Here is a 72,089-nt window from a genome sequence, read left to right on the forward strand (position 1 = left end):
GTGTGTAGCCTTGGCATCGTAAGTCCATTGTATTAGCATGTTTATTTGCTATTTGTTTTCCCTAACTTAAACGTATTGCCAAACACCAAAAAGGGGGAGATTGTTGGAGCAATCCCAATGGTCCGTGGGACCATGTGTTTTGGTGTTTGGGCAAAGGGTTTAAGTTAGGTTTACCCTCGTTATTTGATATGTGTACTTGAGTTGTGCAGGACTGCAGGTGACACATGTGACTCAGGTTGACGGCTTCGGGTCCGGTGAAGGATGGAGCATCCGAGGGACCGTGGACAAGGCAGCAAGGACAAGGGCCGAGGGAAGCGACTTCGAGGCATACGCGAAGGATGGCATTGGGGACGAGCCGCGGGCTTGGATGCATCCGAGGGACGAGAGCCAAAGGAAGTAGGCTTGAAGGCAAGAGGTCAAGGCTGCAAAGAAGAGTCAAATGAGTCGTGAGGGTACGAGTGCATGAGAGATTGTACTCGGAGTAAAATCCTAGTTTTAGGGTTTTACTGTAGCGGCACTGTAGCAGTACTGTAGCGCACTGTAGCAGTTACTGTAGCGTACTGTAGCAGTCGACTGGTGTATGGACCAGTCGACTGATGCACTGTAGCAGAGAGCCGTTGAGATAGCCGTTGGGCTGGCATCAGTCGACTGGTGCAAGGACCAGTCGACTGGTAACGGGCAAATCAGGTTCTGATTTGTTCCAAGCTCTATAAGAAGGAGCTTGGTATGGCCGGCCAAGGCGACGAAATTAGACTTGGTTAAGGTCTAATTAGTAGTCTACAAGTGCTCAAGTGTTTGTGGAATCCAAGAGGTCTTGGTGTGTTGTGGTGAGGTTTCTCCACCCACAAGGAGCGACTTGAGATAGCCGGAGTTTCCGGGGGCTAATCCACCGAAGGATCGGGATCGTCCACCTTACGGACAGCCGTGGAGTAGGAGCATCATCTCCGAACCACGTTAAATCGATGTGTATTGGTTTGCTAGTTCTTTTCCTTCTTTAGCTTTCGTATTCATTGCTTTAGTATTTGTATTTCCGCTTGCGCACTAACGAATACGTAGAAAGCGAGTGATTTGGGGGCGCCGTCTATCCAACCCCCCTTCAAGCCGGCCGCAAGATCCTCCAACACTGAAGGCCTAACTTAATCATACATTCTCCCCCTATTGGCACACATCAACAAATGCCCCATCTTTAAAAACTCTCCTCCTAAAGAGTTGCTTATCGTTGTTCACAACTTCACTTGTTGTGATCAACACGATAATGAAAGTCTCATACCCTTCCTTATCCTTAACCCTACATTCTCCCATTAATGTAGTCAAATGCCCATCCTTGAGCATTTCTTTGACAGAAGGTTAACCACCTTCCAAGGTGTATGAAAAATAATTTTCATGTCTTTAAAGAGTAACTCCCTCTAAAGACATGGTCGTGACTTCTGTCATTACACAAACAATGACTTGGAATCCCTAAACCTTTAGGAAACCCAAATTTTGAAGTTTTGAAGTTCAAAAATTCAATATTGAAACCAAACCTCAACCTAAACTTCAATTTAGTCTTCCTTAACCAATCCATCCTTGTTCTCAACATGAAAACACCCTTTATATGTATACAAATGTATTTTGAGGGGTTAGAAATGGTTTTCTAGACTAAACTTGGTTTGGAATGCTGAAATCAGGCTTTCCCAGCCAAAATCAGCATCTTCAATCGATTGGAGTTGGGTCCCAATCGATTGAACTATCTTGAATCGATCCACTGATTGATTCATCCAGTCTGGATCGATCCACTGATCGATTCAGCCAGTCTGGATCAATTCACTAATCGATCCAATGAGCTTTTGCTCGTGAGATTTACCTTCTCAATCGATTGCCCGATCGATTGAGGCCCTCCAATCGATCGGGTGATCGATTGGAGTTCTGATAGTTGCTGAAATTTCATTTCAGTCAACTTCAGAAACCCCTAGAAAATTCTACAAAAATTTAAAAATTGTGAAAATTTGTGGAGACACTATTTAGGGCATATATTATCATGAAAAAAATAATTTTCTAAGAAAATACTTCATATTTTCAAAGATTGACACAAACTAGAGAACTTGCAAAAACTTTAGTGTTTTCCTCTAGTTTATGCTCAACTATTCAATGATGATCACTATCAAAAGATAGTCTTCATCAAAGTTTTCCAAAAACATTTTAAAATGATTTTCAAACCCAATATCCCACCATGTTCCTTGGGCTTAATGCACATGACTTGTACATTAGCTTTCCCAATGATAGGAAAACACATAACTATGTGTTTTGATGAACTTAAAACTCAAAAGAATGCACTAAATCAACATCTTGAGTTTTGTTCATCATCCTAACATCTCACTTGTATCTAATGTGCACTAAAACACATACAAGTCACCTTATGGGTCTTTATGAGATGTAAAGTTTGGTTTTGCCCTAATCTAGGGATCATGCATATCTATCTAGGCATTTTTGAATAATAAACATCCACCAAGGATGTTACTTGTTAATTAATGCCATTTGTCCTTAAATGTACGGAATTAAAAATTAATGCATGAAATGATATGGCTTACATCAAAATGAAATATTTCTCAAAAGAAATTTCCTATAACTATATGATGTATGGATGACATGACATGGTATTTTTGTGTTTTTTATAATAAAACATGAATGCAAAAGCAAATAAATATGATGTCATGACATTTGATGGGCAAGCAAAGCGTGGCAAGTTAACATAGATAAAATACCTAGATTACATACGTAAGTATACTTAACCCTTAGCTAACTTAAAAATTTAAGCCTTAGATTATCCACTATTTTCCAAGAAAATGTCAAAAACCAAATTTGACATTTCTTTTACTTTTCCTAATTTGTGCCAATTTAAATTAAGCATATTCCTCAAATTTTGGCACACTTTACTCTTTTAAAGAGTAATCAATTGAGTTAAGACTTAAATTTGCCTTTAACTTCCTAAGAACATACAAAAAGCCCAACTTGGTAGTTCTTATGATTTTCTCAAATTTGTGTCATTTAAAATTTCATTCAATTTCTCACAATATGACACATTTTACTCTCTCCAAGAGTAAACCCTTTATCCTTTCCATTTTCAAAGATTAATAATAACCTTGAAAATGCTCTTAGAGTGTCAACTTCATCACGATTGGGTTAACTACCCTTCCACTTAGAGTTGACACTTTCTAACCCATTTATGAGGTAGAGAAGATGCTCCTAGGAACCCAAAACCTATTGGTGCTCCTTGGATGCTCTAGGTACTCACTAGGGATAACTTCCCTAGATACCTTCCTAGTGACCTTGTTTGGCTTCTTAGAAGCCTTGGTCACATTTTCTAGGTCAACCCTAAGGATTTCCTCCCTTGTGACCTTCTTCGTGACTTTCTTGGACTTCTTAGAAGTCTTAGTCACATTTGTTGCAAAAATACTCTTAGGGATACTCTCCCTAGTATTTTTGACTTGACCACTAGACTTAGGATTTGTTCCATAACTACATGGAACCCTATGATAAGAAGGCACATCCCTTTTTATTTTAGGTTTGTATCTCAAACCCCTATGGACATTGGATGACCTTTGTGTTCCTAAACCTAGGTCTTGCTCATTTTGCCCTTTTAAGATATTTTCCATCCTCTTAGGGTCTTTTCCATATTATCAAGTCTTGACCTTAAGACTTGATTTTCTTTCCACAAATCCCTAGATTTTGGTTTTTCATTTATTCCATGAGCATTTTTATTTCTAGGCTTATAACTATGGTCCTTAGTGTTATTGCCTAAACTTTTACCTACCTTCCTAACCCTAGGTGTGGTAGTCTTAGCATGGAAAGCCATATGTTTTTCTTTAATGCTATCATGCTTCTTATTTTTATGTTAAATAGCATTAAAATGATAAAAATTTGAATTAGCATGCTTTTTACCATTTGTCAAAGGAATAGGTTCAATAAATGATACCTTACGTTTTACTTGTAACACCCACGAATTTCTTAAACTAAGTAGGAGAAGATTTCTTTTAGAATAAAAGAAAATAAGATAGAGAAAAATATATATATATATAAAAAGAATTGGTCAAGGATTGAACTTTGAACCTTCTTAAGCTAAGAATTATAGGATTACCACTAGACCATCATGAGTTATTGTTAAATAGAGAATGGATATTGTAGATAAAGATAAAACCATGATTAAGAGAAGAAAGCAAGAAAACATCAAGTAGCTTTCTATCTCTTCCTCTTGATTAAGAAGAAAACAAGAAAAAAAGACAAATTATCTTCTTCTTCTTCCTTTCATTTTCGTGGATGACAAGAGAGAAGGAGAGGAGAGGATGTAGGGGGATGAATGAAGACATTTCTTCATCATTAAAAGACTAAAAGATGAGTTAAGAAGAGGGGAAAGCAAAGCCTCTTTTTGCTTCTTACTTCCACTTAGCATAAAGGGAAAAATCAAGAAGGGACTTCATTTTTTCTTCCCTTCCCTCACCTTGCCGTGACCTAGAGCCCCCTCTCTTCCTTCCCAAAAATCCAACTAAGGTTTTCTCCCTAAGAAAACCACACTACAAGGAGGAACCCTCGAGATCTACCTCTCACAAGCAAGAAAAATATAAAGGAGCACTAGGAGGAGGAGCTCTCTTCTTTCTCTTCACAAAGGGTACCCTCTCTTAGGAAAAGACCAAGCAAGAGGATGTGAATATCCCTTCACCTGTGGTACAAGTAGTTCTATGGTTTTGGTTTGGTTTTATATGAAATTTAAACCTAGAGTGTTCCTTTAGAAATTTTGGTTATGATGCTTGGGAGGTTTATGGAAGCTTAAAAACCAAAATCCATAGGTTTAAGTTTTCCTCATGATATGTTATGAATATAACCTTGATATTTCATGCTTGTATAAGGCTTAGGGTTAGGTAATACCCTACCTTAGGGTTCGGCCATGAAGAGGCTTAAAACCTAGGAAAGCTCAAGTTAAAAACTAACATGTCTAGGACCTCTTCTATGATATTATATGAATATTTTTCTTGATGTTTATACTTGTATGTTGCTTAGAACTAGTAGACCCCTACTTTAAGGTTTTGGCCATGAAGGGATTTTATACTTTAAGGAGGCTAAACCTCAAATCTAGCTTGCTTATGTTTCTCTTTATGAAAAGATATGAAAAATGACATAAAGCACTTGGGATTCATGTTGTTTAGGGTTAGGTTTTTTTTACTTGATAAGCTTTCGGCCAACATGAAATGTAAGGCTTAAACAAGCCTAAATTCAACCCTAACATGTTTATTGTTGGTGCAACATCCCTCAGGTCAAGGTTGACCTGGTTAACCAAGCTGAGTCTTGGTTTGGGTTTAGATGTTTGACAATAAGATATTGATCGAAGAAGAGTCAAGTAGGTCAAGGTTGACCGGATACTTGACTGGGAAGTCCTAACTGGCAAGTTAGGCAGAAGGAAGTCCTAGTGAGTGAAGCTAGGCAGAAGAAAATCCTAGTGAGTGAAGCTAGGTGAAAGTCCTGGTGAGTGAAGCCAGGTGAAAGTCCTAGTGAGTGAAGCTAGGCAGATGGAAAACCCTAGTGAGTGAAGCTAGGTGAAAGTCCTGGTGAGTGAAGCCAGGCAAGGAAGGAAATCCAGATGGATCAAGGATGATCGGACATCTGGTGTTGGGAAGTCCAAGTAGGTCAAAGGATTGACTGGATACTTGGCAAGGAAGGAAATCCAGATGGATCAAGGATGATCGGACATCTGGTGTTGGGAAGTCCAAGTAGGTCAAAGGATTGACTGGATACTTGGCAAGGAAGGAAGTCCAGATGGGTCAAGGATGATCGGACATCTGGTGTTGGGAAGTCCAAGTAGGTCAATGGAGTGACCGGATACTTGGCACGACGAGTAAAAGTCCAAGTGGGTCAAAGGGATTGACCGGACACTTGGTGGGGAGTCCTAGCAGGTCAAGGGAGTGACCAGATGCGAGGCATGATGTACCAACAGGTCAAGGTTGACCGGATGATGGTTAGGGAGGATTGGGACTTGGTTTTGGGCAAAAACCAAGTGCTGGATCGATCGGCTGATCGATCGGCTGATCGATCCAGGATGTGGATCGATCAGTGGATCGATCCAGATTCTTCCCAGCGAACAGAAAGCTTCTGGATCGATCCGTGGATCGATCCAGAGGTCCCGATCGATCAGCCGATCGATCGGGACGATGCTGCTTCGCGCGATAAGCGCTGGATCGATCCGTGGATCGATCCAAAGCCTCCCCGATCGATTCGGAACATTCGAATCGATCGGGATCCGACCGTTGCGTCGGGTTTAAAGCCGCAGGCGAGCGTGGTCTTCGGCATTGCTTTACGAGCTCTTCTCAGATTCATTCCAGCTCCTCCACAGCTCTCTACAAGCACGTGATCGCCAGTTCTTGAAGGTTCTTGGAGGCTTTCCAAGTCAAGAGGCGGATCTATTGCAAGAGGAAGAAGTTAGGGTTAGGGTTTTTACTGCACATCTTGTAAGCTTTTGCTTAACTTGTATTTCCCTTTCTTCTTCTTGTACTGAGAGTCTTGTAGGGCTTCTCCGCCCTCGGTAGTTACCGAAAAGGAGTGTTTCATAGTGGAGGGTGCGTGCGTGGTGTGGATCCTTGGATTAGTCACCTCCTTTGGAGGTGGATACCAAGTAAAATCCTAGTGTTAGCGTGGTTGTATTTGTTTCTGTATTTTCCGCTGCATATCCTTGAAGAAACAAGCAACGTCAAGCGACGGTCACGCGACGAGCTATTCACCCCCCCCCCTCTAGCTACTTTTGGTCCTAACAAGTGGTATCAGAGCGAGGCCGCTCTTCACCGGAATCATCGCCGGAAGGGTCAAGCATATCAAGAAAAGCTAGAGGGTGAAGAAGTTGGAGCAAATTCTTCAAGTTCAAGACTTTATCAAGCTCAACTTTAAGATGCAATTCCAAGATGGGCTTGGATTTGACACAAGGGTGGCTCCACCATACACTTCTACGAGTTTCGATTCTTGGAAATCAAGAATCGAAAATTTTCTTATGATGGAGATAGAGCAATGGTTTGCTCTAATGGAAGGCTTCAAGGCTCCAAGAAATTCAAAGGGTAAAGTTCTCAAGAGGAGCAAGTGGAGCCAAGAGCAAGTCCAAAGGTGCGAGGCTAATGACAAAGTGACCAAGCTTTTGGTCAATTTATTGCCAAGCACCATCCTTTGCAAAATTGGAGAATTTGAAGATGCAAAGGAATTATGGAGCAAATTGGACAAGCTTCATAAAGAGATCCCCTCCACTGTACAAGATCATGAAGAATCCAGAGAGGATGACTCTTTGGAGCAAGATCAAGAGGAGGACTCCGAGGTTGAGAGATGCTCAACCTCCGAAGAAGAGGAAATCCGAGAAGCTTCATCCTCAAGGGAATGCAACGAAGGGAACAAGGAGGGAGCATACTCCTTGTTTCATGTTCAAGATGATGAAGCCTCCACCTCTAGGATTGAGGGGGAGCAATCCTTGGTGACGCCGGATCAAGAAGAAGGAGAAGCTTCTATATCCGGGTCAAGTGAAGAAGAAGAAGATGGTGCCACCTCCGAAATTCAAGAAATATCAAATGGAGGAGCAAGTGCCATCCCTACACAAGAATGTATAAACATTTCAATTAATAATAAAAATCATATCATATGTTTTGAGTGTAGGGAAAGTGGGCACTACAAGAGCAAGTGTCCCAACTTGGCCAAGAAGAAGGGTCAAGTGACGCAAAAGGGCAAGGAGAAGCCCGAGGAGACCATTCCCGGAATAAAGAAGAGCAAGGAGCATATCATATGCTTCTCTTGCAATCAAAAGGGGCATTATCGGAGTCAATGCCCTAAGGGGAAGAAGATGGTCAAGGCTCAAGGAGGAAGCTCAAGTCAAGGGGGAGCCTCTAAGGTAAAAAGGAAGGTAACATTTATTGAGCCTACCCCTTTACATTATGGTAAAAAGCATGTTAGTTCTAACTTTTATCATTTTAATGCAATTTACCATAAGAATAGGAAGCATGAGGGCTTTAAGGAAAAGCATGTGGCCCTACATGCCAAAACTACTACACCTAAGGCTAGGAATGTAGGTAAAAGTCTAGGCAAGAACTCTAAGGATTTTAGATACAAGCCTAGAAACCAAAATGCTCATGGACTTAATGAAAAACCAAATTCTAAGGATTTAATGATAGAAAATCAAGTCTTGAGATCAAGACTTGATAAAATGGAAAAGACCCTAAAAAGGATGGAAAACATCCTAAAAGGGCAAAGTGAGCAAAACCTAGGGCTAGGAAAGTCAAAGCCATCAAATAGCCATAGAGGTTTGGGATACAACCCAAAGGCTAAGAAGGATGTGCCTAGTTATCATAGGGTTCCATATAGTTATGGAACAAACCCTAGGTTTAGTGGTCAAGTCAAGAATACTAGGAAGTCATCCCTAAGAGTATTTTTGCAACCAAAGTGACTAAGACTTCTAAGAAGTCTAAGAAAGTCACTAACAAGGTCACAAGGGAGGCTATCCCTAGGGTTGACCTAGAAAATGTGACCAAGGCTTCTAAGAAGCCCAACAAGGTCACTAGGAAGGTATCTAGGGAAGTTATCCCTAGTGAGTACCTAGAGCATCCAAGGAGCACCAATAGGTGTTGGGTTCCTAGGAGCATCTTCTCTATCCCATAAATGGGTTAGAGAGTGTCAACTCAATTAGAAGGGTAGTTAACCCAACTTTGAGGAAATTGACACTCAAGGAGCATTTTCAAGGTTTTTGTTAACCTTTGAAAATGAAATGGAACTATTATTTACTCCTTGAAAGAGTAAAATGTGCCTAGTGGTGAAAATTTGATTTTAATCTTAAAAGGCACATATTGGGAAATTCATAAGAGCTACCAAGTTGGGATTTTGGTATGTTCTTAGAAAATTAAAGGAAATTGAAGCCTTATGTTGAAGTGCTACTCTTGTGGAAAAATGAAATATGCCAACATTTGAGGATATGCATAATTTCGACTGGCATAAATTAATCAAGGGAATTAGAAATGCCAATTTAGGCTTTGACATTTTCTTGAAGCACTTTAGGGCAATCTAGGTTTAAGTTGTAAGTTTAGCTAAGGTTTTAAGGATACTTAGATAGTTAATCTAGGTATATTTTATTTATGCTAAATCTTGCCATGATTGTTTGCCCATCATATGTCATGACATCATGTCCATTTTTGCGTTCATGTTTTATTATGAAAAATCCAAAAATACCATGTCATGACATTCATACATCATGAAATTATAGGATATTTTCTTTTAAAAATTATTTATTTTTGATGTATGTCATAACATTATCATGCATTAAGTTTAATTCCTTGTAATTAAGGACAAAAGGCATTTAACAACACTTATTAACAAGTGACATCCTAGGTGGGTGTCTAATATCTCCAAAATGCCTAGATAGATATGCATGATCCCTAGATTAGGGCAAAACCAAAATCTACATCTCACAAAGACCTATAAGATGACTTGTATGTGTTTTAGTGCACATTAGATACAAGTGAGATGTTAGGATGATGAACAAAACTCAAGATGTTGATTTAGTGCATTCTTTTGAGTTTTAGTTTCATCAAAACACATAGATATGTGTTTTCCCATCATTGGGAAAGCTAATGTACAAGTCATGTGCATTATGCCCAAGGAACATGATGGGATATTGGTTTTTGAAAAAGTTTTCAAAATGATTTTGGAAAACCTTGGTGAAGGCTATCTTTTGATAGTAATCACCATTGAATAGTTAGACACAAACTTGAAGAAAACACTAAAGTTTTTGCAAGTTTTCAAGTTTGTGTCAATCTTTGAAAATATGATGTATTTTCATAGAAAGCTATTTTTCCATGATTAAGTATGCCCTAAATAATGTCTACACGAAATTTCATGATTTTTGGATTTTTGTAGAATTTTCTAAGGGTTTCTGAAGTTGACTGAAATGGAATTTCAGCAACTATCAGAGCTCCGATCGATCCATGGATCGATTGGAGTGCCCGAATCGATCCGTGGATCGATTCAGAAGGCAATTCGTCCGCGAGCAGAAGCTCGCTGGATCGATCAGCCGATCGATCCAGGTAATATGAATCGATCAGTGGATCGATTCAGAAAGGTTCAATCGATTGGAACCCAACTCCAATCGATCCAAGTTGCTGATTTTGGCTGGGAAGGCTTGATTTCAGCACATTTGAACCTTGTTGAGTCTAGGTAATCATTCCAAATCCCTAAAATACATTTGTATACATACAAAGGGTATTTTCATGTGAAAACAAGGATGGACTGGTTAAGGAAGGCTTCATTGAAGTTTAGGTTGAGGTTTGTTTCAAATTTTGAGTATTTGAACCTCAAAACTTCTAAATCTGGGTTTCCTAAAGGTTTAGGGATTCCAAGTCATTGTTGGTGCAATGACAGAAGTTACCACCATGTCTTTAGGGGGAGGGACTCTTTAAAGACATGAAAATTATTTTTCATGAACCTTGGAAGGTGGTTAACCTTCTGTTGTGAACTTGCTCAAGGTTGAGCATTTAAACTTGAAATGGGGATAAATGGGGAGTGGATATCCTCATCATTTCAAGTGGCAACTCAAGTGGTTGAAAATGCTCAAGGTTGGGTATTTGTCAACATTGAGGGAGAAGTTAAGGATAATGAAGGGTATGGGACCTTCAATATTGAGTTGATCACAATGAGTGAAATTGTGATCACGATGAGCAACTCTTCAGGGGGAGAGTCTTCAACAAATGGAGTTGTTGAAGTGTGCCCAAAATTGGAGCATAGGTTGATGTGTGTCTAAAGACGGGTTGATGTGATAGTAGGGGGTTGATGTGTGCCAATAGGGGGAGAATGAAAGGAAGTAAGTTAGGTTTTCATTACCTAGAGGGAGTTTGCCCTCTTAGGGGGAGAATGAAAAGCTTAACTTATGTGTTCATTACCTAGTGGCATGAAGAAGGAGGCTATAGGATTAGCCTAACTTACATGTGGGATTGTAAGTGTTATTGTGGTATTGTCAAACATCAAAAAGGGGGAGATTGTTGGTGCAACATCCCTCAGGTCAAGGTTGACCTGGTTAACCAAGCTGAGTCTTGGTTTGGGTTTAGATGTTTGACAATAAGATATTGATCGAAGAAGAGTCAAGTAGGTCAAGGTTGACCGGATACTTGACTGGGAAGTCCTAACTGGCAAGTTAGGCAGAAGGAAGTCCTAGTGAGTGAAGCTAGGCAGAAGAAAATCCTAGTGAGTGAAGCTAGGTGAAAGTCCTGGTGAGTGAAGCCAGGTGAAAGTCCTAGTGAGTGAAGCTAGGCAGATGGAAAACCCTAGTGAGTGAAGCTAGGTGAAAGTCCCGCTGAGTGAAGCCAGGCAAGGAAGGAAATCCAGATGGATCAAGGATGATCGGACATCTGGTGTTGGGAAGTCCAAGTAGGTCAAAGGATTGACTGGATACTTGGCAAGGAAGGAAATCCAGATGGATCAAGGATGATCGGACATCTGGTGTTGGGAAGTCCAAGTAGGTCAAAGGATTGACTGGATACTTGGCAAGGAAGGAAGTCCAGATGGGTCAAGGTTGACCAGACATCTGGTGGAAGTCCAAGTAGGTCAATGGAGTGACCGGATACTTGGCACGACGAGTAAAAGTCCAAGTGGGTCAAAGGGATTGACCGGACACTTGGTGGGGAGTCCTAGCAGGTCAAGGGAGTGACCAGATGCGAGGCATGATGTACCAACAGGTCAAGGTTGACCGGATGATGGTTAGGGAGGATTGGGACTTGGTTTTGGGCAAAAACCAAGTGCTGGATCGATCGGCTGATCGATCCAGGATGTGGATCGATCAGTGGATCGATCCAGATTCTTCCCAGCGAACAGAAAGCTTCTGGATCGATCCGTGGATCGATCCAGAGGTCCCGATCGATCAGCCGATCGATCGGGACGATGCTGCTTCGCACGATAAGCGCTGGATCGATCCGTGGATCGATCCAGGCGCGTTTCCATCCGTGGATCGATCCAAAGCCTCCCCGATCGATTCGGAACATTCGAATCGATCGGGATCCGACCGTTGCGTCGGGTTTAAAGCCGCAGGCGAGCGTGGTCTTCGGTAATTCTTCACAAGCTCTTCTCAGATTCATTCCAGCTCCTCCACAGCTCTCTACAAGCACGTGATCGCCAGTTCTTGAAGGTTCTTGGAGGCTTTCCAAGTCAAGAGGCGGATCTATTGCAAGAGGAAGAAGTTAGGGTTAGGGTTTTTACTGCACATCTTGTAAGCTTTTGCTTAACTTGTATTTCCCTTTCTTCTTCTTGTACTGAGAGTCTTGTAGGGCTTCTCCGCCCTCGGTAGTTACCGAAAAGGAGTGTTTCATAGTGGAGGGTGCGTGCGTGGTGTGGATCCTTGGATTAGTCACCTCCTTTGGAGGTGGATACCAAGTAAAATCCTAGTGTTAGCGTGGTTGTATTTGTTTCTGTATTTTCCGCTGCATATCCTTGAAGAAACAAGCAACGTCAAGCGACGGTCACGCGACGAGCTATTCCCCCCCCCCCCCCCTCTAGCTACTTTTGGTCCTAACATTTATGTTTCTCCCCATTATATGCTATGAAATTCATAAGGTACTCACATGCTTGTAAATACTAGAAGAGGTATTAAGTATGTAGTTTTCCACCATATGTTCTTAATGTTCTCTTGATGTTTATTACTTGTATGTTGCTTAGAACTAGTAGGACCCTATCACAAGGTTTCGGCCATGTAGGGATTTAAATACCTTAGTGAGGCTTAACCTCGAATCTAGTTTGCTTATGTTTTACCTTATGAAAAGATATGAAGATAACATTATGCACTTGAGTTTTCAAGTTGCTTAGGGTTATGTTTTTCACATGTTGAACATTCGGCCACCATGAAATGTAGGGCTTAGGCAAGCCTAAATTCAACCCTAACATGTTTATGTTCCTCTCCATGTATGCTATGAAATTTATGGGTACCCACATGTCTTGAATCCATGCTTTGTGGCATTCGGCCACTTACATTTGGTGAACTTAGGAAGCTTGAACTTTAACCTAATATGCTCATGTGAATGCCTATGATCAATGCATGGAAAAATTTATTTAGATTCACATGCTTACATGCTATATGTAACCTAGTTGGGACCTTGTATGTTTCGGCCAAGGTGGGTTTAAAACCCTAGGAAGCATAGAACCTAAAATCACATATGCTTATGATGTTCCTTATGTTAAGTGTTATGGAAATGAATGTGGGTTCATATGCTTGTATGATTTCATGAAACCTAGGTGAGCCTATGTATGTTTTGGCCACCCTTAGTGGGTTGAGAATTTAGTCTAAGTTATGACTCAATATGTACTTCCCTTGCCATGACATGAATTGGAAGAAGTTAACTTGTGATCCATGCATGATTATGTTTTCTTTTTGTGTTATATTGCTCATTTGAGTATGTTTATGAACCATGCATGAGAATGATATCTAAAATGGCTATGTGCCCAAATATGATGGCTATGTGCCCAAGACAAGTATGATGGCTATGTGCCTAAGACAAGTATGATGGCTATGTGCCCAAGTATACATGGCTATGTGCTACCTTATGAATGACATGAATGATATGAACATGATATGCCATGAATGACATGAATGAAATATGCTATGAATGACATGAATATGATATGCTATGAATGACATGAATATGAATTGCCATGAATGACATGAACATGATATGCTATGAATGACATGAACATGATATGCTATGATTGACATGAATAAGATATGCTATGAACGACATGAATATGTTATGAAATGATAGAGATATGATATGACATGTATTTTACTTTGAATGACTTGTACCAAAAGGGTGGGCTCCTCATGCGCCCCTAGGTCGAATTACGGGCCTAGTAAAGGGCGAGCTCCTTACGTGCCCCTAGGTCGAGCTACGGGCCTAGTTTCCTAGTAGGTTCAAGATTAGCTACCTTGGGTCTACTTAGGATGCGCGCATTATGTATGTATGTGGTACTAAGCCGGGCCCCATTCATGTTGAGATTATTTTCAAGTACTATATGATATTGTTTTAAGACATCCCACTCATGACATAAATCATGTTTTGAAAGACATATTGTACATGACATTTCTCATGTTTTAAAGGACATCTTGCATCCATGATTATGATATGATGATTTACTCATGCTATGATGTACACTTATGTTATGATATGATCTATACCATGATATGATGATTTACTAATGCTATGATGTACACTTATGCTATGATATGATCTATACCATGATATGGTGATTTTCTTATGTTATGTTAGTACCTCCATGCTATGCTATGATCTATACCATGTTATGATGACTTCTTATGTTATGATGTGATTCATGCTAGGATATGATGTTACGTGTATTATGATAAGATTTATGCCATAATATGTTGTTTACTTTACGTTATGTTATTATTGAGATTCATGCCATGATATGATATGCTTTTATTACATGATTAGAAGAGCATCAATCACTCTAATGTATGATCTGATGATGTTGCATGATTTCGTTGGTTTTTCTGAGTAGGAAAGGATCTCACTAAGCCTTGAGTGCTTACAGATACTTTCCTTGTACCACAGATAAAGGTAAAGAATGGAGAAACTAGAGGAGCAGCGGGAAAGGGCAAGAGATGTGTGATGGTGACTTGGCTAAAGAAATAAAATGACCTGTTGAAATGAACTTAGAATAACATGCTATGTTATGTGATGTCTTTTATGATTCCTTATGCATGTGCTAGAAATGGATACTATGAGTATTTAAAGTTGAACCATGTTATTTCATACTTGTATGTTTGGTTTGTCTTCCGCTGTATGTATGTATGAATGTTTAAGTTTACTAAGTCTAAGGGTAAGGAAAGTAACCCCGCCCTCACTAGGCAGGAGTGGTAGTAAAGGGGCGGGCGTTATAGGTTGGTATCAGAGCCAGGTTTAGCCATTTCACTACACACATCAAGCCTCCATCCTGCCGCTCCAAGTAAGAATTTTCTATGCTTACTTTATCTTATGTCTGATATGTTTATTTAAATATGCATGCTTATTTCATTGTTATGATTTTTAGTCTAGGGAACATATGATGGTAGGATAGGATTGACGATAACATATGCTAGGTCGTGTTAAGAATGATAACTACCTTGTGTTATTCTAGTTGGAAACTATAACGACTTATGCTAGCATTGTTGTTATTGATGAAGATAATCATGGCTACTAGAAGACGCGGTGGTAGACCTGAGGAGATAGTAACTCCACTAGACCTGACTCAGGTAGTCACAGACCTCCAGCGTCAGATCACCGAACAACAACAATTGATTACTACTCTGATGGGTCAGCAAGGAAATCCGGTCACCCCGCCAGCAAATCAAAACACTATGCCCGTTATACCTGCAGTTGCCCCGGTGCCACCGGTAGCCCCTGTTCCAGTAGTCCGACAGGAAACTTATCTGATACAGTGGCTGAGATTAAAGCCGGAGAATTTTACGGGTATATGTGAGCCATGGGACGCCCAGGCCTGGTTCAAGACGGTGGAAAATATCGTAGACCTGCTAGATTGGCCCGTACCGGAAAAGATCAAGTGCGTGTCTTTTTGTTTTTCTGGAGATGCAAGGATGTGGTGGGAAAGGGTTAAGGCCAAGAGACAAGTCAATCTGATGAACTGGGCAGATTTCGAAGCAGAATTTCTGGAGGAATATTTTCATATGCGAGTGACAAATCGGCATTATGACGAGTTCACCGAATTTCGGCAAGGCGATTTATCAGTCAGTGATGCTGTGAAGCGCTTTAACCGCCTCGCACGCTTATGTCCAGAGTTGGTCAGCACGGAAAGAGAACGGGTCAGATTAATGTTAAAAATGCTCCGACCTGAAATAGCTTTGAATGTGGCCGGCGGAGTTAATAGACCGCAAACCACGGAAGAGCTAGTCAGCAGTGCTTTGATCACCGAACATTATCAAAAGGTGATGAACGAAGGAAAGAGTCCGGCACAGACGGAAGGACATAAATCGCAGAGTACCAAGACGAACTGGAAAGGGAATTCCGCTGGAAAAAGAAAACAATGGAACAATAGTAAAAGTGGTCCAGCAAACAAGCAGCCGAGGTACCCTCTGTGTGCCACTTGTGGAAAGCAGCATTCCGGAGTATGCCATCAGGGTACGAGGAAGTGTTATAATTGTGGACAGGAAGGACATATGGTCAGAGATTGCCCTACTCGGTTCCAGGTACCATCTCAGCAGTATGACCAGAATAGGAATACCCCTACACAGCTACATCATATGCAAGCAGCTTTAGAAGGGACTCTGATTAGCCAAGGGAGATTAGAAGCCCCACCAGTGACGACGAATGCCAGGGTTTTCTCTCTCACCAAGGAAGACGTGGCGAGTGCTTCTACTGTGGTCATAGGTCAGCTATCTATTTTTAGTCAGTATGCTACTGTATTATTTGATACCGGAGCAACCCACTCGTTTGTCTCCATACCCTTCATGAAAAAGTTAGAAGTACCACCACAAATCATAAAAGGCAAATTCTTAACAACCTTGCCTTCGGGAGAAGTGATGCCTTCCGATCAGATGCTGCGAGTTGTACCTATCTGAATCGCAGACAGAGAACTCTACTGCGATCTGATAATACTCGACATGCAGGATTTTGATATTATACTAGGCATGGATTTCCTGAGCAAGTACGGCGCTTCAATCGAGTGCCGTAAAAGAAAGGTAGTCTTCCGACCGGAAGCCGAACTGAGGTTCAAGTTTATTGGAGAACCCAGAAAAGAAATTGAGGGATTTCTATCAGTTATAAGGGCACAAAAGATGTTAGATCAAGGATGTACTGGCTTTCTAGCACAAATGGTCGACGCAGATCGAATCAATGACCAGAAACTAGAAGATGTCCCAGTAGTATGCAAATATCCAGGGGTGTTTCCCGAGGAATTACCAGGATTAGCCCCTGATCGAGAGATAGAATTTGAAATTGAATTGATTCCTGGCACTAAACCGATCTCTAAAGCACCCTATCGAATGGCGTCGGCAGAGTTGAAGGAATTGCAAGGACAACTGTCAGAGTTACTTGACAAGGGACTTATTCACCCTAGTCACTCCCCATGGGGAGCTCCGATACTGTTCGTAAAGAAGAAGGATGGATCCATGCGAATGTGTATAGACTACCGAGAACTAAATAAGGTAACAATCAAGAACCGGTACCCTCTTCCACGAATCGACGACTTGTTCGACCAATTGAAGGGTGCAACCGTTTTCTCAAAGATTGACCTGAGATCCGGCTATCACCAGGTGAAAGTGAAACAGGGTGATATTCTGAAGATGGCATTTCGAATAAGATACGGACACTATGAGTTTATAGTTATGCCCTTTGGCGTAACTAATGCTCCTGCTACATTTATGGATCTGATGAATCGGGTATTTACGGAGTATCTCGACAAATTTGTGATTGTCTTTATTGATGATATCCTCGTCTATTCCAAAACCCCAGAAGAACACGTTGAACACTTGAACACAGTTCTACAGATCCTTCAGGAGAAACAATTATATGCAAAGTTTTCCAAATGTGAGTTCTGGCTAAACCAAATATCATTCTTGGGTCATGTTATCTCCAAAGACGGAGTAATGGTGGATCCAAGCAAGATCGAAGCTGTAAGTAACTGGAAGAGGCCGAAGAATGCCAGCGAAGTCCGGAGCTTTCTCGGACTTGCAGGCTATTACAGGATATTTGTAGAAGATTTTTTCTAAAATTGCAGCCCCTATGACATACCTCACCAAAAAGAACAAAAGGTATGAATGGACGGATGACTGCGAGAAGAGTTTCACAGAATTAAAAAGGAGACTGACTAGTGCGCCGATCCTTACTCTTCCGGAATGTGACAAGGGCTTCGATATGTACAGCGATGCCTCCATATTAGGATTGGGAGCTGTACTCATGCAAGACGGCAAGGTCATTGCCTATGCCTCTAGACAACTTAAAGAGCATGAAAAGAATTACCCCACCCATGACCTGGAACTAGCAGCCGTGGTCTTTGCGCTCAAAACATGGAGACATTATTTATATGGAACTCAGTGTAAGATTTACACCGACCACCAGAGTCTGAAATACTTCTTCACACAGAAAGACCTGAATATGAGACAACGTAGATGGCTCGAACTAGTCAGGGACTATGACTGCGAGATCTTTTATCATCCAGGAAAGGTGAACAAAGTGGCTGATGCACTCAGCAGGAAGTCTGGTGCCACCTGATGTCGCTATTTTTAAAGTTCGAGGACGAACTTTTTATGAGGTATGGGGTACTGTAACACCCACAAATTTCTTAAGCTAAGTAGGTGAAGATTTCTTTTAGAATAAAAGAAAATAAGATAGAGAAAAATATATATATATATAAAAAGAATTGGTCAAGGATTGAACCTTGAACCTTCTTAAGCTAAGAATTATAGGATTACCACTAGACCATCATGAGTTATTGTTAAATAGAGAATGGATATTGTAGATAAAGATAAAACCATGATTAAGAGAAGAAAGCAAGAAAACATCAAGTAGCTTTCTACCTCTTCCTCTTGATTAAGAAGAAAACAAGAAAAAAAGACAAATTGTCTTCTTCTTCTTTCTTTCATTTTCGTGGATGACAAGAGAGAAGGAGAGGAGAGGATGTAGGGGGATGAATGAAGACATTTCTTCATCATTAAGAGACTAAAAGATGAGTTAAGAAGAGGGGAAAGCAAAGCCTCTTTTTGCTTCTTACTTCCACTTAGCATAAAGGGAAAAATCAAGAAGGGACTTCATTTTTTCTTCCCTTCCCTCACCTTGCCGTGACCTAGAGCCCCCTCTCTTCCTTCCCAAAAATCCAACTAAGGTTTTCTCCCTAAGAAAACCACACTACAAGGAGGAACCCTCGAGATCTACCTCTCACAAGCAAGAAAAATATAAAGGAGCACTAGGAGGAGGAGCTCTCTTCTTTCTCTTCACAAAGGGTACCCTCTCTTAGGAAAAGACCAAGAAAGAGGATGTGAGTATCCCCTCACCTGTGGTACAAGTAGTTCTATGGTTTTGGTTTGGTTTTATACGAAATTTTAACCTAGAGGGTTCCTTTAGAAATTTCGGTTATGATGCTTGTGAGGTTTATGGAAGCTTAAAAACCAAAATCCATAGGTTTAAGTTTTCCTCATGATATGTTATGAATATAACCTTGATATTTCATGCTTGTATAAGGCTTAGGGTTAGGTAATACCCTACCTTAGGGTTCGGCCATGAAGAGGCTTAAAACCTAGGAAAGCTCAAGTTAAAAACTAACATGTCTAGGACCTCTTCTATGATATTATATGAATATTTTTCTTGATGTTTATACTTGTATGTTGCTTAGAACTAGTAGACCCCTACTTTAAGGTTTCGGCCATGAAGAGATTTTATACCTTAAGGAGGCTAAACCTCAAATCTAGCTTGCTTATGTTTCTCTTTATGAAAAGATATGAAAAATGACATAAAGCACTTGGGATTCATGTTGTTTAGGGTTAGGTTTTTTTACTTGATAAGCTTTCGGCCAACATGAAATGTAAGGCTTAAACAAGCCTAAATTCAACCCTAACATGTTTATGTTCCTCCCCATGATATGCTATGAAATTCATAAGGTACTCACATGCTTGTAAATACTAGAAGAGGTATTAAGTATGTAGTTTTCCACCATATGTTGTTAATGTTCTCTTGATGTTTATTACTTGTATGTTGCTTAGAACTAGTAGGACCCTATCACAAGGTTTCGGCCATGTAGGGATTTAAATACCTTAGTGAGGCTTAACCTCGAATCTAGTTTGCTTATGTTTTACCTTATGAAAAGATATGAAGATAACATTATGCACTTGAGTTTTCAAGTTGCTTAGGGTTATGTTTTTCACATGTTGAACATTCGGCCACCATGAAATGTAGGGCTTAGGCAAGCCTAAATTCAACCCTAACATGTTTATGTTCCTCTCCATGTATGCTATGAAATTTATGGGTACCCACATGTCTAGAATCCATGCTTTGTGGCATTTGGCCACTTACATTTGGTGAACTTAGGAAGCTTGAACTTTAACCTAATATGCTCATGTGAATGCCTATGATAAATGCATGGAAAAATTTATTTAGATTCACATGCTTACATGCTATATGTAACCTAGTTGGGACCTTGTATGTTTCGGCCAAGGTGGGTTTAAAACCCTAGGAAGCATAGAACCTAAAATCACATATGCTTATGATGTTCCTTATGTTAAGTGTTATGGAAATGAATGTGGGTTCATATGCTTGTATGATTTCATGAAACCTAAGTGAGCCTATGAATGTTTCGGCCACCCTTAGTGGGTTGAGAATTTAGTCTAAGTTATGACTCAATATGTACTTCCCTTGCTATGACATGAATTGGAAGAAGTTAACTTGTGATCCATGCATGATTATGTTTTCTTTTTGTGTTATATTGCTCATTTTAGTATGTTTATGAACCATGCATGAGAATGATATCTAAAATGGCTATGTGACCAAATATGATGGCTATGTGCCCAAGACAAGGATGATGGCTATGTGTCCAAGTATGCATGGCTATGTGCCCATTTATGCATACCTTATGAATGACATGAATGATATGAACATGATATGCCATGAATGACATGAATGAAATATGCTATGAATGACATGAATATGATATGCTATGAATGACATGAACATGATATGCTATGAATGACATGAACATGATATGCTATGATTGACATGAATAAGATATGCTATGAACGACATGAATATGTTTTGAAATGATAGAGATATGATATGGCATGTATTTTACTTTGAATGGCTTGTACCAAAAGGATGGGCTCCTCATGCGCCCCTAGGTCGAATTATGGGCCTAGTAAAGGGTGGGCTCCTTACGTGCCCCTAGGTCGAGCTACGGGCCTAGTTTCCTAGTAGGTTCAAGACTAGCTACCTTGGGTCTACTTAGGATGCGCGCATTATGTATGTATGTGGTACTAAGCCGGGCCCCATTCATGTTGAGATTATTTTCAAGTACTATATGATTCTGTTTTAAGACATCCCACTCATGACATAAATCATGTTTTGAAAGGCATATTGTACATGACATTTCTCATGTTTTAAAGGACATCTTGCATCCATGATTATGATATGATGATTTACTCATGCTATGATGTACACTTATGTTATGATATGATCTATACCATGATATGATGATTTACTCATGCTATGATGTACACTTATGCTATGATATGATCTATACCATGATATGGTGATTTTCTTATGTTATGTTAGTACCTCCATGCTATGTTATGATCTATACCATGTTATGATGATTTCTTATGTTATGATGTGATTCATGCTAGGATATGATGTTACGTGTATTATGATAAGATTTATGCCATAATATGTTGTTTACTTTATGTTATGTTATTATTGAGATTCATGCCATGATATGATATGCTTTTATTACATGATTAGAAGAGCATCAATCACTCTAATGTATGATCTGATGATGTTGCATGATTTCGTTGGTTTTTGTGAGTAGGAAAGGATCTCACTAAGCCTTGAGTGCTTACAGATACTTTTCCTTGTACCACAGATAAAGGTAAAGAATGGAGAAACTAGAGGAGCAGCGGGAAGGGGCAAGAGATGTGTGATGGTGACTTGGCTAAAGAAATAAAATGACCTGCTGAAATGAACTTAGAATAACATGCTATGTTATGTGATGCCTTTTATGATTCCTTATGCATGTGCTAGAAATGGATACTATGACTATTTAAAGTTGAACCATGTTATTTCATACTCGTATGTTTGGTATGTCTTCCGCTGTATGTATGTATGTATGAATGTTTAAGTTTACTAAGTCTAAGGGTAAGGAAAGTAACCCCCCGCCTTCACTAAGCAGGAGTGGTAGTAAAGGGGCGGGCGTTACATTACCTTGGAAGCTCCCCCTTGATTCGTGCTTCCTCCTTTGACTTTGACCGCTTTCTTCCCCTTAGGACATTGGCTCCGATAATGTCCATTTTGATTGCACAAAAAGCACATAATGTGCTCCTTGCTCCTTTTTGTTTTGGGAGCGGTCTCCTTAGACTTCTCCTTGCCCTTTTGTGCCACCTGACCCTTCTTCTTGGTCAATTTAGGGCATTTACTTTTGTAATGCCCTTTTTCCCTACACTCAAATCAAATGATATGATTTTTGTTATTTTCTATTGAAATTGTTATACCTTTGCTTGTAGGGGTGGCATCTTCTCCTTTTGATCCGGAGGTAGAGGCTTCCTCTTGATCCGAACTTGATACTCCTCCAATAGATTTGTCTTGACTTGTGGAGGTGGAAGCTTCTTCATCCTTTTCTTCTTTTGACCCGGATGTGGAGGCTTCTTCTTGCTCTTGGTCCGGTGTCAATGAAAATTGCTCCCCCTCAATCCTAGAGGTGGAGACGTCCTCATCCTCATCTTGTACATGGAACAAGGAGTATGCTCCCTCCTTGCCTTCTTCATTGCATTCCTTTGAAGATGAGGCTTCTTGGACTTCCTCTTCTTCAGAAGTTGAGCATCTCTCAACTTCAGAGTCCTCCTCTTGGTCTTGCTCCAATGAGTCACCCTCTTTGGATTCCTCTTGATTCGGTACAGTGGAGGGGATCTCATGAATTGATGTCAATTTGCTCCAAAGCTTCTTGGCATCCTTGAACTCTCCAATTTTTCCAAGAATGTGGCTAGGCAATAGATTGACCAAAAGCTTCGTCACTTTATCATTGGCCTCACATCTTTGGATTTGTTCTTGGCTCCATTTGCTTTTCTTGAGGACTTTGCCCTTGGAATTTGTTGGAACCTCGAAACCTTCCATAAGAGCAAACCATTGCTCTATCGCCACCATTAAGAAGTTTTCGATCCTTGATTTCCAAAGATCGAAGCTCGTAGATGTGTATAATGGAGCCACCCTTGTGTCAAAACCAAGTCCATCTTGGAATTGCATGTTGAAGCTGAGCTTGAAGAAATCTTTGACTTGAAGAATTTTGCTCCAACTTCTTTACCCTCTAGCTCTTTGCCCCTTCCGGCGATGATTCCGGTGAAGAGCGACCTCGCTCTGATACCACTTGTTGGGACCGATTATGTAGCTAGAGGGGGGGGTGAATAGCTCGTCGCGTGCTCGTGTGCTTGGCGTTGTTTGTTTCTTCAAAGATGCAGCGGAAATATACAAGAAAACAACACTCAGCACTAACAATAAGGATTTACTTGGTATCCACCTCACAAGAGGTGACTAATCCAAGGATCCACACATTCACGCACCCTCTACTATGAAAAACACTCCTTTATGGTAACTACCAAAGGCGGAGAAGCCCTACAACACTCTTAGTACAATAAGAAAGAAAGGGTAGCAAGATACACGCAACAACTTACAAGATGTGCAATCAAAACCCTAACCCTAACTTCTTGTTGTAGCTTTTGATCCGCCTCTTGACTTGGAAGAAACTCCAAGAATCTTCAAGAATTGGCATGGAGAGCTCTGTGGAGTCGCTGGTGAATATCTGAGATGAATCGTGAAGTTCTGCGAAAACTCTACTGAAGAAAATGCTCACCTGCAGCTAAATACGACGCCAACGATCGGATCTCGATCGATTGGATTGCTCCCAATCGATTGAGGAGGCTTTGGATCAATCAACCGATCGATCTAGAGCGCTTCTGTGCTTTCTGGAATAGCCTGGATTGATCGACTAATCGATCCAAGGCTTATCGCGCGCAAATAGCAGCTCCCAATCGATCCACTGATCGATTGGGACCTCTGGATCGATCCACTGATCGATCCAGAGGGGTTCTGTTCGCGGGGACTCACCCGATCAATCGACCGATCGATTGGGCATGATCCAATCGATCGGTTGATCGATCCAGATCTGCGGGATCGATCCACTGATCGATCCAGATCTGCTGGATCGATCCACTGATCGATCCAGATCTGCTGGATCAATCGGCTGATCAATCCAGATCTGCTGGATCAATCAGCTGATCAATCCAGATCTTGGTTTTTGCCCAAAATCAAGTCCAAAGCCCCCTAAATCAACATCTAGTCAACCATGACTTGTTGGTACATAAAATCTAGCATTCGGTCACCCTTGACCAGCTAGGACTCTCTCACCAAGTGTCTGGTCAATCCCTTTGACCCACTTGGACTTTTCTCCTCTTGCCAAGTATCCAGTCAATCCCTTTGACCTACTTGGACTTTTCTTTCTCGTGCCAAGTATCCAGTCAATCCCTTTGACCTACTTGGACTTTTCTCATCTTGCCAAGTATCCGGTCAATCCCTTTGACCTACTTGGACTTTCACCAAATGTCTGGTCAACCTTGACCCATTTGGATTTCCCCGTGCCTGGCTTCACTCACTAGGACTTCCCTTCTGCCTAGCTTCACTCACTAGGTCTTTCACCTAGCTTCACTCACCAGGACTTTCACCTGTCTTCACTCACCAGGACTTTCCTTCTGCCTAGCTTCACTCACTAGGACTTTCTTCTGCCTAGCTTCACTCACTAGGACTTTCTTTTGCCTGACTTCACTCACCAGGACTTTCCAGTCAAGTATCCGGTCAACCTTAACCTACTTGACTTTCCTTCACATCTCAACTGGTCAACCTTGACCAAACTGGAATTGTATCAACAATCTCCCCAAATGAACAACTGCACCTGCATTGTCCATATCATCTAAACCTAATATATTGTCAAACATCGAAACTCAAACCAGGACTCAAGCTTGGTCAACCCGGTCAACCTTGACCTGAGGGATATTGCACCAACACCCAGTGGTGACTGAAGTCCTATCGGTAGCCCTAGAAGTCGCCACAACACCTAGAAGACAAGAAGCATATCTCATCCAGTGGCTGAAGCTGAAACCAGAAAGATTCTCAGGCACGACTGGGCCCTAGGATGCCCAGGCTTGGTTCAAGACACTTGAGAGCACAATAGAACTTCTTGACTGACCAGAAGTCGAGAAGGGTAAGTGTGCCTCTTTCTGTTTATTTGGAGGTGCTTGTATGTGGTGGGAGAGAGTGGAGAAAGAGAGCAGTCAACCAGATGAGCTGGGTTGACTTCGAGATAGAGTTTTACAAAAAAGTCTTCCGTCAACGGATCACCAATAAATAGTATGAGGAGCTTATGGAATTCAGACAAGGTGACCTACCAGTAGAAGAAGCGGTCAAAAGATTTAACAGGCTAGCTCACCTTTGCCTAGAGTTAGTAAGTACAGTGAAAGAACGAGTCAGACTGACGCTCCGAATGCTGAGACCGGAAATAGCACCTAATGTGAGTAGTGAAACTCACCAATCATAGATTGGTGAAGAGCTGGTCAGTAGGGCATTAGTGAGCACTATCTGAACAGCAACAAGGCACAACAAACGCAACACAAGCCAGTCAAGATAGAAGACAAGACAGTGGGGAAATAGAGACCCCAGTCAAGTAATCAGAACTGGAAGGACAAAGATAACAAGAAAGACCCAAGCAGGAAGATGTTCGGGTAGTCTGTGAGTATCCAAAGGTCTATCCAGAAGGGCTACCTGGACTACCTCCCAACAGAGAAGTGGAGTTTGAGATTGAATTGGTTTCTGGAACCGGTCCAATTTCAAAAGCTCCATACCGCATGTCTCCAGCAAAGATGAAAGAACTACAAGAACAACTTCAGGAGCTGCTTGACAAAGACTTCATCCGCCCTAGTCATTCATCATGGGGAGCTCCAGTGTTGTTCGTCAAGAAGAAGGACGAATCTATGCGGATGTGCATAGATTATAGAGCTCTGAATCAAGTGACAATCAAGAACAAGTACCCCCTCCCCAGGATCGACGACTTATTTGATCAGTTGAGAGGGGTGACAATATTCTCAAAGATAGACCTGCGCTCTGGGTACCATCAGATAAAAGTGAAAGAAAGAGACATACCCAAAACGGCTTTCAGGACCAGATACGGATACTACGAGTTCGTAGTCATGCCTTTTGGTGTGACTAATGCACCTGCAATTTTCATGGACCTGATGAATAGAGTGTTCAGAGAATACCTTGACAAATTTGTCATTGTGTTCATCGACGACATTCTAGTCTATTTCAGAACCCTAGATGAGCATGACACGCACTTGAGGATAGTACTGCAGATCCTTCAGCAAAAGCAGCTTTATGCTAAATTCTCTAAGTGTGAGTTCTGGTTAGATCAGGTGGCATTTCTAGGTCACATAATTTCTAAAGAAGGTATCCAAGTGGATCCAACCAAAATAGAAGCGGTCAACAACTGGAGTAGACCCAAGAACGCTAGGGAGATCAGAAGCTTCCTTGGTTTAGCCGGATACTACAGAAAATTTGTGGAGGACTTTTCCAGGATAGCCTCTCCACTCACAGCCCTCACCAGAAAGAACAAGAAGTTTGAATGGTCAGATAAATGTGAGCAGAGTTTCCAAGAGCTAAAGAAGAGACTGACAAGTGCTCCCATTCTGACTGTTCCAGAAAGTGACAAGAATTTTGACATCTACAGTGATGCTTCCAAGATGGGCCTAGGAGCTGTACTCATGCAAGAAGGAAAAGTTATAGCTTATGCTTCCATACAACTCAAAGACTACGAGAAGAATAACCCCACTCATGATCTTGAGCTGGCAGCTGTTGTCTTTGCGCTGAAACTCTGGCGACACCACTTGTATGGAGTTCAGTGCAGAATTTTCACAGACCATCAGAGTCTTAAGTACTTTTTCACTCAGAAGGACTTAAACATGAGACAACGTAAGTGGCTAGAGTTGGTCAAAGACTATGACTGTGAAATCCTCTACCACCCAGGCAAAGCTAATAAAGTGGCAGATGCACTAAGCAGAAAATCCAGTGCATCCCTGATGTCTTTGTCATCATTAGCCCTACCACTGCAGAAGGAGTTGTCAGATTTCGGACTTGAAGTTATTTATGGGCAACTCTCTGCATTGACCTTAGAGTCTACCTTGCTTGAGGACATACAGAGAAAGTAAAGTGAAGATCCAGACATCCAGAAGATCAAGCAAGGGATACAGAAAGAAGACAAGTCAGAGTTTCGAGTATCAGAAAGTGGAACTCTTTATCAGGGGAGTCGCCTTTGTGTCCCCAATGATGAAGAACTGAGAAAGAAGATTCTAGAAGAGGCTCATAGCACACCTTACTCCATGTATCCTGGTTCCACCAAGATGTACTAAGACGTGAAACAAAGGTTCTGGTGGTCCGGACTCAAAAGAGACGTTGACAAACATGTCAGTACCTGCCTGACGTGCCAGAGAATCAAAGCAGAACACTAGAGATCAGGAGGAATGTTACAACCTCTCCCAATACCAGAGTGGAAGTGGGAAGACATATCCATGGACTTCATAACAGGTCTCCCAAGAACCACAAATGGATATGATTTGATATGGGTAATAGTAGATCGATTGACCAAGTCTACTCATTTCCTAGCCATCAAGATGTCTCACTCTAGAGAGCAGTTGACACAGCTATATGTTAAGGAGGTAATCAGATTTCACGGAGTTTCTAAATCTATCATTTCTGATAGAGATGGGCGCTTCACATCACACTTTTGGGAGTACGTTTAGAATGCACTGGGCACCAAACTCAAGTTCGGCACAGCTTTCCATCCTCAGACTGATGGACAGATAGAGCGAGTAAATCAGATTTTAGAAGATATGCTCAGAGTTTGTGCACTAGATTTCAAAGGAAGTTGGTGCAAGTATCTGTAATTAGTTGAATTTGCCTACAACAACAGCTATCAGGTCATCATCAAGATGTTACCATATGAGGCATTGTATGGCAGGAAGTGTAGATCACCCATTTGCTGGCAAGAAGAGCAAGTTAAGTCCTCGCTATATAGGGTCATACCCGATTACAGAGAGGATTGGGAAGGTAGCTTACAAGATGGACTTACCACAAGACATGTCAACAATACACAATGTATTTCATGACTCTATGCTAAAGAAGAGCTTGACTGCAGTTTTCATGGACCTGATGAATACAGTGTTCAGAGAATACCTTGACAAATTTGTCATTGTGTTCATCGACGACATTCTAGTCTATTTCAGAACCCCAGAGGAGCGTGACACGCACTTGAGGATAGTACTGCAGATCCTTCAGCAAAAGCAGCTTTATGCTAAATTCTCAAAGTGTGAGTTCTGGTTTGATCAGGTGGCATTTCTAGGTCACATAATTTCTAAAGAAGGTATCCAAGTGGATCCAGCCAAAATAGAAGCGGTCAACAACTGGAGTAGACCCAAGAACGCTAGGGAGATCAGAAGCTTCCTTGGTTTAGCCGGATACTACAGAAAATTTGTGGAGGACTTTTCCAGGATAGCCTCTCCACTCACAGCCCTCACCAGAAAGAACAAGAAGTTTGAATGGTCAGATAAATGTGAGCAGAGTTTCCAAGAGCTAAAGAAGAGACTGACAAGTGCTCCCATTCTGACTGTTCCAGAAAGTGACAAGAATTTTGACATCTACAGTGATGCTTCCAAGATGGGCCTAGGAGCTGTACTCATGCAAGAAGGAAAAGTTATAGCTTATGCTTTCATACAACTCAAAGACTACGAGAAGAATAACCCCACTCATGATCTTGAGCTGGCAGCTGTTGTCTTTGCGCTGAAACTCTGGCGACACCACTTGTATGGAGTTCAGTGCAGAATTTTCACAGACCATCAGAGTCTTAAGTACTTTTTCACTCAGAAGGACTTAAACATGAGACAACGTAAGTGGCTAGAGTTGGTCAAAGACTATGACTGTGAAATCCTCTACCACCCAGGCAAAGCTAATAAAGTGGCAGATGCACTAAGCAGAAAATCCAGTGCATCCCTGATGTCTTTGTCATCATTAGCCCTACCACTGCAGAAGGAGTTGTCGGATTTCGGACTTGAAGTTATTTATGGGCAACTCTCTGCATTGACCTTAGAGTCTACCTTGCTTGAGGACATACAGAGAAAGTAAAGTGAAGATCCAGACATCCAGAAGATCAAGCAAAGGATACAGAAAGAAGACAAGTCAGAGTTTCGAGTATCAGAAAGTGGAACTCTTTATCTGGGGAGTCGCCTTTGTGTCCCCAATGATGAAGAACTGAGAAAGAAGATTCTAGAAGAGGCTCATAGCACACCTTACTCCATGCATCCTGGTTCCACCAAGATGTACTAAGACGTGAAACAAAGGTTCTGGTGGTCCGGACTCAAAAGAGACGTTGACAAACATGTCAGTACCTGCCTGACGTGCCAGAGAATCAAAGCAGAACACTAGAGATCAGGAGGAATGTTACAACCTCTCCCAATACCAGAGTGGAAGTGGGAAGACATATCCATGGACTTCATAACAGGTCTCCCAAGAACCACAAATGGATATGATTTGATATGGGTAATAGTAGATCGATTGACCAAGTCTACTCATTTCCTAGCCATCAAGATGTCTCACTCTAGAGAGCAGTTGACACAGCTATATGTTAAGGAGGTAATCAGATTTCACGGAGTTTCTAAATCTATCATTTCTGATAGAGATGGGCGCTTCACATCACACTTTTGGGAGTACGTTTAGAATGCACTGGGCACCAAACTCAAGTTCGGCACAGCTTTCCATCCTCAGACTGATGGACAGATAGAGCGAGTAAATCAGATTTTAGAAGATATGCTCAGAGTTTGTGCACTAGATTTCAAAGGAAGTTGGTGCAAGTATCTGTAATTAGTTGAATTTGCCTACAACAACAGCTATCAGGTCATCATCAAGATGTTACCATATGAGGCATTGTATGGCAGGAAGTGTAGATCACCCATTTGCTGGCAAGAAGAGCAAGTTAAGTCCTCGCTATATAGGGCCCTACCCGATTACAGAGAGGATTGGGAAGGTAGCTTACAAGCTGGACTTACCACAAGACATGTCAACAATACACAATGTATTTCATGACTCTATGCTAAAGAAGTGCTTTCATGACCCTAGCCAAGTGATTCAGTCTCAGTTAGTACAGATCCAAGAGGATCTTAGCTACGAGATCAGACCTACACAGATAGTGGACAGAGCAGTCAAGAGACTAAGAAACAAAGAAGTGCCACTAGTGAAGGTCATCTGACAGAACCAGAAGCACGAGGAAGTCACTTGGGAGCGTGAGAACAGAATGAGATAGAAATATCCAGAACTATTCTAAGTTCGAGGATGAACTTTTTATAAGGTATGGGGGATTGTAACGACCCAATTTTCCCTATTTCGAGTTCTAAATGTCCTTAAAAATATTTGAAAATGCTTTTAAAATATTCTAGAGATTTTTAGGAATTTTTGAAGTATTTTTACGTAATTTTTGGAGGTCGTTTAGTATGTTTACAAAAAAGAAAGAAGTTTTGACAAAAAAATTATTGAAAGTGAGACTCGAACCTATGACCTCGGGTCGAACCCGACTTAACCGGGCGTAGCCAACCAGCTGAGCTACGCGGGTTTTGTAAAGCTAATTTGGAGAGAAATAGATTTAAGTTACAGAAAAGGGCAGAAATAAACTTAGGTTTTAAAGGGTTAAATTTTCTTCCCAAGCCCTAATTTCTACTCCTTCTCCTCTTCGCGTGCGATGGCGCTGTGCTTGGGCGAAATCGAAGCCGAGTTAGGTTTCCTCCCTCCGGCGGCCGGCGAAGGCTTTCTTCCGACGGACCTTGCTGGTTTCGAACCTCCCGTCGAAGAGAACGCGCGGACACAAGGAGAACGCCGAAATCTCAAGCTTTGCCCGAACCCTAGCTGCCTTTCTTTGGTTGTAAGTCCAAGAACAATGAAGTAAGTACTACTCACCTGCAGTAGGGGTTGTTTTGGGTTTCCTTTTTGATTCTTCCATTACTTCCGAGGCCTAGCATGAACCCTAGGCTCTTAGTATTTGGCTGCACAGCAAGATCGACCTCTCCTTTATACGAGCACAACATGTTAAGATTGAGAAATCGGGTTCTTTGTTCATTTTGAATTCAAAGCATGTTGTAGAGATTTTTGGTCCTTTTGGGCTCTCTGCCGTGAGTCATAAGAGAAGAATATGAAGTATTAGGTGTAGTTTTTGGATGCCCTAATTAATGTTCCGAGTATGAACAGATCTTAAGCTCAAGTTGGAGTTTTAATTTCTTCCTTTATTTTGGATCATACCGTACAGATTGCCAGTTCATGGTTACTGCCATGAGTTCATTAAGGATACAAGAGAGGAAGGGTTTAGGGTTTGATATGTAGCTGTCTTGTGCTATTAGTTCCCTTATACCGGGTAGATTGTAGCATTTCTTGCTTATGCTATTAATATCCTTATGCAGTTAAGTAATAGCATGTTCTGCCTATGTTGTTAGCTCTTTATACCATATAGATTAGAGCATTTCTTGCTTAGAATTTCTGTTTCGAATTCATTGTTAAGTCGAACAGCCCCTAATTCCAGCCTGTGGTTGTGTTTTAAGCATGCCTTTAGCTCTTAATTGTTGCATCCGGGTAGGTCTACTTGCTGCCATAAATTCCAGCAAGTTTGTTTTCCCTTTTGGCCGTGCAAATGGGCATAAACAACCCTTAATTATTAGTATGCAGTTCTGTTTTTGCTTGCTACCTCCATGAACATGAACAGCCCTGTACGGTTTAGTTTTCCTTGCCACTTAATGAGCATGCACAACTTAGTATACTAGTATGTTTGGATAGATTGTTTATTGCTGTTTTAAAGGCAAGAACAACCTTGTTATAACAATTCAGAGTTAGCTTATTTTGCTACCCTATCCAGCATTTTAGTGATTGATTTTGCTTTATTTTATAGCATGTTTAGAAAGCTCAAAGTTGCATTCTTTTGCCCTATTTTACAGCATGTATAGTAAGCTCAAAGTTGTATTCTTTTTCCCTATTTTACAGCAGCTTTAGAAAGCTTAAAGTTACTTTCTTTTGCTCTATTTTATAGCATGATTAATAAGCTTAAAGTTGCTTTCTTTGCTCTATTTTATAGCATGATTAGTAAGCTTAAAGTTGCTTTCTTTTGCTCTATTTTATAGCATGATTAGTAAGTTCAGATTTGCTTTCCTTTGCCTTGTTTTATAACATGCTTAGAGAGTTCAGATCTGCTTTCCTTAGATTATTTTTATATAGCATGCTTGGTTAGTTGTAATCCTACACTTGTTAGATATATCTACAAGATTCTAATAAGCTCTAATCAAGGAGTATGAGAAGTATGAGTAAAGAAAAGAAAGAAAAAGGCCAAGGCCTTAAGTAGATCCTAAAGTCAAAACTTTAGGGATTCATGGCACACAAGGTGCTTATTAAAATGACAAGGCATTTAAAGAAGAAGTAATTAAGATTATAAGTATTTTACTTTTAAGAAGAGGCTAGTACCCGACTTCACAAGGTTGTCGTTAAACAAATCTAGGTGTCCAATTCCAAGGTCTTGGCCCTGGTAGACCAAGGTCTGATCTTTTAGGATTGGTGGCTCGCTACCCCAACCTATTAGGGAATGCGCACAAGATGGTACAACGCCTGGGCCCAAGAAGAAGTTGATTATTATTTTGAAGTATTATAAGTATAAGTTTTTGAACAAGTAAAACAAGTTTTACGTAAACAAAAAGTATTAAAGATTAAGTTTAGAACAAATGAAATAAGTTTCATGTAGTTCTAAAAATCAGTAAGTTAGTTCTTTATTCTACTATGTTTATCTAGTAGATGAATAGTTTTTCATGTTTACCTATTAGATGAGCAGCATGATTAGTTATTAGAATTACATGAGTAGATTCCTTAGAATTTCTTTGCTATCAGTTTAACATGAGCAGTATTGATTCCTATTTTTAGTCCTTTACTACTAGATACACATAAGCAGTTCCTTTAGTATTATTTCCAGTGTTTAGTTTTATTTCTGTACACCATGAGTACTTTGCTATTAGATGAGTACATGCAGCTTTTCTTTTAGCATTTCAGTTTTAGTATTGTTGCATTATTTCTATGCACTTCGAGTTTTTGTAAGATAGATTAGTACTTACTAAGCGTTTCGCTTATAGATTTCTTTTGTTTTCCTCCTACCGCAGATAAAGGAAAAGCTAAAGTATGAAAGGAAGGCGACAAGGTGGTGGTGATAAAGGTGTGTGATGACTGGACTATGGAGAGATCCAGAGTTTGCTGCCAAATTGTCAAGACTTTTCTGTTTAGAGTTCTTTTAGTTTTCTTTAAATGTTATTATGAGTTGAGATTGTAATTAAGTTTATTCCGCACTTGTAGTTGGGTCCTATTGTTGGAGTGATATAGTTGTTTGCTATTGCTAGAGTAGTTTCCTTCTTCTTATTGTGTTATTATACTGCGTGGTTGTGAAAAAGTATGTTCCAGCCGCCTGTGGCTGAGTATAGATTGTTTGTATTGTTGATTTGGTCACCGGTACAGGGGAGATTTTGTCGAAATTTTTCAGTAGGAATTCCTCTGAGCCGTGATAAATCTAAGTGTCGCTAATAATAGCATAAGTGACACTAGTATTAGAGTAGTAGTTAAGTAACGGTCACTCTTAGAGAGTAGTAGTAAGAAGGGTGGTCGTTACAAGTTAAGTGTGCTTGGCTCGGAGAAATCTGAGGATGTGTAACCTCTTGGAAGTTTTCCAAGGTGTGTGCGAGTGAGGACAAAGCACGCTGAAAGGACTTACGTGTTGGTTGCTATGCGGAATATTATACTAATTCCCCTGTACAAAAATGTTGTACAAGTTTTGAACCTTTACTAACAACCTATTGTGTTCTTTAGAAATTAAATTAGGAATCGCTTAAAGAAATTTAATATTTAATTTCCTTATAGTAACCCTAGGTTTAACCAAAAAGAATAATCGGCTCCCCTGTATAAAAATTTTGTACAAGTCCTAAACCTTTACTAACAACCTATTGTGTTCTTTAGAAATTAAATTAGGAATCACAAACATAACTTAACATTATTGATTCCAAATTTAACTTATATGTTCTTAGTTGTTTAGACTTGGATCGCAAATGATGCTTAACATTATTGATCCAAATTCACCCATGTTACAAATTCAATTAAATATTAATTTCTAAAATTGACTTCCAGGACTGCATGGCGAAGTATTAGGCTTTCTTGGGTATGGAATCATCCACCACCATCTAGACAAAGCCTTTTAAAGAAATTTAATATTTAAGTTCCTTATAGTAACCCTAGGTTTATCCAAAAAGAACAATCGAATCACAAATTCGAAAAACAAACAAAAGAAACACAAACTCGAATCACAAATTCGAAACCTAGAATCATATGCCTCTTGTGTCTAGAATTCATACAAAGAAAACTAGTATGATGCGGAAAATAATTAATAGTTATATCTTTCTTTGTAAGAAACAACCTCTTGATCTTCTATCGTATTCCTCTTCTTATCTCGGATGTTGTGTGGACAACGATCTACCGAGATGAGAATCCACCAAGCCTCCTTCTTCCTTCTTCCATGTTTCGGCCAAGAAACCTTCTCCAAGAGATAGCAAGTCTCGGCCACCAACCAAGCTCCAAGGAAAACTAGGAAACAAAGTCTTCTTTCTCTCCTTCTTCACTAAGCAAATCCCGCCACCAAAACCAGCTCCAAGAGGATGATAGGTTCGGCCACTAGAAGAAGAGAGGAAGAGATGATAGGGTCGGCCACCACCAAGGAAGAAAAAGAGAGGAAAATAGAAGATATGTGTTATGAGGTGAGGCACCTCTTCCCTCTCTTTTATATTACTTAGTCTTGGCAAATAAGGAAATTAATATTCCCTTATTTTTCTTGTCATTGGTTAATAAGGAAATTTAATTAAAAATTCCTTTTAACCCTTATCATGGCTGACCCCTTCACATGCTCCAAATAAGGCAAGTTTTAAACATAAATTTAAAAGTTCCTTATTTGTTTCCGGAAATTTTTAAAAATAAAAATTTCTCTATTAATTTTCCCTTCATAGTTGGTTCTAAAAGGAAATTTTATAAATTAAAATCTCTCTATTAAAACATGTGGATGATTTCCAAAAAGGAAAGCTTTCTCTAAAATTAAAATCTTCCTCTCAATCTACAAATAAGGAAAGATATCAAATCTTTTCTTAATCTTTTGTAGAAGCTATAATAGGAAAGATTTAATTTTAAAACTCTCTTTTAAATCATGAAGATGGTTACAAAAAAGGAAAGTTTTATCAAAAATTAAAATCTTCCTTTTAACTACAAATAAAGAAAGATATCAAACCTTTCACTTAATCTTTTGTAGAAAGCTATAAAAGGAAAGATTTAAATTTTGAAACTCTATTTTAAAACTATGATATCCACATAAGAAAAGATTTTTAAAAATAAAATCCTTTTATTCTCTTGTGGCCAGCCGACCTAGCTTGAGCTCCAAGCATTGGCCGACCACCACAATGGCTCAACGTTTTGGCTTTGGCCGGCCCAAGCTTGGACTCCAAGCTTGGCTTGGCCGGCCACCTAAGGTTGGGTAAAATGGTGGGTATAGCAGGGTATACCACTTTATAAATAAGAGGCTACGATAGGGTCTGAGAGGAGGAATTGATTTTGGTCTCCCGATGAAATTAAGCTTCCCGTGTTCGCCCCGAACACCGAACTTAATTTCATCTATAATAATTCATACCACTAAAGAATTATTATTGAACTACCGTACCAATCCTAAATTACATTTTGGGATCTTTCTTATTATAAGTGTGTTAGTCTCCTTGTGTTTAAGATATAAAATGCCCACTAATTAAATGAGTTACTGACAACTCACTTAATTAATATATAGCTCCAAGAGTAGTACCACTCAACTTCATTATCATGTCGGACTAAGTCCACCTGCATGGTTATATGACAATCCTTATGAGCTCCTCTTGGGGACATCATCAACCTAGATTACTAGGATACAGATTCATTCTATAATCAACAACACACCATATAAATAATATCATTTCCCAACTTATCGGGTATATTGATTTATCGAACTAAATCGCACCCTTTGATAAATTAAAGAAATGAATATTAAGTATATGTGCTTGTTATTATATCATGATTAAGAGTACACTCTTCCATAATATCAAACGTCTTGTTCTTTTATTAAGTCAGTATAAAAAGAACTTACCTTAAATGGTCCTGCTCAATACACTCAGAATGTACTAGTGTAATTTTATAGTTAAGATAAACTAATACCAAATTACACTATGACTATTCCAATGGTTTGTTCCTATCCATCTTAGTCATGATCTACTGCTTATAATTTATAAAGAACTGATAACATGATCTTCTGTGTGTGACACCACTCACCATGTTATCTATAGTATAAATTAATTGAACAACTACACTTAACATATAAATATAGACATTTGACCAATGTGATTCTTTATTTCAAAATAAAATGTTTACAAAAGGCTAGGCTTTTAGTATACACTCTAACAATCTCCCACTTATACTAAAAGACTATGCTGTCATAAATACTGTCATACATATGAATCACATTCCTTCAATATGTCGATCGAAAGCTTTCGTCGAAAGGGTCTTAGTGAAAGGATCTACCAGGTTATCCACTGATGCAATCTTGGCGACAACAACTTCCCCTCGCTTTACGATGTCTTGTATCAGGTGGTACTTGCGCACTATATGTTTACTCGCCTTATGGGCACGTGGTTCCTTCGAGTTTGCTACTACTCCGCTATTATCACAATAAATTGTGATGATTTTGGGCAAACCAGGAATCACATCTAAGTCCATTAGAAAGTTCCTGAGCCACACAACTTCTTTGGCTGCCTCAGAGGAGTTAGTTGCTACTCGGAAAACCAAGAGGTTCCACTGTACAAAAATTTTGTACAAAGGTCTGAACCTTTTCCTAGCTATCATGTGTTCTTTTAAATTAAATTTTGGATCGCCTGCGGAACATAACACTTTTGATCCAAAACTTAATCTATTTGTTCTTTTAGGTTTAGACTTGGATCTCCTGCGGAACTTAACACGTTCGATCCAAATCACCTAAGTTATTAATTCCATTAAATATTAATTTCCATAATTGGTTCCCAGTACTGACGTGGCGAGGCACATGGCCTTCTTGGATATGGGAACAACCACCACCGACTAGACAAAACCTTTTAAGGAAAGCTAATATTTAATTTCCTAAAATAACTTTAGGTTAACCGAAATGAACAATCAAATCACAAGGAAAAGAAGAAAACATAAGAACACTACATCGAAAATAAATTCGAAATACTAGAATCGTAAGCCTCTTGTATTTGATATTATTTCCAAAAATAACTAGTATGATGCGGAAAGGAAAAATTACTAGTTATACCTTTTAGAAAGACCTCTTGATCTTCTACCGTATTCCTCTTCTAACCTCGGACGTTGTGTGGGCAACGATCTTCCGAGATGATAAACCACCAAAGCACCTTCTTCTCCTCCTAGCTAGGTTCGGCCAAAACAAAAGCTTCACCAAGGAAGAAGAAAAACCACCAACCAAGCTCCAAGGGATGCAAGCTTTCTCTCCTTCTTCTTCTCCAAGTAGTATCCGGCCACCACAAAAGCTCCAAACAAGAGGAAGGATTTGGCCACCACAAAGAGGAAGAGAGGGAGAGAGGATGGTCGGCCACAACACCAAGGAAAAGAGGGAGAAAATAATAGGGGTTGTGTCTCATGAAGGCACCCCAACCCTCTCTTTTATATTCCTTAGCCTCGGTAAATTAGGAAATTTAATTACAATAAATTTTTCTTAATTTTCCTTGATAACAATTAATTAAGAAAAATTAAATAAAATTTCCTAATCAATTGTATGTGGCCGACCACCTCATGTAGAGCAAATAAGATAATTTTTAATCAACAATTAAAACTTCCTTATTTGTTTTGGAAATTTTAAAAAATAAAATTTCCCTTTAAAATCCCTTCATGGTTGATAAAAAGAAATTTCTATAATTTTAATTTTTCAACATGTGAATAATTTACAAAGAGAAAAAGTAAAATATCTTTCCAATCTACAAATAAGGAAAGAGATCTAATCTCTTTCTTTAATCTTTTGTAGATCCTTTTAAAAAAGATATTTTAATTTTAATTCTCTCCAATAAATTAAATCCTCCACATAAGAAAAATTAAAAATTAAAATTATTTTTAATTTAATGGGGGCCGGCCACCTAAGCTTGGGTTCAAGCTAGGGCCGGCCACCCATGAATCAAGGCTTGGCCGGCCCTAGCTTGAACCACAAGCTAGCTTGGCCGGCCCTCCTTATCATGGGTATGAAGGTGGGTATAGGTGGGTATAGTACTCTATAAATAAGAGGCTACGATAGGGACCGAGAGGAGGAATTGGTTTTGGTCTCCCGATAAAATTAAGCATCCCGTGTTCGCCCCGAACACACAACTTAATTTTATAAATAATAATTCATTCCACTAGAGAACTATTATTGAACTACCGCACCAATCCCAAATTATATTTTTTTGGGCTCCTTCTTATTATGAGTGTGTTAGTCTCCCTGTGTTTAAAATATCGAATGTCCACTAATTAAGTGAGTTACTGACAACTCATTTAATTAATATCTTAGTCCAAGAGTAGTACCACTCAACCTTATCATCATGTCGGACTAAGTCCACCTGCAGGGTTTAACATGACAATCCTTATGAGCTCCTCTTGGGGACATTATCAACCTAATATCTCTAGGACACAGTTTCCTTCTATAATCAACAACACACACTATAAGTGATATCATTTCCCAACTTATCGGGCTTATTGATTCATCGAACTAAATCTCACCCATTGATAAATTAAAGAAATAAATATCAAATATATGTGCTTGTTATTATATTAGGATTAAGAGCACACACTTCCATAATAACTGAGGTCTTTGTTTTTTTATAAAGTCAGTATAAAAGAAACGACCTCTAATGGTCCTACTCAATACACTCAAAGTGTACTAGTGTAATTATATAGTTAAGATAAACTAATTCCTAATTATACTACGACCTTCCAATGGTTTGTTCCTTTCCATTTTGGTCGTGAGCTACTGTTTATAATTTATAAGGTACTGATAACATCATCTTCTACATGTGACACCACATACTATGTTATCTACAATATAAATTAATTGAACAACTATAAACAAATGTAGATAATTTGACCAAATGTGATTCTTTATTCAAAATAAATATTTACAAAAGCTTAGGCTTTCAGTATACACTCCAACAATCTCCCACTTATACTAATGACTAAGCTGCCATATCATCTACCATACATCTTATTTCCATTCCCTCCACATGCCGATCGAAAGCTTTCGCCGGAAGGGCCTTAGTGAAAGGATCTGCCAGGTTATCCGCTGATGCAATCTTGGTGATGACAACTTCTCCTGGCTTCACGATATCTCGTATCAGGTGGTACTGCGCTCTATATGTTTACATGCCTTATGAGCTCGTGGTTCCTTCGAGTTTGCAACTGCACCGCTATTATCACAATAAATTGTGATGATTTTGGGCAAACCAGGAATCACATCTAAGTCCATTAGAAAGTTCCTGAGCCATACTAGTTCTTTAGCTGCCTCAGAGGCTGCTACATACTCAGCTTCCATGGTTGAGTTCGAAACACATTTCTGCTTAACACTCCTCCATGAAATGACTCCACCTCCTAAAGTAAACACATAGCCTGATGTAGACTTACTGTTGTCCCTATCTGATTGGAAATCTGAATCCGTGTAACCTACAGGGAGCAAATCGTTTGCTTGGTAAACTAGCATATAATCTCTAGTCCTTCTCAGGTACTTTAATATATGCTTTACCGCAGTCCAATGTCCTTGTCCAGGGTTACTCTGATATCTGCTGACCATGCCCACGGTAAAACAAATATCAAGTCTCGTACATAGCATTGCATACATAAGGCTTCCTACAGCCGAAGCATAAGGAACTACTTTCATGTCTTCTATCTCCTTTGATGTCTTTGGAGACATCTCTTTAGATAGAGCTATTCCATGCCTAAAAGGTAATAAACCTTTCTTGGAATCCTGCATGCTAAAACGAGCAAGGACTGTATCTATATATGAAGCTTGGGGCAGACACAACATTCTTTTCTTGCGATCCCTTATTACTTTGATCCTAAGAATGTGTGCACACTCTCCTAAGTCCTTCATATCAAATTGTTTGGACAGTCATACCCTTACGTCTGATAATACCTTGACATTGTTTCCAATTAACAAAATATCATCTACGTATAGTACAAGAAATACCACCACGTTTCCGTTACACTTCTTATATACACAAGACTCATCCGGACTCTGAATAAATCCATATGACTGGATTACTTCATTAAACCGGATGTTCCAAGATCTTGAAGCTTGCTTCAGTCCATAAATGGACTGATTGAGCTTGCATACTAGATGCTCCTTGCCTTTTTCAATGAACCCTTCTAGTTGCTTTATATGGATGTTCTCTTCAAGACTTCCATTGAGAAAACCTATCTTGACATCCATTTGCCAAATCTCATAATCCATATGAGCAGAAATGGATAAGAGTATCCGGATAGACTTAAGCATGGCTACGGGTGAAAAGGTTTCCTCATAATCGATTCCCTCTTTCTGAGTATACCCTTTCGCAACAAGCCTAGCTTTGAAGGTTTCTACTTTCCCGTCTGTCCCTCTTTTCCTTTTGTAGATCCACTTGCATCCAACGGCTTTTACACCATCAGGTGGTTCTATAAGCTCCCAGACCTTATTAGAGTACATAGACTCTATTTCAGAATTCATCGCCTTTTGCCAAGATACTGCATCTATATCTTGGAGTGCTTCGTCATATGTCCGGGGATCAGATTCATGTTTACCCGAGATCAAGTCCGAAGACTCTCCCTAAAACATGAATCTCTCAGGTTGCCTTACAACCCTCCCACTACGACGAGGCACTATCTGTGGTTGTGTATCATGTGTGACACGTGTTGTAGTCTCTTGTGATACTTCATCTTGTACTGTTGGTACTAAGGTAGACGTGTCCTCTCTTAGTTCTTCTAAAACAACTTTACTACTGGGCTTGTGATCCATTATATAGTCTTCTTCTAAAAACTAGGCATTGGTGCTAACAATGACCTTCTGGTCTTTAGGACTATAAAATAAACCACCTTTCGTTCCTCTGGGATATCCCACGAACAGGCAAACTTCTGTACGAGATTTTAACTTATCAGCATCTGGTTTCAGCACATGTGCTAGGCTACCCCAAATCTGAATATGTCTTAGACTGGGTTTTAGCCCATTCCACAATTCTGTGGGAGTAGAAGAAACTGATTTAGAAGGTACTAAGTTCAGAACGTATACTGTTGTTTCCAGAGCATATCCCCAAAATGAATTTGGTAATTCTGAATAACTCATCATCGATCTAACCATCTCCATAAGAGTCTTATTCCTTCGTTCTGCCACACCATTCTGTTGGAGTGTTCCAGGTGCAGACAATTGGGATTGAATCCCGACCTCTGATAAGTAATTCCTAAACTCTCCTAAGAGGTATTCGCCACCACGATCAGACCGTAGTGTCTTGATACTTTTACCTAGTCGTTCTCCACATCAGACTTGTATTCTTTGAACTTATCAAAGCACTCGGACTTGCGGCGCATTAGGTAAATGTATCCGTATCTTTAATAATCATCTATAAAAGAGATAAAATATTCAAAACCACCTCTTTCCTGGACAGACATAGGACCACACAAATCAGAATGAACCAATTCTAACACTTCTTTGGCTCTATACCCCTTGGCCTTGAAAGGCCTCTTGGTCATTTTACCTTCCAAGCAAGATTCACAAGTTGGAAAATTTTCCAACTCTAATGAACCCAAAAGTCCATCGGTTATAAGCCTCTGAATCCTACTTAAGTTAATATGACCAAGCCTTAGATGCCAAAGATATGCTTGGTTCATTTCCGAAGGTTCTTTTCTCTTATTAGAGTTAGAAGATGAGTTATAAATTTTCATGTTTTACTTTGTGGGAGAAATTAGATTTAAAGTATACAAATTGCCAACTAATGCACCAGAACAGATAATCACTTTATTTCTCTTAATAACTACATCGTTACTAAAGGAAACTGAATATCCATCTAAAAACAGTTTAGAAACTGAAATTAAATTCTTTCTAAAACTGGGTACATAAAGACAATTTCTTAAAACCAAATTTCTATTTCTACTAATATTTTTGTACAGTGGAACCTCTAGGTTTTCCGAGTAGCAACCAACAATAACTAATATTTATATAGAATTAGAATATTTAATTTTAAACTCTCCTTTTAAAACATGAACATGGTTAAAAAGGGAAAGTTTTCTCAAAATTAAAATCTTCCTTCCAATCTACAAATAAGGAAAGATATCAAATCTTTTCTTAATCTTTTGTAGAAAGCTATAAAAGGAAAGATTTAAATTTTTAAATCTCTTTTAAAACCATGTTATCCACAAGAGGAGAAGAGAGAAATAGGGTCGGCCACCAAGAGGAGAAGAGAGAAATAGGGTCGGCCACCAAAACCAAAGAAGAGAGGAAGGAAAAGAATAGAGGTTGTACTCATAAAGGCTCCTCTACCTCCTCTTTTATAATCTTTGGTTTTGGAAAATAAATAAAATTTAATAAAAACTTCCTTAATTCTTTTGCCATTGAAAAGGAAAATTTATTTAATTAAAAAAAAATTTCTTTTCAATTTGTAATGGCCGGCCACACCATAAATTCTCCAAGCAAATAAAAATTTTAAACACAAATTAAAACTTCCTTATTTGCTTCCGGAAATTTTATAAAAAAATTTCTCCAATAATTTTATCCCTTCATGATTGGTTAATAAAAGGAAATTTTATAAATTAATTCTTTCTTTAAACATGTGAATAATTTCCGGAAAGTTATCTAAAAATTAAAATCTCCTTTCAATCTACAAATAAGGAAAGATATCAAATTCTTTTCTTAATCTTTTGTAGAAACTAATAAAAGAGAATTATTAATTTTTTAAACTTTCTTTTAAATCATGAACATGATTAAAAGGAAAGTTTTTACTAAAATTAAAATCATCCTTTTAATCTACAAATAAGGAAAGAGATTTAACTCTTCTCTTAATCTTTTGTAGAATCTTATAAAAGGAAAGATTTAAATTTTTAAACTCTCTTTTAAATCATATTATCCACATAAGAAAAATTTTAAAAATAAAAATCCTTTTATTTAATTTGGGTCGGCCACACCAAGCTTGAACCCAAGCTAGGGCCGGCCAACTTGAAGCACCCATGAACCAAACTTTGGTCGGCCCTAGCTTGGTCTCCAAGCTAGCTTGGTCGACCCTTATGGGATGGGTAAGAAGGTGGGTATAGGTGGGTATAGTCCTCTATAATTAAGAGGCTACGATAGGGACCGAGAGGAGGAATTGGTTTTAGTCTCCCGATGAAATTAAGCATCCCGTGTTCGCCCCGAACACACAACTTAATTTTATCAACAATAATTCATTCCACTAAAGAACTATCATTGAACTACCGAACCAATCCCAAATTATATTTTGGGCTCCTTCTTATTATGAGTGTGTTAGTCTCCCTGTGTTAAAGATAACAAATGTCCACTAATTAAGTAAGTTACTGACAACTCACTTAATTAATATCTAGCTCCAAGAGTAGTACCACTCAACTTCATCATCATGTCGGACTAAGTCCACCTGCAGGGTTTAACATGACAATCCTTATGAGCTCCTCTTGGGGACATTCTCAACCAAGATCACTAGGACACAGTTTCCTTCTATAATCAACAACACACACTATAAGTGATATCATTTCCCAACTTATCGGGCTTATTGATTTATCGAACTAAATCTCACCCATTGATAAATTAAAGAAATAAATATCAAATATATGTGCTTGTTATTATATCAGGATTAAGAGCACACACTTCCATAATAACTGAGGTCTTTGTTCCTTCATAAAGTCAGTATAAAAGGAACGACCTCAAATGGTCCTACTCAATACACTCTAAGTGTACTAGTGTAATTATATAGTTAAGATAAACTAAAACCTAATTACACTACGACCTTCCAATGGTTTTTAGTAGAAATAGAAATTTGGTTTTAAGAAATTGTCTTTATGTACCCAGTTTTAGAAAGAATTTAATTTCAGTTTCTAAAATGTTTTAGATGGATATTCAGTTTCCTTTAGTAACGATGTAGTTATTAAGAGAAATAAAGTGATTATCTGTTCTGGTGCATTAGTTGGCAATTTGTATACTTTAAATCTAATTTCTCCCACAAAGCAAAACATGGAAATTTATAACTCATCTTCTAACTCTAATAAGAGAAAAGAACCTTCGGAAATGAACCAAGCATATCTTTGGCATCTAAGGCTTGGTCATATTAACTTAAGTAGGATTCAGAGGCTTATAGCCGATGGACTTTTGGATTCATTAGAGTTGGAAAATTTTCCAACTTGTGAATCTTGCTTGGAAGGTAAAATGACCAAGAGGCCTTTCAAGGCCAAGGGGTATAGAGCCAAAGAAGTGTTAGAATTGGTTCATTCTGATTGTGTGGTCCTATGTCTGTCCAGACAAGAGGTGGTTTTGAATATTTTATCTCTTTTATAGATGATTATTCAAGATATGGATACATTTACCTAATGCGCCGCAAGTCCAAGTGCTTTGATAAGTTCAAAGAATACAAGGCTGATGTGGAGAAATGACTAGGTAAAAGTATCAAGACACTACGGTCTGATCGTGGTGGCGAATACCTCTTAGGAGAGTTTAGGAATTACTTATCAGAGGTCGGGATTCAATCCCAATTGTATGCACCTGGAACACCCCAACAGAATGGTGTGGCAGAACGAAGGAATAAGACTCTTATGGAGATGGTTAAATCGATGATTAGTTATTCAGAATTACCAAATTCATTTTGGGGATATGCTCTGGAAACAGCAGTATACGTTCTGAACTTAGTACCTTCTAAATCAGTTTCTTCTACTCCCACAGAATTGTGGAATGGACGAAAACCCAGTCTAAGACATATTCGGATTTGGGGTAGCCCAGCACATGTGCTGAAACCAGATGCTGATAAGTTAGAATCTCGTACAGAAGTTCGCATGTTTGTGGGATATCCCAGAGGAACGAAAGGTGGTTTATTTTATAGTCCTAAAGACCAGAAAGTCATTGTTAGCACCAATGCCTAGTTTTTAGAAGAAGACTACATAATGGATCACAAGCCCAGTAGTAAAGTTGTTTTAGAAGAACTAAGAGAGGACACGTCTACCTTAGTACCAACAGTACAAGATGAAGTATCACAAGAGACTGCAACACGTGTCACACATGATACACAACCACAGACAGTGCCTCATCGTAGTGGGAGGGTTGTAAGGCAGCCTGAGAGATACATGTTTTTGGGAGAGTCTTCGGACTTAATCCCGGGTAAACATGAACCTGATCCCCAGACATATGACGAAGCACTCCAAGATATAGATGCAGCATCTTGGCAAAAGGTGATGAATTCTGAAATAAAGTCTATGTACTCTAATAAGGTCTAGGAGCTTGTAGAACCACCTGATGGTGTAAAGTCGTTGGAAGCAAGTGGATCTACAAAAGGAAAAGAGGGATAGACGGGAAGGTAGAAACCTTCAAAGCTAGGCTTATTGCGAAAGGGTATACTCAGAAAGAGGGAATCGATTATGAGGAAACCTTTTCACCGGTAGCCATGCTTAAGTCTATCCGGATACTCTTATTGTAAAATATGGTGCCAAAATAATAATTAAATAATAAGATTATTGCAAAAATAATCTTATTGGATTTTTCAGGAAGTTTTAGGAATTTTTTGGGATTTAATCGGAGCTCGTATGACGTATTTTAAGGGCATCAATTATTAGACTACGGGAAAACCTCTTTAGGGTCCCAATTAAATGGGAGTTGATTGGGGAGTTAAACTAGGGTTACATTGATTAAACCTTTAGTATAAGTGATCTACCCTTCCTCTTTAATCGTCGCACGATTCCATTCTCTTCCTCATTCCCGATCTCCACCTCCCCTCTCATCTTCACGCTGTCGCGACCAATCTCTCCCTCCCGATTGCCGCCGGTGAAGTCCCCAGCCGACAACGTGCTCACGACCTCGATGCTGCAACACCGCCTCCTGATCTTGCCGACGCCGAGCTTTTTCCCGATCGCACCTTTCTTCGCCTAAGCCCTAACTTCTCGATCCACTTCTATATCGTTTATTCATGTCGATTCCCTCTCCCTCTCATGTCGCGGTATCACCCTAACCGTGAGACGTCGGCGTCCAATGCTGCCAGCCATCAATGTCGTCGTCCTGGTCCACTGCATCCTCTTCTTCTCAATCCATCGATGCCCGATTTCGCCACGGCTCTACTCGGCATCGTCGCATGATCGAGCTGATGACACACTATCGCCATCCTTTCCTTTGCCTCGGTTCTTCACCCTTCTCACAGACTAGTTGCATCCACCTCCTGATGCCCTAGTGACAATGTCGCACTGCCCCCTTGCCTCGGCTCATCATCACAGCAGCTGTTAGCATCCATCCGAGAGGTGATTTCGGATCTGGACTGGTCCTTTGAGGTAATTGTTAACCCTAGTGTTGGCTTTGAGTTTTAAATCTCTATATGACGCTAATTTAGGCAATTGTCTCGCTGATCTGGATGTTGTCTTGGAAGGCAGTGGCATAGTTTTGCTCCAGTCTCTGCAGTCACCTCAACCAGTTGGCGGTGGTTTTGGATTAAGGTAAGATTTGCATAGAAGTGGATTAGTACCCAATTAAATCCATTGTTTTGTTTGTTATATGAGATCGATTCTATTTTTATTTTTTTTTGAAGTTGGAAGTGTTAGTTGTGAGCAAAGGATTGGTTTATTTCTAGATATTGAGGTTGCTAACCTGTGTAGATTGCTTAATGGGTGATTAGTGGTTTAAAGACATGGATTAAGGGATTAGCAGAGTAGGTCACTATAGTTGATATCATTATGTAGTGGATTGGTGAATGAGTTATATAGATGGACGCATAATCATTATTCGTATATTATGGATTGGTTGTTTATTGATAATTGATGCTAGGATTGGCTTGTAAATAAATTAATGGATTTATGTTAATTAAGAAGTTGAGAAACTCAAGGATTAAATGATTGGATTAATTGATGATTCATGTGTAAACCTAATCTAATTAGGTTGTAGTATAATTAAGGTTGATTGGGGGATTACTTCAGGATCATGTTCGAATAGCATTACCCTAATTAGATTAGGGATTCTGTTTAGTTATTTAGTTCCTACTTGATTAGCTACGTTATACATATTGTGATCGCAGGACTTGGGTTTCGGGACGAGCGTCTCGACGTTGAACTACGTGAGACGATCTACGGATAAAGGCGGGTACTTCTTGCTTTACCTCTTTAGTATTTTGATCATAGTGCATGAGCTTTATGTTCAGATAGTTGTTGTATCTATCTTGACTCCACTCTTATTTTTCCTGCGTTTGATACTTCCACTCAATCTTTGAGCTATTCGTTTCTGTATCTATACAGTCTCTCGTTGCTATCGATGATATTTAGCAGATACTATATTACTAGGTATGATACCAGATACCAGATGCCAGACATTAGATATTAGGTATTGGATATATAGACACCTGATACCATGTTTACATGCTTTGGTTGCTGTTTATTTACACACCTTACTGAGCATGTTGGCTTCATGTAGCATACATGTTTCTGTTTATATATATATGATGACTGTTGCATTGTTCGCATCATGTCATTGCATGCATTGCCGACGATCCTGTCTCCCTTGTGGTTGAGGCGGTTGTTGGCCAGGGCCGCACGCTCGGCCGCTCATGGGTAGTGGTAGTTGGAGTGTGCCGCATGTCCTGTCATGCCCCCACTCACACACTCATGGGTAGTGATAGCTAGAGTCGCCGGCAGCAGGGACCCCGTCGCAGATGTAGTTATTCAGCTACTATGCACCTGTCCATCCGATCACTCGAGAGTAGTGGCGGCCTTTGGGTGGTACAGTTGTCATCGATCCGGCCTCTCGACCATACAGGGATCGTAGTGCAGAGAGGTGGCGGGGTGACCATCCGTACATACACTGTTGTTATTATATCTGCTGGTTGTTTACTTATGCTGTTGTTGCTTATCTATGCTGTTGTTACTAGCTTATGCTGTTGTTGTTTATTTATGCTGTTATGCTTACATAGGTTGAGATTTATACCTGTGATATGTGTTTAGACACTAACTTGCTTACTGTTGACATGTATATACCTCACACGATACCATGTAGTTATGAGCAGTACTGTAGCAGGACTTTGCTACACTTTACCTTTTACTACTAGCCTAGGATATGGTTTCAGGTATGGACACTTATTATGATATCACTGTAGTATCTGCTATTTCCATACGAGACTGTATACCTTTGCATCTCTAGTTTGATTTACTTTACTCATGCACTATCTATCTATTACCCTCTGAGTCTTTATACTCACCACCCCGTATATTGGTAACTTCACCAGGTAGCAGGTAAAGGTTTTATGGAGTCGCCTGGAGATCCTGTCCGCCAGTCCCACGTCACATTCGAGGACGACCTTAAGATTTTGGTATTTCTTACGTTATTTGTATTTTGGGTTTTGTACTTGTTTATGTATTTGTGTTCTCTTGTATTTGGTTTGATATTATTGTGTCAAGTCGAGCCGGTTCGCAGTTAGTTGCTTTGTGTTTTGTGATCGTTATTTGTAATTTCCGCTGTGATGGTTTTTAGTACAGCCGTGTGGGCTGATTAATATATTTATATAACTGCGTGGTTGTGTTTATTTCTGTTCCAGCCGAGTGGGCTGATTATATAACTGCGTGGTTGTGTAGATATATTCCAGCCGTATGTGGCTGATGTATTTTGTATGTATGTATGTCTCAGATTGTCACCCGTACAGGAGAGATGCTGCCGAAATTTTTCGGTAAGGACTCCTCTGGGGGCGTGACAATTTATTAGTATCAGAGCCATAGGTTTTACGAGGCCTATTTTCGTTTGGTTTTTCGTGATTTGGTTTCTCGATGTGACTTTTCAGGTTTTGGGACCAGGCAGCGACAGGATTCTCCAAGCTATAGGACGTATGTTTACATATTGTTATCTTACATTTCTGTTAGTGCATGCATAGTTGTTATGTTAGTCATGTTATGTATTAGTATGCTTTTGTTAGTACCTATCCAGTTGTTTGTAGCATACATCAAATGTGTTGGGTTAATCACTGATCACGGTTGACCCTACTAGAGATCAAGGATTACAGTCTCAGGGGATTTCTTATACCATACCACTAGTGTTATTAATTTCTATTATCACTAGTTTAGTAGTGGTTAGTATCTGCTAAATATCATATTGCTTTGGTTCGAGAAGAATCAATTTACTCGTATTGCCTTGGTTCGTAGAGAACCGATTTACTCTTATTGGCTTGGGTAGTAGAGGATTGATTTATCCTAGTTGGTTTGGTTTGTAGAGGACCAGTTTACTCTTGTTGCTTCGGTTAGTAGAGGACCACTACAACAAAATCGCTCATAGACATCAGTGGAACAACAACGGTTTTAAGCTAAAATCGATGTCTTTGAGTATTTTACACCGGTTTTTCTAAAAACTGGTGTCTATGAGCGCAGATTTTAGCTCATAGACATCGGTTTTTTAGGCGATGTCTATGAGCGCCCTTTTTTTCGTTAATAAACACCGATTTTAACGTCGGTTTTTAAAATCCGTTGTTAATGAACCCAAATAAAATATTTTAATTTTCCCCACAAGCCAAAATCTGCACACTGTGAATTCCCTCCAAACCTAAATCTTTATCCCGCCCCTTCCTCCGCGCGACCATCTCTCTCGCGATAACCTAAACCGAGACATCTCTCTCAGCCTAAACCTAAACCTCCGACCATCCGACCATCCGACCATCTCTCTCAGCCTAAACCTAAACCTTCGGCCATCTCTCTCAACCTCATCTCCCTCTTCCCCCCTTCCTAGATCCTCTCCCGATCAGGATCAAGACACGACGAACTTGCTTCTCCGTCCAACCACACCGCATCTCCTCCAACTCCTCCATTTGGTTGAGAAGAGGAGGCCTTCTTCGCATTCCGATAGTTTTTCCTTCATCCATCTCCGGTCCAACATTCACTGTCATCGTTGGAGTCCTTCTTTACATTCCGAAATTTTTTTTCTTTATCCATTGTCGCTACTGAAGTTCTTCCTCATCTTTAATAGTTTAGCAGGTGGGTTAAGTCAAAATGAGTCGACGCCACAATTATCAAGGCTATAGATAATACGCTACCTTCGTCCTCGAGCGAAGTGGCAGTGAGCGACGCTTCGCCATCGACGAGACCAACCTCTTTGAAACCCTAGGCAGAATCCAGCCCTTCATCGATCTCTCAACCAATTTCTACAACAGGTGGGCCGATCTACCTACCTCTTCCTCCGCGGCCCTCTCCGTCCGTTGTAGATGCTCGATTGATTATGACCATCTCTGATTTTGTTAACACAGATGGTTGGTAGGGTTTTCGTTGATGAGGAAGAGTGGGGTTCTGATCTATCTTTTCGAATTCGAAGAAGGAGGACACGATTTGGAACCAGTACGAGTTCCTCGTTCAGAGGATGGGAGGCCCTAATCTGTATTCCCAGAGGAAAGGTGAAGGGAACTTGTTCTATTGATGTCTGATAGCTTCTTTCTGAAACTTGCAATATTTGTTTCGCCTTTTAAAGTAGCAAAATCATTTAGCATCTGCCAAATTTATCATTTTATATTTGTTTTATATGATCAGAATCTTACACAAATTGATTATTATGATGATATTCGTATCATTGTAATTTCATATGACCTCTTAAATATTCTATTCTCTTTTGTAATCACCTTGTGTTCAGGATTTGTTCATTGAGCCTTTAGGAGAATGGTGGTTAGGAAGTACAAGAATGGTTGGTGTCCTACTTTGATGCATACTGAGATATTGTTATACCGATCATATCTCTGGTGTTTCGGTTATGTGATTATATCAAAAATAGTCACATAACTGAAACACCTGAGTTCGTCCATTTGAATTTATTATGAATAATTAATTTTAGTTTGTGGATATGCTGCTATATTTAGACCAGTATTATGGAGTTTGATGCAACAAAAGGCATGTTTTATTCATTTGTAAGGAAATCATAAGAACAATTTAGTATCTGGACTCAGCTGATACAGAAGAAAAAATCTGAAAAATATACAAGAAATTGATACATCCATCTCTCTCTATAGATTCCAGTTCTAAGTTTGCTTCTGTAATGAAGGGAAGCCTTTGGCTGAATTGTTGCAACATGATTTCGTTTGAATCAATCATTATTGCAGGTCATCTAGCTCTGATCGGACGACATGCACCATTCCCTGTTACACACCAAGCTGCTGAGAGGTGGTTGCACCACATGCAACAAGCACTCGATATCACCATGATCATGGATCCTAATTCAAAAGTCAAAATGATGAATTTTTTCAGGCACATATCAACCCACACTGTGTCTTCCTTTGTTGATGATATGAATACTATTATTATTTTTATTATTTAGGCTGGCTTTCAGGCACACTGCTTACTTTCTCGTGGGTGGGAATGAGATGACAAGGCAAAGGCAACAAGTTCTCAATGTAAGCATGCAGCAAATGGACCATCAACATCTACTTGAGATTCAACTTGCTCTTTAATTGACACAGTTACTTGATATCATAATTCCCTTTTGTGTTTGGCATGGAGCGCACAGTCTATGTTAACTGCAATGACATAATTCCCTTTTGTGAATTGAAGCCAATCACAGACACTTGCATAGTTGTGTATATGTGGTAAGCTTTCGATCGAATTGGACTTTATTTATGTGTTTTATTAATTTAGATTTTATCATTTTTTGTTCTTTGCTGTAGTGAACAAAGTATTTTTTGTTCTAATCTGTCAACAGATGCTTGTGGAGTCCTGAAGGTTCTATTCTTGGTATGCCGAAGCAAAAAAACAAAGTTGGATTATTTTGATCAAGTTCATCAAACTAAAATTCTTGTTATTCTTCTGTGATACTAATAGGTGTTGCATTTTCAAAGCATCTAGTGCAGATCTATGCTTTTAATTTAAATGAAGAATTACGACAACATTTGGAGGTCAGTTAATAGTTATGGTGTTTGGCAACCATATATATGATGATGATGATAGCATCTTGTTCTGCAGATTGATGCTCATATAGGCAGTGTTAATGACATTGCCTTTTCCTATCCCAAGAAGACTCTCTCGATCATCACTTGCGGCAATGACAAGGCAATTAAAGTGAGTAAAACCATGTGGTTGATCAGTCAGAAGATTGTACAAGAAGAATTGTATGTTCTTAACAGGTTCCGTTGCATGATGAATAGGTGTGGGATGCTTCAACTGGACAGAAACAGAATTATATATTTCTAGTGTTTCATTATTTCTATCTGTGAAGTTTTTCTTCTCAACTTCAACTGATGGTAAAATCAATGCACTTGGTTCCAATGCAGTTTTTCTTCTGGATGCAGTTTACTAGCACTTGGTTCCAATGCAGTGCATAAACTCTGGCAGTGGCCGTGCGATGAACGAAATCCATCGGGCAAGGTCAGAAAGAAACAGTTGTAAGAAATTATCTATTTGCTATAAGCCTAGTGCTGATTGTTTGCTTTGCTTGTTCAGTCAATTGCATCTGTTGCTCCTCAGCTCCGTCAGCCACCAAATGGTATTCTTATGACCAATGAAAGGAGTGATAACAATCCAGAAGAAGCAACTGCTTGTATTGCTTTATCTAAGAATGACTCTTATGCAACGTCTACATCAGGTGGAAAAGTTTCTCTGTTAAATATGAGGACTTTTAAGGTGCGTAGCCATATTTTATCAACACACACTCAGAAGAATTTTTTTTTGTATTATTTGTGTGCCTTTACCTTCATTAGATTCATCTGGCAGGAAGATGTTGTTGATGAATATATAGATTCGTGCATATGTAAGTGAAACCCTTCCCATTGTTTGACAAAAGATGACATATTCTCAGACTGAAGCAACACAATGGCATATTAAAAGGTGGAGCAAAAGCATGCTCTGGTGGAAGGCCTTGGAGTCTTGCATGTATTATTCGAGGATTCAAGGATCGAAGTGAAGGTAAATGTCTTTGCTTGACTTTATCAAGTAGATAGAGTCAAGTTAAAACAGGTGTTAATGCCTCGTGTGTCAAAATCAAAATTGTTGTTATGCATCGAATAAGAGTTGCAAATCTTTTACTACTTTTTACAACTTTGTTCTGCAACTTTTGGATAATCTATTGTAGGATGCCCAAGATTGTTCAGCAAGTTTATGATTCTGATTCTGCTTAGGCTCAGTTTCAGTCTATAGCTAGTTGATTCTAATTTTGACAAAATATGACAAAATTTTTTAATGAACCCATATCAGGTGGTTATTAGTAAATAGGACAGAGAAATATATTATCAACATCAATGAACCCATATTTTTGCTAACTATTTGGTCAGCTATATGGTTCTTAGTTCTTACTCCTCAATTGAACTCTATGCAATATGCATCACTAAACCATTGGAGTCTTAATTTTGTCAAGGTCTTCACCTTGTTTAACTATATTATATATTTTATTGAATGTCATTGAATATGTATATTTTTCTCGTGTTCTGGTTATTTGAATTTACAAACTAATTGCATAGATGACAGGGAAGAGGGATGACTGGGAAAAGGGAGGAGCGAACGAGAAAAGGAGAATGGGGTCGGACTTCTACCACTGAGGACTTCAGAGCCGACCACTGAACTATGCTATGGGACCTAGGGAAAGGATTGAATGTTGGATCTGGGCAGGAAGTGAGGCCTACTGCTCCGTGGGGTACCCATTAATGGTTAGGGATAGTATATCAATTAGCTAGCTTTTGATGTAAAAAGAATGTTTGGGTATTTTATGGATATTGTTCTAAGAAGATTATTTATATAATTTGTTAATATTTGTATATTTTATGGATATTATTGAATGAAGAATATTTGTATAATTTGTGAATATTTGTGTTTTTTTTTTGTTATTGTCGGTTTTTCATGGTTTCGGAAATCAAATTTGTGAAAAAATATACATATTACATCGGTTTTCCACCGCTGTAAAACCGGTGTTATTAACTAATATTACATCGGTTTTCCATCGCTGTAAAATCGGTGTCGTTAAGTGATACTACACCGGTTTTAACCCGATGTCTAAAATGGCAGACTTTTAACATCGGCTTCATAGACATCGGTCGGAAATGAAATAGACACCGGTGGAAAACCGATGTCTATGAAGGTTTTTGTTGTAGTGGACCGATGTACCCTTGTTGACTTGCTTAGTAGGGTTGATTTACTCTATTGGTTTGGTTATTAGAGGATCGACTTATCCTAGTTGCTTTAGCCTATAGAGGTTTGATTTACCGTTGTTGACTTGGTCAGTAGAGGACTAATCCATTCTTATGTTCTTAGTTCGGTCAGTAGTTCAGTCAGTAGGAGACCGACTTACTCTATTTCATGAAGATTCTGACCTTTGGGTTAGTTGTATTCGGTTAGATAACCTAAAAGGCACATTTGAGTTCATGACTTGTACAGACGGAGAATTGACTGAGTTAGCTGCATACTATTGCTGGCTTGACTAGTTTGTAGAGGATCGATGTATCCTATTCTATAGAGACTTTAACCATGGACTGTATGTTCCTAGTAGGATGACCATGAGGGTACATTTAGATAGATGACCCCCACTGATGTGGAAAGTGTGGAGCTAGTTGCTTAACACTTACGAGATACAACCGTTATAGGGTGTACGAATTGGTAAGTACATTCAGATACTAGAGTGCAGTTGGGAGCATGTTATGATAGATTTTGTTGTGAGATTACCCAGGACATGGAGAGGATACGAAGCGTTGGGAAATCAGTTATTGGTTGATGAATTTACTCTCTAGCTATTGATTTGTAGGATGGATTCTTTAGATCGAGTAGCAGGATTATATGATAGAGAGATTACTGAACCTTAGGGTATATCTCTAAGTATTGAATTGAATGGAGATTCATGATTCACATCATGATAGTGGCAGATTTTACAATAGACCATGAGTATAAAATTCGATTTTAGAACCGCTTTACATCTTTAGATAGATGAACAGACTGAGGGCTTAATGTGGATGTTAGAGGATTTGCTGATACTAGGTGTTGTGGATTTTGGAGATGATTGATTTACTCATAGTTGGCTAGACAACAGTGTGAGAGTAGCGGAAGCAGGATGAGCTCATAACCCACAGAGCCATCCCTTGCAGTTAGAGGTTTGTAAAGGATATTTGGATGGAGCTATATATGAGTATGTTGTTGGATTGTTACACTTAGATGTGGATCCCTGAGTTGAGTAGTAAATTTGGGGACCAAATTTTTATTAGTGGGGGAGAATGTAAAATATGGTGCCAAAATAATAATTAAATAATAAGATTATTGGAAAAATAATCTTATTGGATTTTTCAGGAATTTTTAGGAATTTTCTAGGATTTAATCGGAGCTCGTATGACGTATTTTAAGGGCATCAATTATTAGACTACGGGAAAACCTCTTTAGGGTCCCAATTAAATGGGAGTTGATTGAGGAGTTAAACTAGGGTTACATTGATTAAACCTTTAGTATAAGTGATCTACCCTTCCTCTTTAATCGTCGCACGATTCCATTCTCTTCCTCATTCCCGATCTCCACCTCCCCTCTCATCTTCACGCTGCCGCGACCAATCTCTCCCTCCCGATTGCCGCCGGTGAAGTCCCCAGCCGACAACGTGCTCACGACCTCGATGCTGCAACACCGCCTCCTGATCTTGCCGACGCCGAGCTTTTTCCCGATCGCACCTTTCTTCGCCTAAGCCCTAACTTCTCGATCCACTTCTAGATCGTTTATTCATGCCGATTCCCTCTCCCTCTCGTGTCGCGGTATTACCCCAACTGTGAGACGTCGGCGTCCAATGCTGCCAGCCATCAATGTTGTCGTCCTGGTCCACTGCATCCTCTTCTTCTCAATCCATCGACGCCCAATTTCGCCACGGCTCTACTCGACATCGTCGCATGATCGAGCTGATGACACACTATCGCCATCCTTTCCTTTGCCACGGTTCTTCACCCTTCTCACAGACTAGTTGCAGCCACCTCCTGATGCCCTAGTGACGATGTCGCACTGTCCCCTTGCCTCGGCTCATCATCACAGCAGTTGTTAGCATCCATCCGAGAGGTGATTTCAGATCTGGACTGGTCCTTTGAGGTAATTGTTAACCCTAGTGTTGGCTTTGAGTTTTAAATCTCTATATGACGCTAATTTAGGCAATTGTCTCGCTGATCTGGGTGTTGTCTTGGAAGGCAGTGGCATAGTTTTGCTCCAGTCTCTGCAGTCACCTCAACCAGTTGGCGGTGGTTTTGGATTAAGGTAAGATTTGCATAGAAGTGGATTAGTACCCAATTAAATCCATTGTTTTGTTTGTTATATGAGATCGATTCTATTTTTATTTTTTTTTGAAGTTGGAAGTGTTAGTTGTGAGCAAAGGATTGGTTCATTTCTAGATATTGAGGTTGCTAACCTGTGTAGATTGCTTAATGGGTGATTAGTGGTTTAAAGACATGGATTAAGGGATTAGCAGAGTAGGTCACTATAGTTGATATCATTATGTAGTGGATTGGTGAATGAGTTATATAGATGGACGCATAATCATTATTCGTATATTATGGATTGGTTGTTTATTGATAATTGATGCTAGGATTGGCTTGTAAATAAATTAATGGATTTATGTTAATTAAGAAGTTGAGAAACTCAAGGATTAAATGATTGGATTAATTGATGATTCATGTGTAAACCTAATCTAATTAGGTTGTAGTATAATTAAGGTTGATTGGGGGATTACTTCAGGATCATGTTCGAATAGCATTACCCTAATTAGATTAGGGATTCTGTTTAGTTATTTAGTTCTTACTTGATTAGCTACGTTATACATATTGTGATCGCAGGACTTGGGTTTCGGGACGAGCGTCTCGATGTTGAACTACGTGATACGATCTACGGATAAAGGCGGGTACTTCTTGCTTTAACTCTTTAGTATTTTGATCATAGTGCATGAGCTTTATGTTCATATAGTTGTTGTATCTATCTTGACTCCACTCTTATTTTTCCTGCGTTTGATACTTCCACTCAATCTTTGAGCTACTCGTTTCTGTATCTATACAGTCTCTAGTTGCTATCGATGATATTTAGCAGATACTATATTACTAGGTATGATACCAGATACCAGATGCCAGACATTAGATATTAGGTATTGGATATATAGACACCTGATACCATGTTTACATGCTTTGGTTGTTGTTTATTTACACACCTTACTGAGCATGCTGGCTTCATGTAGCATACCTGTTTCTGTTTATATATATATAATGACTGTTGTATTGTTCGCATCATGTCATTGCATGCATTGCCGACGATCCTGTCTCCCTTGTGGTTGAGGCGGTTGTTGGCCAGGGCCGCACGCTCGGCCGCTCATGGGTAGTGGTAGCTGGAGCGTGCCGCATGTTCTGTCGTGCCCCCACTCACACACTCATGGGTAGTGATAGCTAGAGTCGCGGGCAGCAGGGACCCTGTCGCAGATGTAGCTATTCAGCTACTATGCACCTGTCCATCCGGTCACTCGAGAGTAGTGGTGACCTTTGGGTGGTACAGTTGTCATCGATCTGGCCTCTCGACCATACAAGGGTCGTGGTGCAGAGAGGTGGTGGGGTGACCATCCGTACATACGCTGTTGTTATTATATCTGCTGGTTGTTTACTTATGCTGTTGTTGCTTATCTATGCTGCTGTTACTAGCTTATGCTGTTGTTGTTTATTTATGCTGTTATGCTTACATAGGTTGAGATTTATACCTATGATATGTGTTTAGACACTGACTTTCTTACTGTTGACATGTATATACCTCACACGATACCATGTAGTTATGAGCAGTACTGTAGCAGGACTTTGCTACACTTTACCTTTTACTACTAGTCTAGGATATGGTTTCAGGTATGGACACTTATTATGATATCACTGTAGTATCTGCTATTTCCATACGAGACTGTATACCTTTGCATCTCTAGTTTGATTTACTATACTCATACACTATCTATCTATTACCCGCTTAGTCTTTGTACTCACCACCCCGTATATTTGTAACTTCATCAGGTAGCAGGTAAAGGATTTATGGAGTCGCCTGGAGATCCTATCCGCCAGTCCCACGTCACATTCGAGGACGACCTTAAGATTTTGGTATTTCTTACGTTATTTGTATTTTGGGTTTTGTACTTGTTTATGTATTTGTGTTCTCTTGTATTTGGTTTGATATTATTGTGTCAAGCCGAGCCGGCTCGCAGTTAGTTGCTTTGTGTTTTGTGATTGTTGTTTGTGATTTTCGCTGTGATGGTTTTTAGTACATCCGTGTGGGCTGATTAATATATTTATATAACTGCGTGGTTATGTTTATTTCTGTTCCAGCCGAGTGGGCTGATTATATAACTGCGTGGTTGTGTAGATATATTCCAGCCGTATGTGGCTGATGTATTTTTATGTATGTATGTCTCAGATTGTCACCGTACAGGAGAGATGCTGCTGAAATTTTTCGGTAAGGACTCCTCTAGGGGCGTGACACTTATCCATTGCTGCTCATATGGATTATGAGATTTGGCAAATGGAGGTCAAGACAGCTTTCCTTAATGGAAGTCTTGAAGAGAACATCCATATGAAGCAACCAGAAGGGTTCATTGAAAAAGGCAAAGAACATCTAGTGTGCAAACTCAATCGGTCCATTTATGGACTAAAGCAAGCTTCAAGATCTTGGAACATCCGGTTTAATGAAGTAATCCAGTCATATGGATTTATTCAGAGTCCGGATGAGTCTTGTGTTTATAAGAAGTGTAACGGAAACGTGGTGGTATTTCTTGTTTTATACGTAGTTGATATTTTGTTAATCGGCAACAATGTCAAGGTATTATCAGACGTAAGGGTATGGTTGTCCAAATAATTTGATATGAAGGACTTAGGAGATTGTGCACACATTCTTGGGATCAAAGTAATAAGGGATCGCAAGAAAAGAATGTTGTGTCTATCCCAAGCTTCATATATAGATACAGTCCTTGCTCATTTTAGCATGCAGGATTCCAAGAGAGGTTTCTTACCTTTTAGGCATGGAATAGCTATATCTAAAGAGATGTCTCCGAAGACATCAAAAGAGATAGAAGACATGAAAGCGGTTCCTTATTGTTCGGCTGTAGGAAGCCTTATGTATGCAATGTTATGTACTAGACCTGATATATGTTTTGCCGTGGGCATGGTCAGCAGATATCAGAGTAACCCTGGACAAGGACATTGGACTGCGGTAATGTTGGTTGCTACTCGGAAAACCTATAGGTTCCACTGTACAAAATTTTGTACAAAGATCTGAACCTTTTCCTAGCTACCATGTGTTCTTTTAAATTAAATTTTGGATCGCCTGCGGAACTTAACACGTTTGATCCAAAACTTAATCTATTTGTTCTTTTAGGTTTTGACTTGGATCTCCTGCGGAACTTAACACGTTCGACCCAAGTCTCCTTAAGTTATTAATTCCATTAAATATTAATTTCCATAAAAGGTTCCCAGTACTGACGTGGCGAGGCACATGGCCTTCTTGGATATGGGAGCAACCACCACCGACTAGACAAAACCTTTAATAGAAAGCTAATATTTAATTTCCTAAAATAACTTTAGGATAACCAAAGAGAACAATCAAATCACAAGGAAAAGAAAGAAACAAAAGAACACAACATCGAAAAACATATTCGAAATACTAGAACGTAAGCCTCTTGTATTTGGTATTATTTCCATAAATAACTAGCATGATGCGGAAAAGGAAAAACTACTAGTTATACCTTCTAGAAAGACCTCTTGATCTTCTACCGTATTCCTCTTCTAACCTCGGACGTTGTGTGGGCAACGATCTACCAAGATGAGAAAACACCAACCACCTTCTTCTCCTCCAAGCAAGGTTCGGCCACAAAGGAAAAACTTCACCAAGGAGGAAAACCAAAATACTAACCAATCTCCAAGAGATGCTAGCTTTCTCTCCTTCTTCTTCTTCTTCTCCAAGTAGTATCCGGCCACCACAAGAGCTCCAATGGAAGAGGGAGATTTGGCCACCACAAGAGGAAGAGAGGGAGAGGTTGGCCGGCCACACCAAGAAACAAAAGAGGGAGAGAAATAATAGATGTTGTGTCTCATGAAGGCACCCTCACCCCTTCTTTTATATTCCTTGGCCTGGGCAAATTAGGAAATTTAATTACAATAAAATTTCCTCAATTTCCTTGACATGATTTAATTTATAAAAATAAAATAAATTTTTCAAATCAAACTTCAATGGCCGACCACATCATTGGAGAACAAATTGGACAAGTTTTAATCAACAATTAAAACTTCCTAATTTGTTTCCGGAAATTTTAAAAAATAAAATTTCATTTTAAAATCTCTTCATGGTTGATAAAAGGAAATTTCTATAATTTTAATTTTATCAACATGTGAATAATTTTTAAAGAGAAAATAAAACATCTCTCCAATCTACAAATAAGGAAAGAGATCTAATCTCTTTCCTTAATCTTTTGTAGATCTTTTATAAGAGAGATATTTTAATTTTAATTCTCTTTAAATTATATCTTCCACATAATAATAAAAATTAAAATTAAATTTCTTTTTTAATTTATTTTGGCCGGCCCCCACTAGCTTGGGTTCAAGCTAGGGCCGGCCACCCAATAATATACCTAGGCCGGCCCTAGCTTGGTTCCCAAGCTAGCTTGGCCGGCCCCTTATTGGTGGGTATAGAAGGTGGGTATAGGTGGGTATAGAACTCTACAAATAAGAGGCTATGATAGGGACCGAGAGGAGGAATTGGTTTTGGTCTCCCGATAAAATTAAGCATCCCGTGTTCGCCCCGAACAATCAATAATGATTCATTCCACTAGAGAACTATCATTGAACTACGCACCAATCCCAAATTACATTTTGGGCTCCTTCTTATTATGGTGTGTTAGTCTCCTGTGTTTAAGATATCGAATGTCCACTAATTAAGTGAGTTCGACAACTCATTTAATTAATATCTAAGTCCAAGAGTAGTACCACTCAACCTTATTATCATGTCGGACTAAGTCCACCTGCAGGGTTTAACATGACAATCTTTATGAGCTCCTCTTGAGGACATTATCAACCTAGTATCTCTAGGACACAGTTTCCTTCTATAATCAATAACACACACTATAAGTGATATCATTTCCCAACTTATCGGGTTTATTGATTCAACGAACTAAATCTCACCCATTGATAAATTAAAGAAATAAATATCAAACATATGTGCTTGTTATTATATTAGGATTTAGAGCACACACTTCCATAATAACTGAGGTCTTTGTTCCTTTATAAAGTCAGTATAAAAGAAACGACCTCTAATGGTCCTACTCAATACACTCTGAGTGTACTAGTGTAATTATATAGTCAAGATAAACTAATACCTAATTACACTACGACCTTATAATGGTTTGTTCCTTTCCATTTTAGTCGTGAGCTACTGTTTATAATTTATAAGGTACTGATAACATCATCTTCTGTATGTGACACCACATACTATCTTATCTACAATATAAATTAAATGAACAACTACAAATAAATGTAGACAATTTGACCAAATGTGATTCTTTATTCATAATGAATGTTTACAAAGCTTAGGCTTTCAGTATACACTCCAACAGGTAAAACATATATTAAAGTACCTGAGAAGGACTAGAGATTATATGCTAGTTTACCAAGCAAACGATTTGCTCCCTGTGGGTTACACGGATTCAGATTTCCAATCAGATAGAGACAACAGTAAGTCTACATCAGGCTATGTGTTTACTTTAGGAGGTGGAGCCATTTCATGGAGGAATGTTAAGCAGAAATGTGTCTCGGACTCAACCATGGAAGCTGAGTATGTAGCAGCCTCTGAGGCAGCTAAAGAAGCAGTATGACTCAGGAACTTTCTAATGGACTTAGATGTGATTCCTGGTTTGCCCAAAATCATCACAATTTATTGTGATAATAGCGGCGCAGTTGCAAACTCGAAGGAACCACGAGCCCAAAAGGCAAGTAAACATATAGAGCGCAAGTACCACCTTATACGAGATATCGTGAAGCGAGGAGAAGTTGTCATCGCCAAGATTTCATCAGCGGATAACCTGGCAGATCCTTTCACTAAGGCCCTTCCAGGGAAAGCTTTTGATCGGCATGTGGAGGGAATGGGAATCAGATGTATGGCAGAAGATATGGCAGCTTAGTCATTAGTATAAGTGGGAGATTGTTGGAGTATATACTGAAAGCCTAAGCTTTTGTAAATATTTATTTTGAATAAAGAATCACATTTGGTCAAATTATCTACATTTGTTTGTAGTTGTTCAATTAATTTATATTGTAGATAACATAGTATGTGGTGTCACGTACAGAAGATAATGTTATCAGTACCTTATAAATTATAAACAGTAGCTCACGACCAAAATAGAAAGGAACAAACCATTAGAAGGTCGTAGTGTAATTAGGTATTAGTTTATCTTGACTATATAATTACACTAGTACACTAAGAGTGTATTGAGTAGGACCATTTGAGGTCGTTTCTTTTATACTGACTTTACAAAGGAACAAAGACCTCAGTTATTATGGAAGTGTGTGCTCTTAATCCTATTATAATAACAAGCACATATATTTGATATTTATTTATTTAATTCATCAATGGGTAAGATTTAGTTCGATAAATCAATAAGCCCGATAAGTTGGGAAATGATATCACTTATAGTGTGTGTTGTTGATTATAGAAGGAAACTGTGTCCTAGAGATACTCGGTTGATAATGTCCCCAAGAGGAGCTCATAAGGATTGTAATGTTAAACCCTACAGGTGGACTTAGTCCGACATGATGATAAGGTTGAGTGGTACTACTCTTGGACTAAGATATTAATTAAATGAGTTGTCAGTAACTCACTTAATTAGTGGACATTCGATATCTTAACTAACACACTCATAATAAGAAGGAGCCCAAAAAAATGTAATTTGGGATTGGTGTGGTAGTTCAATAATAGTTCTCTAGTGGAATGAATTATTATTGATAAAATTAAGTTGTGTGTTCGAGGCGAACACGGGATGCTTAATTTTATCGGGAGACCAAAACCAATTTCTTCTCTCGGTCCCTATCGTAGCCTCTTATTTATAGAGTACTACTATATCCACCTATACCCACCTTCATACCCATGATAAGGGGGTCGGCCAAGCTAGCTTGTGGTTCAAGCTAGGGCCGGCCAAGCCTTGATTCATGGGTGGCCGGCCCTAGCTTGAATCCAAGCTTAGGTGGCCAGCCCCCATTAAATTAAAAAGAATTTTAATTTTTAATTTTTAATTTTTCTTATGTGGAGGATTTAATTTATTGGAGAGAATTAAAATTAAAATATATTTTTTAAAAGGATCTACAAAAGATTAAAGAAAGAGATTAGATCTCTTTCCTTATTTGTAGATTGGAAAGATATTTTATTTTTTCTCTTTGTAAATTATTCACATGTTGAAAAATAAAATTATAGAAATTTCTTTTTATCAACCATGAAGGGATTTTTGAAGAGAAATTTTATTTTTTAAAATTTCCGGAAACAAATTAGGAAGTTTTAATTTTTTTGATTGAAACTCTCCTAATTTGCCCTCTTGAGGTGGCCGGCCATTACAAGGTTAATTGGGAAATTTTATTTTATTTTTCTCAATTAATTCATGTCAAGGAAAATTAAGGAAATTTTATTGTAATTAAATTTCCTAATTTACCAAGGCTAAGGAATATAAAAGAGGGGGTTGGGGCGCCTTCATGAGACACAACCTCTATTATTTTCTCCCTCTTTTTCTTGGTGTTGTGGCCGGCCATCCTCTCTCCCTCTCTTCCTCTTTGTGGTGGTCGAATCCTTCCTCTTGTTTGGAGTTTTTGTGGTGGTCGGATACTACTTGGAGAAGACGAAGAAGAAGGAGAGAAAGCTTGCATCCCTTGGAGCTTGGTTGGTGGTTTTTCTTCTTCCTTGGTGAAGTTTTTGATTTGGCCAAACCTAGCTAGGAGGAGAAGAAGGTGCTTTGGTGGTTTCTCATCTCGGAAGATCGTTGCCCACACAGCGTCCGAGGTTAGAAGAGGAATACGGTAGAAGATCAAGAGGTCTTTCTAAAAGGTATAACTAGTAATTTTCCTTTCCACATCATACTAGTTATTTTGGAAATAATACCAAATACAAGAGGCTTACGATTCTAGTATTTCGAATTTATTTTCGATGTAGTGTTCTTATGTTTTCTTCTTTTCCTTGTGATTTGATTGTTCCTTTCGGTTAACCTAAAGTTATTTTAGGAAATTAAATATTAGCTTTCCTTAAAAGGTTTTGTCTAGTCGGTGGTGGTTGTTCCCATATCCAAGAAGGCCATGTGCCTCGCCACGTCAGTACTAGGAACCAATTATGGAAATTAATATTTAATAAAATTAATAACTTAGGTGATTTGGATCGAAAGTGTTAAGTTCCGCAGGAGATCCAAGTCTAAACCTAAAAAAACAAATAGATTAAGTTTTGGATCAAACGTGTTAAGTTCCGCAGGCAATCCAAAATTTAATTTAAAAAAACACATGGTAGCTAGGAAAAGGTTCAGACCTTTGTACAAAATTTTTGTACAATGGAACCATTAGGTTTTTCGAGTAGCAACCAAAATATAAAATCCTAATAAAACTAAATACAGCTTCTGCTGTATTTTATAATACAATCATGCACACACATATATATGCCCTTGACATGTCCAAGGGTCCAATCACACACATAAAACTATAAGTCATAATAGTTGGATTCTGCATCCACAAAGTTAGCACATCCTACTATTAACCTGCCTAAATTATGTATGACATGTGCATAATTAAACTAATACCAAATATACAGAGGCAAAACCCTAGCTAAGACATATTCGGATTTGGGGTAGCCCAGCACATGTGCTGAAACCAGATGTTGATAAGTTAGAATCTCGTACAGAAGTTCGCGTGTTCGTGGGATATCCCAGAGGAACGAAAGATAGTTTATTTTATAGTCCTAAAGACCAGAAGGTCATTGTTAGCACCAATGCCTAGTTTTTAGAAGAAGACTATATAATGGATCACAAGCCCAGTAGTAAAGTTGTTTTAGAAGAACTATGAGAGGACACGTCTACCTTAGTACCCAACAGTACAAGATGAAGTATCACAAGAGACTGCAACACGTGTCACACATCATACACAACCACAGACAGTGCCTCGTCGTAGTGGGAGGGTTGTAAGGTGTAACGACCCACCTTCTGGGTACTGGCTGTAAGGCCGGTCGCTACAATTTCTGCTGTCTATATGCTGTGCGGAAAACTGGGTTTATTAAAATTTTGCTAATCTAATTGCTGGGAACGCTAAAACTGAATGTTCTACATGTACCTAATAATTGTACACATGCTAGGGGAGGTATTTACCACTGATACCGGACTTCTGATCGGTCCACGGACCGGTCCACTGACACTGGCACGGGGAAGAACCTTTGGATCGGTCGACTGACCGATCCATGATTCACTAGAGTTTCTGTACGCACCTGGATCGGTCTGCCGACCGATCCAGGACCTCACTGATCGGTCGGACTGACCGATCCAGTGGCTCACTGATCGGTCAACTGACCGATCAGTGGGGTGATGTTCGAGATCCAACTATCGGGATTCTTTTTGTTCGCGACTGGATCGATTTGCCGAACGATCCAGCTGCGAACAGAGAGTTAGGACTGCCGAAACCAGCTCCCTGATCGGTCTACCGACCGATCCGAGACCCCCTGATCGATCTGCTGACCGATCAGGGGTTTCTGATTTCGTATCAGAAACTCTGATATCAGCACTGATGCGTGCCAAAATCATTATACAACACTATAAAAGCTAAATGAACATTCTACTAGGTAATGGCTAACATACTAAACATGATGTGAGATATGATTCATTACTTCATGACAAGTAACCACGCTAAGTGCAGAAAAACAACTAACAATGTTCTGATAGTTAACTCTCTAAAGTTGTAAGGCAGTTAACTTGCTAAATATTCTAAAACATAAGATAAACTTGCTAGATCCCTCAGATCTTTATTCCAGGTTCCTCCCACACACATCTTGATCTGCATTGCCCTCCAGCCTCCACTAGTCCACTTTTCTTTTACCTGTATCTGCAGCATAAGAAAAGTAGCATCTGTAAGCTAAAAAGCTTAGTAAGAAACCATCTACCTCACAAAAACATGCATACGATGCAGATATGATTTTTAAAACATGCTATTTGAAATATACTGACTAGGCTAAACATGGCATGGCATGTGATCATACAAGCATAGCAATCAAGAACTGAACATAAGCTATCATAATGTATCAACAAGGAAGAGCTAAACTGAAGCTGAAGCTGAAGCTAAGCTGATGCTAAGTTCACATAACTGACTTATGAGAGTTTAAAGAAAACTATATATATAATAGGTGAAAATACATAAACATGCTGCTGATGGGCCCTGGCAACTGTACTTGCTGTGCGCGCATCCCTAACTAAAGCATAAAAACTCAAACGGAAGCTATTATACTGCAGGTGAGGGGTTTATTACCTTGTGTGCTAGATTTCTTACAAATCTAATCGCTAGAAATTCCGGTGGAGACGACTTCTCGACGATTCGCTCGCATCCACGTACTCTACTCGCGGAGGGGAACGTCCTTGTGCTGAAATCGTCGCCGGAAAGTGTCCTTGGGGCCCTAGGAAAAAACCCTAGGTCTTCCCTTGTTGTGGCGCCGAGAGAAGGAGGAGAGGGAGAGGTGGCGTCGGTGAGGTTAGGGTGAAGGGAAAGTTGCCGAACCAACACAAACAAAATAAACCAAACCAACTTAAGTTCTTAATTTATATTAAGTGGATAACTAGGCCCAACTTAAATATAAATATAAATGTTTCCCTTCTCTTTCAGCACGGTCCTGCTGGGTTCACCGGTTACTAAGGTTAACTAAAGGTTTAGCGGACCCGAGAGGTTCCGGGTTCGATTCCCGCTTAAGCCCTTTTTATTCTTTTAATTAGTTTTGCTACTTTCGCTACTCGGAAAATTTCGGAAAAATATCTAAAAATTCCAGAAAAATCATAGAATAATTCTAATGCAAGTTTGAGAATTTTCGGGCATTACAATCCCCCATACCTTATAAAAAGTTCATCCTCGAACTTAGAACAATTCTGGATACTTCTATCTCATGCTGGCTTCTGTCTCCCAAGTTGCCTCTTCTGCTGTGTGACTGTGCCAAATGACTTTGACTAATGGTACTTCCTTGTTCCGCAATTTCTTAACTGCTCGGTCTATTATCTGAATAGGCCGACTATCATAGATGAGGTCTTCGCGGATCTGTACCGACTGGGGCTCAATCACCTCGGTGGCATCTGGGGTATGCTTCTTCAGCATAGAGACATGAAATACGTTGTGGACAGCTGACATTTCCTGGGGTAGCTCTAGCTCATATGCCACAATGCCCACTCTTCTGCTGATAAGGTATGGTCCCACATATCTGGGACTAAGCTTGCCCTTCTTCCCAAAACGCATTACTCCCTTCATGGGAGCTACTCTGAGGAACACTGTATCCCCGACTGAAAACTCTAAGGGTCTGCGCCATGTATCAGCATAACTCTTCTAGCGGCTCTGAGCTGTCTCTATCCTCTGGCGGATCTGCTGTATAGCTGCTGTGGTATCTGCAACTAGATCTGTCTGAAGCTCTAGTTCTTTCTGTTCACCACTCTCATACCAGCAGATTGGAGATCTACACCTCCGCCCATAGAGAGCCTCGTAAGGTGCCATGCCGATAGTGGCCTGATAGCTATTGTTGTATGCAAATTCTGCTAAGCTCAGATATTTGCACCAACTTCCCTTGAAGTCTAGGGCACACGCTCGGAGCATATCTTCGAGTACCGATTTACCGCTCCGTCTGCATCGAGGATGGAATGTTAGTCTTGAACTTTAACTTAGTGCCCAACGCCGACTGTACAGTGATGTGAATCTGCTGTCTCTGTATGAAATGATGGTTGGTGCAACTCGATGTAGTCTGACGATCTCCTGGAGATACAACTGAGCTAGCTTCTCCATGGAGTAGGATATCTTGATAGCTAAGAAGTGGGCTGATTTAGTCAACCTGTCGACTATTACCCAGATGGCGTCAAAACCATTCGTGGTTCCGGGTAGTCCCACTATGAAATCCATAGAGATATCCTCCCACTTCCATTCCGGAATCTGTATAGGCCGCAGAACTCCTCCAGTGATGTTCCGCCTTGACCCTCCGACAGTGAGGCAGAATCTTGACATATCTGGCGATGTCTCGCTTCATCCCGGCCACCAAAATGTTTCTTGGTCTTGATACATTTTGGTGGAACCTCGATCGCATAGGGAGTCTTGTGAGCCTCATCTAAAATCTGTCTCCCTCCTGATCTGGAACACAGAGTCTGTCACCAAAATACAACACCCTATCGGACACTCGAATTCTCTACTTTAGATTCTGCTAGCCCTTGCTTGATTTTTCAAGGTCCCGCTCTGAGTGACAATATCACCAAGCAAGGTAGACTCTAAGGTCATAGTAGAGGCGTCCAACGATGAGTTCGAGAAATCTACGATCTCCTTCTTAGGGGCGGTGACATGGTCAAGAGATAATAAGGTAGCTGGATTTTCGCTAAGTCGTCGGCTACCTTATTGGCTTTCCGGATGGTAGAGGATGTTTATATCGTAGTCTTTGACCAGCTCAAGCCATCTCTGTTGCATATTCAGATCCTTCGAGTGAAGAAGTACTTGAGACTGATGATATACACTCTACACTGAGCTCCATATAAGTAATGTCTCCAATTTTGAGAGCGAACACTACTGCTGCAAGCTCAAGGTCATGAGTAGGGTAATTCTTCTCATAATCCTTGAGTTGTCCGGAGGCATAGGCGATCACCTTGCCGTTTTGCATCAGTATCGCTCCTAGTCCCAACTTAGAGGCATCACTATAGATATCAAAGATGCCGGTGTTGTCTCGTAGAGCCAAAATGGGAGCAGTCAATCTCCTTTTAGCTCATGAATTGTTCTCACGATCCTCATCCTGAAATTTCTTGTTCTTTCGGTAAGATGGGAGGCTATCCTAGAGAAGTCCTCTACAAACTTTCTGTAATATCCTGCTAATAAAGCTCCTGATTTCATGGCGTTCTTAGGTCTCTTCCAGTTACTTACTGCTTCTATCTTGTTGGGATCTACCATAATACCATCCTTGGAGATGATGTGACCAGGAAGGACACTGATCTAGCCAAAATTCACATTTCGTGAACTCATGGCGTATAGTTGATTCTTGAAGGGTGCAATACTAGTTTCGGTGCTGCATGTTATTCCCGAGTTCTCGAGTAGATAAGAATGTCGTCGATAAACACAATAACAAATTTATCTAAATACTCCCTGAATACTCTTTCATGAGATCCATGAATGTAGCCGGAGCATTGTCACGCCAAAGGCATGACTACGAACTCGTAGTGTCCGTATCTCGGTTCCGAATGTTGTCTTGGGTATATCCCTTCTTTAACCTTCACCGATGATAACTGATCGAGATCTATCTTAGAACATCTTCGCTCCCTTCACCGGTCGAGCAGTCATCGATCCCGGAAGGGATACTGTTCTTGATCGTGACTTGGTTCAGTGATCCGTAGTCTATGCACAGTCGCATGCTTCCATCCTTCTTCTTCACGAACAATACATGCGCTCCCCATGGTGAGTGACTCGGCTTGAAACCCTTGTCAAGCGGCTCCTGTAATTGCTCTGTTCCTTGATTCTGCTGAGCCATGCGATAAGGCGTTTTGGAGATAGGTTTGTACCGGAAATGAGCTCTATCTCAAAGTCAATATCCTGCGGTGCTAAGCCCGGTAACTCTTGAGGGAAGACTGGGTAGTCACATACGACTCGAACCTCTGCTAGCTGTTGGTCCTTGTCCTGGCTGGCGTTGACCACGTGTGCTAGGAATCCTGTACATCCTGAATCCAGTAGCTTCTGTGCTTTCATAGCTGAGAGAAACTTCTTGGCCTTTCTCTTTGGTTCTCCGCTGTATTCAAATTGCACTACCGCCTCAGGTTGGAAGATGACTTTCTGTTTGGCACTCTATGGTAGCACTGTATCTGATCAGAAAGTTCATTCCAAAGATAACGTCATAGTCGGTCATTTCTAGCACTATCAGATCACAAAAGAGCTCTCTGCCTGCTATGATGACCGGCACTGCTATGAGCCAGTGCGTGGATGCCATGATCTCTCCTGAAGGTAGTGCCGTCAAAAATTGACCACTGAGTACTTCTAAGGGTATTTCTAACTTTTCGGAGAACATCCTAGCTATATATGAATGGGTTTCCCCAGTATCAAATAGAACAGTAGCACTATACTGAAAAATGCTAATCTGACCTGTGACAACTATCGAGGCATTGGCTACGTCCTCTCTGGTGAGTGAGTAGATCCTCGCATTCGCCATAGCTGGAGGGGCTTCTAATGCCTGGCGATAAGTGGACCTTCTAGAGCTGCATCGATATAACCGGTGGCGTGCATCTTGAATCTGTGGTGAGGAAGACCGGTCTTGTTCGGGCACTGCTTGGCCATGTGCCCTTCTTGTCCACATTCAAAGCATCCTCGTGTGCCCTTGCGACAAACCCCTGGGTGGAATTTCCCACAAGTAGCACACTTTGGATAACTGGGTCGCTTGCTAGATGGTCCTCCTTTTGGGTCACTCCCTGATTTGCGCTTGCTGTTGGAGTTCCCTTTCCAGTTAGAGCTGTGGCCTTGCTGTTTCTGAGTGTGAGAGTTTCCTTGGCCTTTGGACTCTGAGGAGACTTGTTTCTGCTGCTTTATGCTGTTCTGGTAATGCTCTGTGGTCAAGGCACTGCTCACTAACTCCTCTATGGTTTGTGGCCTATGTATGCTACCAGCCACGTTCACTGCTATCTCTGGCCTCAGCATCTTGAGCATCAACCGGATTCGTTCCTTCTCTGTGCTGACTAGCTCTGGGCATAGACGAGCCAACCTGTTGAATTTCTTCACGGCTTCCTCAACTGAAAGGTTGCCCTGACGAAACTCAGTAAACTCGTCGTAGTGGCGGTTTGTAACCCGTACGTGAAAGAACTCCTCGAAGAACTCCTTCTCGAAGTCAGCCAATGACATCTGGTTCACTGGGCGCTTCGTTCTGATTCTTTCCCACCACATGCGTGCATCTCCTGTCAGGCAGAAGGAGGCACACTTCACCTTCTCATGTTCTGGCCAGTCCAGAAGCTCCATCGTGCTCTCCAATGTTTTGAACCAGGCTTGTGCATCCCATGGTTCACTAGTGCCTGAGAAGTTCTCTGGCTTGACCCGCTGCCACTGGATCAGATAGGCTTCCTTTCTTGGCTCAGCTGCTGGGGCTGCTGGTGCTGGTGCTGTAGGCTGAGCTGGTGGAACCTCTAAGACTACCGGAGTCATCAAATTCGATTCCGGGGTGACTGTGGGAGTAGTGGCAATTTCCTGTTGCTGTTCAGCTAGCTGCTGCTGTAACTGAGCCACTAATGCTGTAAGGTCTGGAGGAGGCACTGAACTGCCTGCCTCTTGCTGGGGCTCAGTAGCTAGTGCCCTTCTAGCTGGGCGTCCTCGTGCCATTTCTAAAGACATAGAGAACATAACATAACTAAGGTAATCACAGTTATATAACTACTGATATCATGTTTAAAACTATCACATACTAACAAGCAGTAGGCATATAAACATGAACTGTAATAACAAAACAAGGAGCATAAATAAAGTAGAGGTATTCTTACTTGGAAGCTGTAGGTTCAATGCTGATGTGTGTGTAGGAAGTATAGAACACGGCTCTGATACCACTCTGTAACGACCCACCTTCTGGGTACTGGCTGTAAGGCCGGTCGCTACAATTTCTGCTGTCTATATGCTGTGCGGAAAACTGGGTTTATTAAAATTTTGCTAATCTAATTGCTGGGAACGCTGAAACTAAATGTTCTACATATACCTAATAATTGTACACATGCTAGGGGAGGTATTTACCACTGATACCGGACTTCTGATCGGTCCACGGACCGGTCCACTAACACTGGCACAGGGAAGAACC

General features: G+C 39.9%; 1 pseudogene; it reads left to right on the forward strand.

Moving 5' to 3' along the window:
• Positions 1 to 30,549: 30,549 nt before the first annotated feature.
• On the forward strand, positions 30,550 to 51,540 carry LOC121978439 (annotated as a pseudogene).
• The last annotated feature ends 20,549 nt before the right edge of the window (positions 51,541 to 72,089 follow it).

This window comes from Zingiber officinale, chromosome 4B, assembly GCF_018446385.1.
Source record: "Zingiber officinale cultivar Zhangliang chromosome 4B, Zo_v1.1, whole genome shotgun sequence".
NCBI classification, from domain to species: Eukaryota; Viridiplantae; Streptophyta; class Magnoliopsida; order Zingiberales; family Zingiberaceae; genus Zingiber; species Zingiber officinale.